The sequence below is a fragment of the Lolium perenne genome, chromosome 1, assembly GCF_019359855.2.
Source record: "Lolium perenne isolate Kyuss_39 chromosome 1, Kyuss_2.0, whole genome shotgun sequence".
NCBI classification, from domain to species: Eukaryota; Viridiplantae; Streptophyta; class Magnoliopsida; order Poales; family Poaceae; genus Lolium; species Lolium perenne.
Window position 1 is genome coordinate 42,358,556 of NC_067244.2, and position 72,089 is coordinate 42,430,644.

The 72,089-nt window shown below is 45.8% G+C and overlaps 2 protein-coding genes and 1 long non-coding RNA gene across 3 annotated transcripts; all 3 read left to right on the plus strand.

Moving 5' to 3' along the window:
• The first annotated feature begins 18,611 nt into the window (after window positions 1-18,611).
• Window positions 18,612-19,911, plus strand: LOC127335454 (probable glutathione S-transferase GSTF1). The gene is made up of 3 exons (XM_051362132.2): window positions 18,612-18,840; window positions 19,128-19,176; window positions 19,276-19,911. Exons 1-3 carry the CDS (start codon window positions 18,688-18,690, stop codon window positions 19,758-19,760), a joined length of 687 nt encoding a protein of 228 aa, XP_051218092.1. The 5' UTR covers window positions 18,612-18,687; the 3' UTR covers window positions 19,761-19,911.
• A 22,008-nt stretch (window positions 19,912-41,919) lies between these two features.
• On the plus strand, window positions 41,920-44,298 carry LOC127335525 (putative F-box protein At4g22180). The gene has a single exon (XM_051362232.2). It carries the CDS (start codon window positions 42,383-42,385, stop codon window positions 43,703-43,705), a length of 1,323 nt encoding a protein of 440 aa, XP_051218192.1. The 5' UTR covers window positions 41,920-42,382; the 3' UTR covers window positions 43,706-44,298.
• A 6,040-nt stretch (window positions 44,299-50,338) lies between these two features.
• Window positions 50,339-54,056, plus strand: LOC127347909 (uncharacterized). Its single transcript, XR_007879653.2, has 3 exons — window positions 50,339-50,837; window positions 50,976-51,738; window positions 51,831-54,056. It is a non-coding gene; the product is annotated as an uncharacterized lncRNA (long non-coding RNA).
• The last annotated feature ends 18,033 nt before the right edge of the window (window positions 54,057-72,089 follow it).

Below are 72,089 nucleotides of genomic sequence, written 5' to 3' on the forward strand. Positions count from 1 at the left end.
TCCAAAGGTTGGCTCAATATTTGGTTATTTCTGATGATCCATATGCTCTCAGTATGAAAATGAAGCTGAATCTTGTTATTGATATACTATGAGAAAGCTTTATGAACCGAAAGAATTTTTTGTTGTGAGGACAGACGAAGTCCCAACATCGATCAGCAAAGGGACACGCCTAGAATAAATGGCTAAGAGCGGCGGGCTAAGAGTGCTCTTCCTGACATGGGCTGCTTCATCCATGGCAACCTAGACTCTCGTTATGTACTCCCATCGGGAGGTCAAGATATTATGTCATCATATGACTCGAATAAATATACCATGCCAGCAGCCGAAAAAGGCACTCGACAATATATTCTCAGAGCGTGTCAGCCGCGGTAAAATCTCTGAATGCCGTAATATTTTACGAAGGTAAGTCCTCGTGATCCGTCCTGTGTGACGTGGTATCGCACCCGAATGCGCTCTACTACTTTATCCGTGTCAACAGATGCGAAGAAAATCCTAGCGGACGTGTTAGTTACTCGATAAAATTTAACTGGAATTCGGCTCATGGTAAGACCTTAAGCGGCGCATGTCGAATTACGCCAGTATTCCAAGGTCGAGTCCAGCGACTTGACCTTGAAGTAGGTTTTTGCGGGTTTGCCACAAGAGCAGTTAACTGGTACCTGACCCATCAGATGAACCAGCCCCATCTACCATTATCCCTGTACAAGATATAAATACCTCGAACAAAATATTATAGGAATCCAAAGAATTTATGGATTGATTCTACAATGGCGATTTTACTCGACTCTACGATTCAAGCAAAATCTCGGGGGCTACTAACATAGGCATCCCGGATGGGCCTGCCGAATAAGGTACCCGAGGATGGCTGAAGGCCCACGACCCGAAGTTTATGAAGCTCGGAAGCCCAATAAGCATCGATATGGAAAATAGAGATAGATTAAGAATAAAGTCTTGTATCAATAAAGGAATGACTCAAATAGTCTCCCGGACTTTGTAACTTGTACGATACGAAAACCTCGGCTCCACCTCCTATATAAAGGGGAGCCGAGGGAGAAAGAAATGATCGAATCATTGTCAACATAAACCCTAGTTTTTCATAGTTGAGCACCGAACCTTCGAGATCTACTTGCCCTCTACTTTCTACGAAAACCCAAATCTACAATCTGTATGCATTGAAAAGTTAATCCCTTGTCACTGGCGCTTCTTTGGGTGACCATCTATGGCTGGTGGTTCATCCTCTTGAGGATCTTCAACATCGCTTGAGACATAGATGATCAATTCCTCAGGGTCCTCTTCATATTCCTCATCATCTTCAGCATTTGTGCCACCTTCATCTCCACCATTATCTCCATCATCATCACTATCAGGATCATCATCGTCTTCGTATTCAGACGGCGGTGGTGGGTTGAGTTGTGCTTGGAGTGCAGCAATCTGTGCATCCTTTGCGGTGATCTGCACATTCATTGCAGCAATCTCAGCATCTTTAGCAGCGATCTGTGCGTCCTTCTCTGTGATCTCAGCATCTCTCGTGTTGAGGGCAGTCTCCATGACATGGTTGGCGTGGTTTAGGGTAGCTAATTCTCCCTGGAGCTGATTCATCACCACGGTTGATGTGGCATTCCTTTCGGTCTCTAGCCTCAACATTTCCTTCACATCCCACATGTGACACTCCATGTCTTCATGCTGAATGCGGCAAGGGACAGGTGAGACCTATCGCCATGGGTCCTCAAGGGGTGTCCATTCAGGCCGCACCTTCCAAAGTGGCAAAAAGTCGAGTCCGACTGAAAGTTGCCATGATATTGGTAGCAAAAACGGGACAATGCCTCCTACATCGCCATGTCCGCTCCTATGTCCCAGCTGGGGTACTCCTTCATGATGATGGTTTCCTCCGTGTAAGGTGCTATGGCATGACCACGGATATTAGCCTCTATTTCCCACCTTCCATTAGCCAGTTGTATTCCTCTACAGTAGGGCGCTGGGAGGCCCAACTCCCTCACAACACGGGCTAGTTGCGTTCTGAATAGTTGACCATCTCCGTCGACTTCGACATGGATGATGTGGGTGAACTCTACCATCTATATTTCAAAAAGGAAAAAGGATGAGAGTAGAAAATGATAAGAAATTACTAGAACGAAAATGTGATGAGTAAGGACTGAAATAAACATGGTTTTAATTCCTATGGTCTTCCTATTTCTAATCCATTTTCTAAGGTCACGAACCTACAGGCAATACAATGCTCTGATACCATCTGAAGTGACACAACCTGAATACAGATTGAATCTTTATGCTTTTCTACGCTACTATACCAATTCAAATAAACAACTTTTACATTGAGTGATGCGATCAAATCTTGATTGTAATCATTTAAAAATTGAAAAATTGACTTACACAATACAAATATAGGGAGGGGGCATCTGCCCCCCTTCATGCTGAATGCGGCAAGGGACAGGTGAGACCTATCGCCATGGGTCCTCAAGGGGTGTCCATTCAGGCCGCACCTTCCAAAGTGGCAAAAAGTCGAGTCCGACTGAAAGTTGCCATGATATTGGTAGCAAAAACGGGACAATGCCTCCTACATCGCCATGTCCGCTCCTATGTCCCAGCTGGGGTACTCCTTCATGATGATGGTTTCCTCCGTGTAAGGTGCTATGGCACGACCACGGATATTGGCCTCTATTTTCCACCTTCCATTAGCCAGTTGTATTCCTCTACAGGAGGGCGCTGGGAGGCCCAACTCCCTCACAACACGGGCTATTTGCGTTCTGAATAGTTGACCATCTCCGTCGACTTCGACATGGATGATGTGGGTGAACTCTACCATCTATATTTCAAAAAGGAAAAAGGATGAGAGCAGAAAATGATAAGAAATTACTAGAACGAAAATGTGATGAGTAAGGACTGAAATAAACATGGTTTTAATTCCTATGGTCTTCCTATTTCTAATCCATTTTCTAAGGTCACGAACCTACAGGCAATACAATGCTCTGATACCATCTGAAGTGACACAACCTGAATACAGATTGAATCTTTGTGTTTTTCTATGCTAGTATACCAATTCAAATAAACAACTTTTACATTGAGTGATGCGATCAAATCTTGATTGTAATCATTTAAAAATTGAAAAACTGACTTACACAATACAAATATAGGGAGGGGGCATCTGCCCCCCCCCCCACACACCCCAAACTACCCATGATTTGTTGAGACTGGACTCTGGAGCCGTACAACTCGGCCAACTACCTGATGATGATGATGAGCTTGTATGAGCATCAGCAGATGTAGGACGCAGCCGAAGCCGAGAGCCTCATATACACGATGAAAGCAAGGGTGGAGCTGGATACAGGTCGAGACTCGAGAGCAGAGCGTCTTTGAGGTCGACGGCAGCCCGCACCCGGAGACAGGCGAGATATACGAAGAGATGAGCCGCCGTGTGTTCCCGGATCAGGGCGGCGGGGTAAGTGCCGGACGGACATGAGCTGCATCGTGCAGGTCGTCCTTGGCACGCGCGCCTTTGCGGACGCCACCGGACCGGACGTCGTGTCGTGCTCTGCCTTTGCCTCTAGCTCTGCGCCGTCGACTGGCTCGGCCATGGCGTCGAGGTCTAGCGACCACCCAAGCTGAGCAACTCGATGCAGTCGCGCACGGCCATCTCCTCACGCCACGCTGGCGGTTGGACAGCGACACCCAGGCGTGCGACGGATCCCACGGCCTCGCGGAGCGCAGCGCCGAGAACGGTCACCGGGCCAACGCTGCCGGCCCGCCGCGCGCCGTGTTGACGATCGAGACACAGTGGCCGCGCCCGGCGACGGTGGAGGAGCAGACGTTGAAGCGCCTGGCATAGCAGCGCGTCCTCGAAGGCCTCGGTGTCGTTGCCTAATCGACGGTACCTCGGAGGAGGGATCCTCACGAGGGGGAGAAGAAGTAGGGGCCATAGGGCGGAGTGCTCTCGGGACGGTGGTACGCGATTTACCCAGCTTCGGAACACCTGCACGATGACAGGGCCTACTGCTGCTTGTCTGGAATTATCTGGGCGCTTTCGCGTTGTTACAATGAGTTGTGCTTGTGCCTCTAGGGCTCCCGGGATCCGGCTTATATAGGCGCACGGATCTAGGGTTTACATGGAGAGTCCTAGCCGGAATACAAGTTGCCTAACTACGGTTCAACGTCTTGCCGTGTACGTCAAGGATCCGCCTTCCTTCAAGTACGTGCTGGATCCGGATACTTTATGGGCCTCCACGGATCCGGCCTCCTTCGTAGGTCGGTTAGGATCCGGCTCCTCGTTCCTGGGCTGGACTTCATCCTTCATGATCTACAGCAACTGGGCCGCCCGATGGGCCACATGCCTCACCACCAACTATGGGCCACCTGGGCTTGCCGGATCTAGGCCATGCCGTTGATATACCCATAAAGTATACCCACAACAGTAGCCCCCGAAGTTCTCCGAGATTCATCATTCCTCCGACTTCATTCAGCTCGGATCCGAAGAGAATCTTGAAGAGCTTCAAAACTTTCTCCTGTTTCCGGTATCATCTATTCGGAAATCCTTCGTCTTCAGATTGGGTATGGCAACGGAGATTCCGCTTTTCCCGCGCACAACCTCCTTATTTCCCGCGCTAAATTTTCGCAGATGCAAATCTTTAGCCGGAATTTTCGGGAGTGCATGGTTAAGTTACCTCCACGTCGTTTTACCGCACTTGACCTAAAACACGTGTCGCCCATCCAACGGTGTGACCGTTCCGTTTCCACCGTCGGATCCGAATCCCGAATCTCCGCGTGTGGCCTATAAATACCCCGCGGCTCGGTAATTCTTCATTCTTTCACCTCTCCTCACCATTTCATCTTCCTCCTCGCGCCGTGCCACCCGACAGATCTTGACTCCGGCGAACCTTGCCACGGTGAACTCCAGAAGAGCTCGCGAGCTGGAGCTTTGTTCCTTCGCTCGCCCAAACCCCTATCTTGGAGAAGGCAGCGCGGAGAATCTCCTGGCTAGTCCATGACGGGCTAACCGGAGCTCAACTTACCCTCAGCTGGTTTTCCCGGAGAATCCAGCCCCTGCGCTACAACGCACGCCTGATGTGCGCTTATACTGGGGCAGACGATCTCCTCCGAGTCACTCGCCACGATCTTCCGGCCGACTCCCTCAAGAGAAGGTTCAAGACGTTGGTGAAGATTCCTAGGGGCCAACAGGTCCCGGAACTGATCAAGGATATCTACACAAACGACCAGTGTCCTCCGGTAAGCTCTGTTCTTTACGTTGCTTCAAACTTCACAAGTTTTTGGATGTTAACTCTGACTTTTATTCATATTCCTCCTAGCTCAACACTTTGGCGGAGGAAAACTTCCGCACCATTCTTCGTGTCCCTATCAGCGGCGACGCGGTGGAGGAGGTTCCGGAAGACGAAGAGGAGGAAGAGGAGCAGGCACCCCGCAAGGCAGCCCCTCGACCTTCGAAGCGTCCCCGCGCCAAAGCTTCCGGCTCAGAAACCGGAGCTAGCGGCGAGGCCTCCGCCAAGAAGTCCAAAACCGTAAGGCCACCTCCGCTAGACTCGAGGAAAGCGGAACGTGCACGCCTGAAGATGCTATCAACAGTTGGCAAACGCTCACGCCCCATCATCCCCGGCGCCCCGTAAGTTTCCGAATATGGTGCACCTCTATTTTGGCGAAATCATTTCTTATTTGATCCCTTTCACTTGTTTGCAGGAATCCGAGTACCACTGCCACGCGGACCATCAACCAAGAGCCTATTACTAAATACATGAAAAAGTCTCCAGCAATTGGTCCTACTACTCCAGCTCCGCCAAGTACCTCCCACCCTACTCCTCGGCCGTCTCCCCCTCAGGCTGATCAATCTCCCCCTCCTGCCGCAAACACTCCACCGGAAATAATTCCGGTTAGCAGCGAGAAAGTGGGCGGAGAAGATCCTAAGGCCAAAGGCCCTGCCCAAGAAGACGCAGAAGAACAAGGCCAAGGAGAGGCTGAAGTCACTTCTTCTGAGAAGGCCGGACACGGCGCTGGCGACGTCGTCGTTTTTCCGAAAAACTTTGGAGATCCGGCTGACACCACTTCCACCCCCAAGGCATATGCTACCAGTTTTTCAACAAGTTAACCGAGGCGGAGAAATGGGAGCTTGAACAAGACTTGCTCAACACCATGCTGAACAACGCCTGGGGGAAGCCTGACGTCGCGACATCGGAAATCCAAGACTTTAAGAAGAATGTCGGCCAGTTCTTCGACAAACTCATCTGCAAGCAAAAGGTACTCCCCAGTAGCCCCCAAGCATGTAGGCGGAAACTCAAAGAATAGTTAGCGCTTAGATGCTTAGAGAAAGATTACTTCCGGGAAAGTTTTTGAAATTGGATCAGTAGCCCCCAAGCATTATGGCGGAAAGGTTCCGGCAATAATGCTTTGGAGGAAACCACTGTGACATGCCGAATTTTTACTCCTGCCCTGTCTATGTTTTACAGGAACAGCAGGCGCTGCATTACGAGCTGCACAAGAACATTGCCCTTCAGCGCCGCGTTACTCTGAATCAGGCGGAAAGTATCCGGACTCTGAAAGATGCGAATGCGGAACTGAACAAACAACTGGCGGACGCCCAAGGTTGGTTTCCGTCTTTTTCGTCATTAGTTCATATTCCGGCTTTTGAACTTGCTTTTGACTTATGTTATTATAGGCGCATCCTCTTCCCTTGCTACAGCCTCGTCGGAACTTGAGAACCTGCGCTCCTCGTACCAAGAATTGGAAACGAAACTAAAGGAGGCGGAACTGAAGAGGGAGCAAGCCGAGAAACAGCTGGCGGAGAAAAACTCCGAGCACATCAGGGAAAAGGGCGAATTTATGTTGAAAAGAAATGCTGACAGCGAGACCATCAAGAGGCAGCAGAAAGAGCTCAATGGACTCCGGAAATATATGGAGACCGCGGAACATCACTGGGACTTGCTCAACGAGAACATCTTGGGTACTATGCTGAAACCTTGTCTAGATGTTTGCTCCGAGTTTTTTGTGTGCTCAAATCGCATGCTTATATCCTGATTATCTTATGCAGAGCCGCTTGGGTATCCGGAAAAGCGTCGGAATTTGTTCCCGCGAGACGACCTTCTTCAACTTGCAGGCGATGATTGCAAAGATCTCATCTCCGCCTCCCGCAAGATATGCTACAACTTATCCATCAAGAGGAGTCGCACTTGCAACGTTCGCAAACTTGTTGGAAAAATGGACGTTCTTCCGGAGCTGGTGACGGATCTACAAGCATCATCAGCCCGAGGCGCAGCTGCAATGACTTTAACTATGTGCTTAGCACATAACCCGGAGCTTGATCTGGAGCAGGTAACCACGGGCGTTCCTCCGGATGCGGATGTTAACGCGCTCCTGGATGCAGTGAGCGGCTACGACACCCGTATCGCGCGCAGGATCCGGCATGATGAATTCTACGACAAGGTCGTTCTTCCTGCGGACGAGCCCTTGGAAGCCGAACTTCAAAAGGAACGCGGCGCGGAGGCACGACCTGCGGAATCCGGAACCCAATTTACCTGGACCAGCTCCAAGGACGCTCCCCAAGAGGAACCCAAGACCAGCGCTGCCGCTTCTGAAGAAGAAGAAGAAAGTGATGAAGACGTGTCATCTCCGGCCGAAGACGCCAAGGAAAAAGATCCAGAGGGCAAGACTTCTCCGGCTAAGGGGGAGTGAAAACTTTTATTCCTGCGGGAGAAACAATGCATCATTTTGGCCCCAGCGAGGGTTTGTAATATAACTTTAATTCTTAAGTATCTAGGGACGAAACAATTATGCGTGGGCGGAAAACTTATCCTGCTATCCGTTAGAATTATTTGCATGTTTCGTTTGTTAAAAGCAAGTGCTGGTTTGTTAATTTTCCGGCTTACTCGTTTGACCTTCTACGAGCCGGAAAACCTTTGGCCGGAAACGCTCGCCTGCGGTGACGAAGCCCAATGGCGTCCGTCCATAACCGCGGAAACAAGCCCCCAGCCTAGGTGCCGGAAGTCGCTACCAGGAATCCACGAGTTCGCAACGAAAAAATTTTCCACCAGAAAACTTAAGCTTACGTCCTAAGGGACGATTTTGAAAATCACAACTTTCATACACGCCTAGGCGGAAACATCCAGCTCTGCGGTTTTTAGTCGGAAAAAAACATACATGATCTAAAATGAACAAGTAAAGGAGGTAAAAGACTCAAAGAGTGAACCATAAGCTTTATTTCATTGATCATGTATAACTATTACAGAGTTCGTAACTCGAAAAAAATATGCTAAGTGTAGAAAGGACGTAGCTGTGCGATGTTCCAAGGGCGGTCTGTCTCGTCGTAGATATCATCCGGATTCTCACGCTTGCGTTTCCGGTGCCAATAAGCAGGTCTATCCTTCAGCTCGCGGAAATCAATAAGGTAGTACGACCCGTTATGAAGCACTTTGCTAACGACGAAGGGTCCTTCCCAGGGAGATTGCAGCTTATGGTCTTTCACCTGTCGAAAGCGGAGGACCAGGTCTTCTGCCATGAAGGAGCGATTCCGAACTCGACGACTGTGATAGCGTCGGAGCTTCTGCTGGTAGATGGCGGAGCGCTGATCAGCTAAGTTTCGAGCTTCCTCGATCAGGTCCACAGATAGCTGTCTGGCCTCGTCAGCTGTTTCTTCATTGTAGGCGGAAACTCGCGGTGAATCGTGGATGATGTCGGAGGGAAGCACGGCTTCGGATCCGTATACCAGGAAAAACGGGGTGAACCCTGTTGATCTGTTAGGGGTAGTTCGTAAACTCCACAACACAGCTTCCAACTCGTCAGCCCAAGCTCCAGCTGCTCGTCGCAGCGGTTCTTCAAGGCGCAGTTTAATTCCTGATAATATTAGGCCGTTAGCCCTTTCAACCTGACCATTTGACTGTGGATGAGCCACAGATGCAAGATCCAGTCGAATCCCTACTGTCTCACAGTAATCCTTCAATTCTCCCTGTGCGAAGTTTGTGCCATTGTCTGTAATTATGCTGTGTGGGATGCCGAATCGCATCACGAGGCTGCAGACAAATTTTAGTGCCGTAGCACCATCGGCTTTCCTCACTGGTTTTGCCTCGATCCACTTGCTGAATTTGTCAACAGCGACCAGAAGGTATTCAAAACCGCCAGGAGATGATCTTTTTAACTTACCAACCATATCAAGCCCCCAGACCGCAAATGGCCAGGTGATAGGTATGGTCTTCAACTCTTGGGCTGGAGCGTTTGGTTGAGTAGCGTAGTACTGACAACCTCGGCAGGTCTTGACTATTTTGTCAGCATCTTCTTTAGCTGTGAGCCAGTAAAAACCTAGCCGAAAAGCTTTTGCAACGAGTGACCTGGAGGCGGCATGATGCCCGCAGTCCCCTGCGTGGATCTCTCTGAGGATTTCAATGCCATCTTGATTAGAGACGCATTTGAGAAATACCCCTGTTGCGCTTCGTTTATAGAGCTGTCCATCAACAATTGTGTAGGATCTTGCTCGTCTGACGATCTGTCGCGCGAGGACCTCGTCCTCTGGCAACTTCTGATCGATGAGGTAGTCCAAGAAAGGCTGTGTCCAAGCCGGAATGATAGCCATCACTTCCCTAGCCGGAGACACTGCCACTTCTGGGTTTTCCGGGTTAGCGCCCTTCACCGAGGGTATCCGGAGATGCTCCAGGAAAATGCCAGGCGGAATTTGCTTCCTGCCGGATCCGAGCTTGGATAGCATGTCTGCCGCTGTGTTATCGTCTCTCCTGACGTACTTGACTTCGTATCCGAGGAAGCACTTGGCGATCTCGTCAACTTCGTCTCTGTAGGCCGCCATGACGGAGTTTCTGGCGTTCCAGGTTCCGGCTACTTGTTGTGCCACCAGGTCGGAATCTCCACAGCATATAATGTGCTTGATCCCGATTTCCTTAGCGATGCGCAGACCGTGTAGTAGAGCCTCGTATTCCGCCATGTTGTTTGTAGCTTCGAAGTGGATCTGCAGGAAATACTGCAGTTCTTCTCCAGTAGGGGACTTCAGGGTGACTCCGGCTCCTGAGCCTTGATGCTGCTTGGATCCATCGAAGTGCATGACCCATGTTTCTGGTTCCGGCTCCAGACTTGCATCCGGAGCTTCTGTCCAATCTGCGATGAAATCTGCCAAGACTTGGGATTTAACCGCAGTCCTAGGCTTGTAAGCGATGTCGAAGGCGGATAATTCGATGCCCCGTTTAGTCGTACGTCCTGTTGCGTCAGCGTTGTTGAGAATTGTTGACAGCGGAGCCTTGCTCACAACTGTTTCTGGGTGCTCTTGGAAGTAGTGTCTCAACTTCCGGCTGCCTAGGAACACTCCATAAGCCAGCTTCTGAAAGTGAGGGTATCTTTGCTTTGACTCCGTCAGTACCTCGCTAATGTAGTAGACAGGTCTTTGGACGTCATATTCATGACCTTCTTCCTTTCGCTCCACCACGATGACGAGGCTGATGACTTTGTTGGTAGCTGCTAGATAAAGGAGCATTGGCTCTGACTCTGCTGGGGCTGCCAAGATAGGTGGGGAGGTGAGTATTTCCTTCAACCCCCGAAGAGCTGCGTCAGCTGCGTCGTCCCAGACGAATTTGTCTGTTTTCTTCAGCAGCTTGTACAGAGGTAGCGCCTTCTCGCCAAGACGGCTAACAAACCTACTGATTGCTGCGACGCAACCAGTTAGTCGTTGCACATCTTTGAGACAAGTTGGCCGTTTGATACACAGGATTGCCTTGATTTTTTCCGGGTTAACCTCAATGCCTCTGTGAGAGACAATGAAGCCAAGGAGTTTTCCGGCTGGCACGCCAAAGACGCACTTCAGCGGATTCAACATCATCTTGTACCTGCGGAGGTTGTCGAAGGTTTCTGTGAGGTCGCTGATCAGGTCGGATCCTTTCCGGGTCATGACCACGATGTCGTCGACGTAAGCGTGCACGTTCCGGCCGATTTGGTCCTTCAAGCACCGCTGCATCGTACGTTGATAGGTGGCACCTGCGTTTTTCAAACCAAAAGGCATGGTAACCCGGAATACGCATCAAGAAAACACAGAAGTTCCGCCCCCGCCGTCGAATCAATGACTTGGTCAATGCGCGGCAAGGGGAACGGATCCTTCGGGCAATGCTTGTTCAAGCCGGAGTAATCGATGCACATTCTTAGTATTTCAGTGTTCTTTTTGGGTACAAGGACGGGATTTGCGACCCAATCGGTGTGGATAACTTCTATTACAAAACCTGCCTCTAGTAACTTAGCTAGTTCCATTCCTATGGCGCGGCGCTTCTTATCTCCAAAGCGTCGCATAGCTTGCTTCACCGGTTTAGCCCCCGGATTTATGTTGAGGTAGTGCTCGGCGAGTTCCCTAGGTACTCCGGACATGTCAGAAGGTTGCCATGCGAAGATATCCATGTTAGCGCGGAGGAACTCGACGAGCGCGTCTTCCTATTTGGGGTCCATGTTGGCTCCGGCTGAAACCTGCTTGGAAGGGTCGCCTTTGATGAGGTCGTGCTTCTTGGTTTCTATCGCGGCCTTGAAGGAGGTCTTCTGTTCGGAGATCTGCTTCTTGGTGGTCTGCATCTCAGTCGGATCCACCGCGGCTCTGTAGCCTTGCAGCTCCTCTCCAGATATCACAGACTCTGCGAAGGTGGCTTCGCCTAACTCGCACTCATGAGCCTTTTTGTAGTCTCCGGATACGGTAATCATACCCTTAGGACCCGGAATCTTGAGCTTGTTGTAGATGTAGCACGCTCTTGCGTGGAACTTGTGGTAGGTGGGCCTGCCGAAGATGACGTGGTAGGAGCTCTTGAAGGGCACAACTTCAAACGTGATCTTCTCTTCGCGGAAATTGTGAACATCGCCAAAAGCCACGGGAAGTGTGATGCTGCCAAGGGAATTCGCCTTCTTACCCGGAACCACGCCATGAAACTCAGTGTTGCTGTGTTTGAGCTGTTCCTTGGTGAGGTTCATCCGCTCTAGAGTCTCCAGGTACATGATGTTTAAGCTGGCTCCACTATCCATGAGGCACTTGGAGAAGTCATACCCGTCTATGCGGGGACTTACAACCAAGGCGTAGCATTCTTTTGGCACAATGGCAGGGTGATCCTTCCTATCAAATGTGCACGGGATTTCCGACCACCTGACATACTGCGGCACAGCCGGAACTGTGGCGTTCAGGATCCGGGTAGCTGACTTGGCAGCGCGGACTGTTGGGGTTCCGAGGAAAGTGTGGTAAGCCCCACACTCTTTTTATCGAATGGGTTGGATTTACCTGCGGATCCTGCCTTGGGATCCGGCGAGTTATCATCCTCATCCATCGCCTCGGAACTATCTTCCTCTTTGTCCTTGTTCTTGCCCTTGCCTCCCTTGCCGCGTGGGCGGTGCTTCCGGGCTCGCTTGTATCCTGCCTCCGGGTCGTTCTTTAGATCATTGACCCACTTGCAGTTGCGGTTGGTGTGAGTTGACTTCCCTGTAACCGGATCCAGGTGGGCCAGGCAGGGCATGTCTCTGTACTCCTCGTAGGTTTGCGGGGCGCAGGATCCGCCAGCTGTGACCTCAGTGGCATGCTGCTGACCCCTGCCGGCTCCGCCTCCACGGCCGCGTCCTCTTCCGCCTCTTGAACCTCCGCGTTGAAACGCCATGGCGACCATCTCGGATCCGCCACTCTTCTGGTCATCAGGGTTCTTGCACTTATGGCTGCTGCTGTTGCCGTTATCACGGTTCTTCTTTTGTTGGTGTAAGGGGATTGCTGTGGCTGCGAGATCACCGCCTGCGTCATCATCGGCGGCAGTATGATCACTGGCAATGGAGATCATCTCATCCAAAGTCAGCTTGTTTGAGTTAGCCAAACGAGTGAGCGTATGCCTCAGCAATCCTCCCCTCTGCAGTCCACCAATGAAAGCGTACATGGCGGTGGTGTGGTCGACATTTTCACACTCATTCCTGCATGCCAACCATCGTGTGAGGTAGTTTCTTGAGGTTTCTCCCTTCTTCTGGATGCAGGCTTGCAGGTCGCTTGCCGTGGCAGGTCTTTTGTAGGTGCCCCTGAAGTGTTTCTCGAAAGCGGTCTTCAGGTCGAACCAGCAAAAGATGGAGTTCTTCGCGAGGTCACTGAGCCAGATCCGGGCTGGACCTACAAGGTACAACTGGAGCATGCGACAGGCGATGTTAGGGGTTCCTCCGGCAAAGGTTACTGCATTATAGTAATCCTCAATCCAGGTATCCGGCCTTTCGGTGCCATCATAATGCTTCAGGTTTCCGGGTAGCTTGAGGTTCATCCTTGGCTTTGGTTCCTCTCGAATCATCCTGCCAAAGCACTTCGGACCAAGGTAGTCGGTTCTGTATTCGTTAAGGCGGTCCCGTGCGTCGCGCGAGCCGTGGCGAGGAGATTGTGAGCGAGAGCGAGATCTCCGGCCGTCGCCTCCGCCTCCACCTCCGCCGCCACCGCTAGGTGGTGGTGAGGGAGACCTGCGAGGTGGTCGGTCCGATTTCTTGCTTCCGCCTTCCGATTCTCCTCGGCCTTCCCAGTGCTGGCTCCGGCTTCTGTGGCTGCCTTCGCCATGGCGCTGGCTGCCCTGGTCGTTCCGGCTCCGGCGAGGATCCGGGTCGCGACTCCGGCGAGGTTCTGGGTCGCGCTCCTCATTCCGACTCCTCCTGGGCTCGGGCTCACGAACGTTGTTCTGGTTCCGGTGAGGTTCCGGCGAGCGCTCCCTGCTTCTGTTTCTTGGCAGCACGTTGTCGCGGATAACAATCCCACCATGCCCTGGGGGCCTGGTGTTTCCGGCTGGACTACGGCGGCGAGGGGGTCGCGGGTAACCATTAGGCGGAGGAGAGGGGTTGCGATATTTGTCTCGTCCAGAGTACATTGCATCTTTTCCCTTTCTTGGATCTGACGAAGGTGTCTTTGACGGAACGGGGATCGGATTTGGGTGTTCCCTCGTTCTTCTTCTGCGCTCCGAGGATCCGGTGTGTGATTCATCATCGGGATGCCGATTGGCGCGAGCGTCCTTCTGCGCGGTAGATACACAGTTATCCGGATTGGATTCTAACCTACGCGAAGTATCCGCCTTGCTTTGCTGCTGCATTGCTGAAGCGACAAGTTTGCGGAGGTAGTTGATATCAACCTCTTCGTCCTTCTTCTTCAACAGCTCCGCAGCTTTTAGCATGTTGTCCTTTGGGGTTTCCAGCGGCTGCTGCTCTGCGGGCGTGGCGAAGTTGATTCTGCGAGGCGGAATTGCTTCTCTAACAATTCGATCGGCCTCCGCCTGCGCATAGGTCATCTTTACTTCCCACTCTTGCGCCATGCTCTTGACATGCTCGAGTGTGGCAGCAATTTCGCGATCCTGTCTGTCGAATTGGTCCACCAAACCTGCAGCTTCTGCCCTTTCATCCCTTAATGCGGCTGCGGCATCGGCGAGCTTCTTGGCTGTGGCCAGCATTTCCTTTCGAGTGGCCTCTAGAGCCTCCGGATCTGCGGCGTCGCCCGGGGTTATAGGTTTGTTAAGAACTGCTCGTGCCACCATCTCTTCAGCTGACAGGAGTTCCTCCGAGGAAGAATCCCTGCGGGGTCGCTCCCGTGACATTGGAGATCCTTGGCGGGATGGCTGAGGGTCAGATTGGTCGGTTGCCTCTTCTGATCCGGGTTGCCCCAGCGCTGCTACGGTTGCGAGAACCTGCTTAGGCTGGGCGGATTCAACTTCAGGCTGATCACCGTATCCGTATTCCCTTATCTTGCGAACGAAGTCATCAGAATCCATGGAGGGGGTATCTCCCGAAATTGGGCTCAGATTGCCCAAAATCGACTCTTCAACCGGAGTTTCGCTTTCTCCGACAGGCTCAGCCTGATCCGGATCCGCGTCGTTTTCCGGTGCCTCTACCTGCTCAGGACCAGCTCCGTCTTCTTGAGGGGCGGTTCCGGCGGTATGGGCCAAGAAGTGTACGAAGTGGCACCTCTGCTTTTCTAACACCTGGGAGACCTGTGGATGCATTGGTCTTCCACCGTTGTTTCCTGCTCAGGGGCGGATTGGGTGGGCTTTGAAAATTCCAGATCCGAGGCGGAATCTTCCTTGGGAAGCTCCTGCATCTCAGATCGGATCTTCGCGACAGCGTCCAGCTCTGCGGCGGTCGCGTCTGCGTTACTTACCAGTGGGTTTCCGTCGGAATCGACGGTTTCCCCGATGAAGATGTGTATGCCGCCAACTGGGACGATGGAGAGCTTGACGGGGTTTGTCCTAGCCGGAATCCAACACTCATCCGGAGGGACGATCGGCAGATTTCCGGCGTAGAGGACGCGCCCCACAGCGATGGTGTCGTCGTAGCTTCCCACGGCGGAACCCTCCCGGTTCCGGCCTCCAGAAGCCACAGGCCCCACGGTGGGCGCCAACTGTCGTTGCCTAATCGACGGTACCTCGGAGGAGGGATCCTCACGAGGGGGAGAAGAAGTAGGGGCCATAGGGCGGAGTGCTCTCGGGACGGTGGTACGCGATTTACCCAGCTTCGGAACACATGCACGATGACAGGGCCTACTGCTGCTTGTCTGGAATTATCTGGGCGCTTTCGCGTTGTTACAATGAGTTGTTCTTGTGCCTCTAGGGCTCCCGGGATCCGGCTTATATAGGCGCACGGATCTAGGGTTTACATGGAGAGTCCTAGCCGGAATACAAGTTGCCTAACTACGGTTCAACGTCTTGTCGTGTACGTCAAGGATCCGCCTTCCTTCAAGTACGTGCTGGATCCGGATACTTTATGGGCCTCCACGGATCCGGCCTCCTTCGTAGGTCGGTTAGGATCCGGCTCCTCGTTCCTGGGCTGGACTTCATCCTTCATGATCTACAGCAACTGGGCCGCCCGATAGGCCACATGCCTCACCACCAACTATGGGCCACCCGGGCTTACCGGATCTAGGCCATGCCGTTGATATACCCATAAAATATACCCACAACACTCGGCCTCCCCAGCCCTTGAACGTGTACCCGGATAACACCTCTGCGCCATCGCCGCCGCGGGCAATGCAACAAACCACCAGCAGCGGCATCAGCGCCAGACGGATGGGATTAGTTACCATGTGTCGTCGTCCATGGCGTCATTGTCGCAGCACAGCAAGCAGTCGCGACAAGTGTTGTATCGCCATGACCATGGGACGTGCGGCCTTCCCTGTCTTGGGAGCGCACCTGAAGCACTGCCGTGAGTGCCTGAGTGGCGATTCCACTCGGCGGAGCGTGTCCCTAATCTACCTCGATCGTGAGAACGAACAGAGAGCGAGAGAGAGAGGATGAACACGAGAGGGTTTTTGTGCTGCGTACTGCCGCTGCAGCTTTTCTCATTCTCTTCCTTTTATTCAACGATTACAGAAGGGAAAACGTGGGCAACGAGCTCCACTACCGATCGTGCCATCCCAAGATCCGAGCTGCGCGCTACACGAGCTACGACTCGGACAAGACGACGCACAAAATGCGCTCGGATGGTTGCGAGCCAAAACAGAAAACGACCAAGTGCTAAACCTGACGAAACTGGAGAAAAACAACACTAGCCTAAAAATTCAGAGATGTGAGAGAGCAAGGGTTTTAACCAACAGAGCGCAACAGGAGAACAAGGTGCTCAACAAGTTGATCACCCTCCATCGGAAGACGAGTAATTTGTTTCCCGGTTCTTTAATTTTTGTTCATAGCCTTTCCTATCGGGTGATCATACTCCTGAAATACGTTCAGTCAGTTCCTTTACACGTTTTTTCCCCCTTGCTTCTTGTTCTGTGATGTTCTTATCCTGTACCTTAACCTTCTCGTACAGTTGTTTGTGTTTCCTATCGAACTTGGTTTTTACATACGAAACACCCAATAAAATATTGTTGAGATGTTCTTGCATACTAGATGTCTCTCAAAGTTGAAAATGATATAAGCATCAAAACAAAAGATGTTTGTGATCGTTTATTGCTTAATAGATCTGTTTTTTTAATATGTTCTGCAACAAAAATTTAGTTTACTGAGTCGCTGTAATTCTCAGCCAGTTCAATGTAAATCAATAATGAATCCAAACCACATTATTAATTTCTAGCAGAATAAATATAAAAAGCAATCAAGATGTTTGTACTTCGTTTCAAACTTTGGATTGTTATTAAAACAGAGTCCCCAAGGGATTCAAAGGAGTTCAAAGAAGACAGAATTACAGAGGGAGGAACGAGGAGTTTTACAGAGGAGACAACGTCTACCTGGCACACAGGGAGACAACGCCAATGTCCATTCCACTCTTTGATCTAATAACTGATCGATATTTCTCTTTTTTTCCTGCAAGCTAAGTCGATGCAATGCCTTTTGCCACCCTTAGTGTAGGGATCTGATCATTGTCGCCAAACCAGGTGATCACTGTTGTCCATGCCGGCTGTTTCTTGGCCGACTCCATGGTCTTTTCTTCCAGGTAAATGCCAGGTGTATAGCTGATCCTGGCCATCATGATCCCCAGGTGGTGAAAGATTTCTGTAGTTCAGATACACCCAAGAGCGAAGTGTGCAACAGTTTTGCTTTCCGCACAACGAAAAGGGGCAAAGATTATCATCCAAAACATGTAACCCTAGATCTCCTTTTGTGGGGGCGAAAGGACCGTATGACACCTAGAGGGGGGGGGGGGGGGGGTGAATAGGTGTTATCTCAAATTTTAATTCGTTTTCAATTTAGGCTTCACACCAAGTTAAATTCTCTAGATATGCAACTACGTGAGTAAAAGTAAAAGTAACTAGGTTTTTAGCAGGGGATTAGCAACAGAACTTCACTCCAGTTCTAATGGCCTATGTCCGTCAGTAAAAGTAACTCACCACTTAACTTTTTAGCCACGCAAGGTAAAGTGGATTACAACAATAGGCAACTTTGTATAGAATCCTGACCCTTTCAAGACACTAGTTTAAGTTTAGGAATACAGTAGGTAGATATTGCATCACATCCAGGTCACGCTCGCCATGTACATTGCCCATTAGGCAAAACAAGCTAACTCGATGAATTTGAAGGTGCACGAGCTGGCGGTATCCCCGTTCGTCGCCACATTGCTATTGTGCCTCGAGTAGGCCACAATAGTCAGCTCATTTTCATGATTTTTGAGAACGTCATACATGTAAGTGCCTTTTTCTATTTAGTCAAAAAGACTTGAAGAAATATGTGTGTGTACGTATGTGTGTGTGCTTGCCGCTGTGTGCATCGTACCTATGCAGATGCCGAGTGTGACTCTTATGAATTATATCAGCTCGATACTAACTTTTTGGTTTAATAAAAATCAGCCTTGACAAGTCAGCATGAAAAACCTAACTTGGAAGGCAAAAAAAATCGATATAATATATTCAGCTATTATATCGATTTGCAGAACATCATTATGGATGAAGTCGTAGTTCATGATAAATAATATATTATTTTCGCGATATAATATATTATATCGTAGTTTCCTTCTTGGACAAGAAGCAAACTCGACTTGAGACACAAGTCAAGATAAATAAAATTTTACTTCGATGGCAAATTTGTCTTTGTAGTAACACGCCAACGTGCAAAACAATAGTTTTAGACAACCGGAGCCGGAATGCCGGATGCCCGGAACAAATCGGTCAAAGTACGACTAGCAATCACCTTCTTCGAAACTTCTTATAATGATGGACTAACCTATGTAACAGAGCTGCACATACAGAGATGAGATAGAAAGCGAGGGAGGCAGGGGAGAGAGAGAGGGGGAGAGAGAGAGATGGGAGGCGCGGTGAAGGTGTACGGGGTTGTGGCGTCTCCGTTCGTCGCGACGGTGCTGTTGTGCCTGGAGGAGACCGGCGTCAGCTACGAGCTCGTCCCCGTCGACATGGCTGCGCGGGAACAGAAGACCGAGCCCTACCTCTCCCGAAACGTAAGTTTCCTGTCTTAATCTACGATTCAGATGCTCAATTACTGTTCCCTGCAATCAGTACAAGCTCAGCTGTATGTCGGTCCGGGATAAACTTTTCTTCCCGTGCGAGTCTAGTACTGAACATTTTGCTCATTCGTTTAGCCTTGTTAGCTCCGGTGCAGTTGTACTCTTTATGTTGTCTTGTTATGATTTTGTCTCTCATTTATATAAACAAAAGGAATAGTAGTTTCAAATATCTATGATCTTCATTGCTATTTAAGAAAATTATGCATATGTTAACACTGCAGCCGTTCGGCAAGATCCCTACATTTGAAGACGGGGAAATCACGCTGTTCGGTATGACACCAGTCGACAGTTCAACATCGCCTTGCAAATCATCATCACATATCTTACCTTGTACCAACTAGATACTAATCTGCACCGTCAACATCACAGAATCTCGCGCAATTTCGCGGTACATCCTCCGCAAGTACGGACCTGCCGGCACCCCCAAAGATCTCCTACGAGAATCCAACCTTGAGGAATCAGCCATGGTGGACGCGTGGACGGAGGTGGAGGCGCACCAGTACCACCCGGCCATCTCCAACATAGTCCGGCAGTGCATCATCATGCCGCTGATCGGGGGCGCCCGCGACCAGGCAGTGGTGGACGAGAACGTTGGGAAGCTGGGGAAGGTCTTGGACGTGTACGAGGCGCGGCTGTCGAGCTCGCCGTACCTAGCCGGAGACTTCTTCAGCCTCGCTGACCTCGCGCACTTTGCCTTCACCTACTTTCTCATGGCCGGCACTGAATACGCGCCGCTGCTGGAGAAGCGCGCCAGCGTCGGGGCATGGTGGGAAAGGATCATGGCCAGGCTGGCGGTGAGGAAGGTGGCCGCTCTCATCGACCTCGGGTTGCTGAAGCAGATGTCGCCTTCTTAATTGTTCAACACACTATCCATATCGGAGCCTCACTATGTTCTACCATATGGCGTTGTTTAGATCCAGAGTGTTTGCACACATTGTGTTCTATGAAATAGATGTTTGCCTGAAGTACCATAAAAATAAAACAAGAATGTGTTGTTTCTAGGAAGTAATTTGTAGTCTTGTAGAGACAAACTACAACATGAGAAATCAGCTCACGGGCAGAAACTACAGCAAGCAAATACCAGATAAAGAAGTGTAGCAAAACTTGAAAACGTTCATAACTTATTGCTGAACCCATTGAAACTTGTAAGACACTTTTTTTTTAGCATGAATCATGCAAACGGTTCAATTTAAACTCTAGTAGTTTCGGTAAATATAGCTAACTCGTTGTTTACCAGAAATCTCTATGGAGATAATCGTTAAGCCTATGATCTAGAGATGTTTACCATAATACATATACAATGTCTTGTTCATTTATTTATTGAAAATAATTCAAGGATTTTTTATTAAAAATATAGTTTACCATTTAGCAGAACAAAATTTTACTAGAAGATACATTACAATTATATAATAAATATATAAATTCAATTAAAATTTGGCAACATTGCTATGTGGCTAAATGTCTTGATTAAATGATAGAAGATTGAACTTTTTAATATTAGAACATGATTCACAAAAAAATTGTAACATGGAAATAAAGAACTTTGAAAATTATAAGAGTTCAGTATAAATTGTAACTATTTTAGCTGATCAATTAATTCTTTCTAGCTGAAGCGCTCCCTGGTAGAAATTCACAAACAAACCGCATGTGCTTTTTGATAATTTGCCAGAACCCTGCTCTGAACTTCCAGTTTTTCTCAAACATTCTTATGCCTAGCATTTTGAAGTCAAATATAAAGGAACAAGTTTAACTCATCAGTAAATGTCACTTTTAATAGCTAAGTCAAACATATATTGATGAATTGGTACATTTAAGTAGATATCTCTCATAGTCATATTACTGCAAGAAAAGTGTTGGAATCACAAAACAAAATGAGCTCACAGTCCTGGAAGGACTCCTCATAAATTTGCATCTCCCTAATGAGATGCACCCCTGACAAAACGTTGTCTTTTCTTCTTCTCCACATCTCCACTACAGCTTGACAGTCAGTTTCAATCATCACCTTGGTGTAGTTTTGCTGAATTGCAAAAACCATTGCATCTCTACATGCCATTAGCACAATAGAGAGCAGATCTTCGATGTGGTTATACCTCCTGCACGCAGCTGCAATAAAAGCTCCCTCATTATTTCGCACCACAATGCCTGCACCAGCGACCACTCTCACCAGATGGAGAGCAACATCTGTATTCAGCTTCAGAACATCGGCAGCAGGGCACCATTTAGTTACATTGGCCTGAATCGCCTTCTCAGGAAACAGATATATGAATATCTATAAACAGAAATCTATGCACTTTGTTAATAAAACATGTTAGCAATGTGGCCCATGAATCCATGATTGCACAATAACATGCATAAAGAAGTGGTATTTGTTTGGGTGAAGAACAATCAAAGAAAGAAAACACAGAGACAAACCCTTAGAAAAGTATAGTGGCAGTGACAATACCAAGAAGAATAGAATCGAACTTACACGTAAAGGTAGAACATACCTCCAGTGATCTAAAAGTTGTCATTTCCAAAATAGGTATATATAAAATTCGAATTCTTCAGTACGAACATTTAAATTTTCTCGTGTTATAAAGAACAATTCATCTTTACGAACATTTAGATTCACCCCACATACAGTCATACATGTGAATTTATGCTAGTTTTTATGTTAATTACATTTTTATGTTTTTATGTTAATTACCCAACTTAGGTGAGAGGTAGTGCTGTAGAGAGGAAGATGAACGCCCATGCTGGTGCGTACCTTAGGTGAGAGGTTTGTGCGTACCTTAGCTTGCCGTCGGTACTGCACAAATTTACACGGAGCATTATGCATGGGTCGGTTGGAAAGTAGTTTTTCTTGCGAACCCAATCGATCTCATCCAAACGTGAAAACAGAGATATGCAGAGGAGTCACCTGCTACATAGATGATGGCGCGCGCGGCTAGCTGCCCGGGAGCCACGCTCGCCTCCCACCATGCAACCGTGCGTGCGTGGTTTCGCCTCTGGAACACCATGGCCGAGCCCTCCGCCGACCCGGCATCGCCATCGGCCGGAAATCTTGCAAGCGCCTCCGAGCAAGTCGACATGGCCGCGCGTCTCCGCCGTCCGGAGCATCACGGCAGCCCCCTCCCCTCTCCGAGCAAGAGTCAAAGTCTAAGTCACAAAAGTCACACGCGCTCGCCACACGCGGACGGTAACAAAGGGCCTCTACTTATAGAAGGAGAGGATTAGAATTAGATGGAAGAAGAAGATGAGAAGCAGTCCCGTTAATTTTTTTCTCTTGAACACCACCTGTTGGATGGCCATGGATGCAGGAACGGCTGAGATGATTCTTTTCAAGGATCGCTAAGGATGGATGACTGGCTAAGATGATTCTTGTCACGGATCGATGACTTGGAAGCCAGCCCTTAAATCTCTAGTTGCGTGCATGTCGGCGTAGTAATTGTAGGCGCCCCGATAGGGGATGGATCAGGGACTCTTTGGTTTCCTTTGAAAATTAATTTCTTTTCTAGAAGTCAGTGATTAGATTCCTTTGTTACTAGTAGTAGTAGCATATATGGCTTAACTTTGCAAATCCGTTTCTTGGCTACATCCATGCATGGCATGTATCATGAAGATTTTTTTACTCTATTTAGGCCTCAAGAGCGGATGTATCGGGGACTATTAGATTTCCTTTGAAAATTAATTACTTTCTTAGAACTCAGTGATTAGATTCCTTAATTTGTCATATAATATCCCTAAAAATTTCTTGCTCAGCTACCTCCACGTGTCAATCATGAGGATTGTGTATGTGCCGCGCGATGGGAAAAAGCAAAGGATCCATGCGTGAGAAGAAGTCACCTGCTAGATGACAGGAAGGAGACCTCCTCTGCTATATCACCTCTATTCAGCCGGCCGGTGACCGACGGCGCTCGTCTGGACTCCTCCAAAGCGTCATGGCCAAGTCCTCTCCTCCTCCAAAGTCTAAGTCACAAAAGTCACGCGCTAGCGGCTAGGTAATTATGTTCTTGTACTTATAGAGGAGGCAAGATATGGTTGGACAGGGAATAGGAGAACACACGGGGAAAATTCCAATCTCCAAAACTGCATCTTGCTTTTGGGAGAAGATGAAGATGTGTGGTTCAGATGAAAAGCGACATGGATCGCTGACATGGCAAGGGAAACCAAACAGGCATGGGTAAATAATCGAGGAGGAGGAGGCATGAATAATGAGCCACTGTGACCTCTCATTTCCTTCTGCTATTGCTAACTGCATGGCTCGAATTCTGAGTAGTAGTAGTAGTACTCGTTTTCTTCCTCCCTCCCATAACTCCAGGAAAACTCTCCACACCTCGAGGATGCTAGATCATTTGTGTGAGCCGTTAAGGCTAATTAAGTCTACTTAAGTGTTGTTTGGTGATTGTATCCTCGTATTCGTTTATACACACTAGTACCGGAGACTATCAAGAGGAAGAGGTTTTCTACCAAGAGGAAGAAGAAGAAAACTTTGATCACCTCACCAATCAAGGCAAGATATTACCAATGCAAGCTAGACTAGTGCAAAGCTCTACAAGAGCAAGGCATCATTACATTTTACTTTATGCCTAATGATCCTATTCCAAGTTTTTACTTTGCAAGCTTTATTAATTTTTATTTATCAAAGTTACTTTTTGATTTATGATTCACTTGGTTTAGTTATAGAGTAGTACAAGAGCATCACACTTATCCTGGAGAGCTATAAGCTATTTAGCACCCCTCATAAATAGTTGCTAGTGCTAAACATTAAAAGTAACTACTCTAGTTGGGGACTTGTGAAATGAAATGACTTTGAAAACCTTGGAATGATGAGTCATTCTATTGAAAGATTTTGAAGGTGAATATGATTGGTGAATGACTTGGTGACTTTTACAAAACTGATGGTTGGGTTCGGATGCGATACCATTCCAATTCTTAAGTACCCCCACAATACCTGAATCTGGGGTAAGGCTTGACTGGAAACTTATGTATTTTAGTATGGGTTCCCTCTGAACAAGCGTCATAGGGGTTATGCCGAGGCTGCCTCCATTGAAAGTGAAATGACGTGAAATGAGGTGAATGTCCTACTCAAGCCCTGTGCAGTTCCCGGGTTGACGGTTTGTTTTCACCGGGAGGCCAAGCTCATGGGGAGAGGTGCCTATACTAGGGTATGTAAATGAAAGGTTAGGATTGGTAGTTCGCGTACTGCGTACGATAAATCAGGGCCAGTTACCCCTGACGAACTATTGCAATTGTTGTGGCACAAGTGTACAACCTCTGCAGAGTTTAACCTATTCGAATAGCCACGTCTGCGGTCATGGACAGTTGGAAAGGCCATACTGTTCTGTCATCAGAATTTTTCTAAAAATATGAATGGTGACTTGTGACTTGAATTGAAAGGTGACTTTGACTTTGAATCACAACTGAGTTGTGGGAATGACACTAATGTTCCCACTTGATTTAAGTTAGGCAAATGAAGAGGTTTTACTTATTAAAGTACTTATGAAATAAAACTGGCTTTATGCAAATGAAACTAGAGCTTAGAACCCCCTTACTATAGTTGATAGTATTTACCTTAGTATTAGTTTGCGAGTAATTTAAAAGTACTCATGGCTGTGTCCCTGGCTATTCAAATGGCCAGACTATGAAGAGGAGTATCAGAACCCGGAAGAAGGACAACAGGACGTCTACGACAACTAGGATCACTCCTGACGTCAACAGTTGCATGTGGAATAAATGGACTACTACTACGCTACTTCGCTTCCGCTATGTGTTTTGTAATTGATCAATAGATCATCTATTATTGTAATGCGACTGGATCATGTGATCCTTTAATTTGTAAGACTATTATGTGTTGTAATGAATGATGTGTTGTGATATCAATCTATTATGTCTCGCAAAAACAATATTCCTGGGATTGCGATGAATGGCATAATAGGCATCTGGAAGTAAAAATCCGGGTGTTGACAAGTTGGTATCAGAGCCATTGTTGACCTTAGGAGACCCTAGTTAGAATGGACGTGTGAAAAACTTAGTTTCAAAACAAATGAAGTAATTATTTATGAAAACTTATTATCACTCTCATCCTTGAGATCTTCTTCAAAATAAGAAAGTTATGCTCTATTCTTCTTATACTACTACATAAAATTTGGACACACTACCCACTTCTCTAACTTACTCATCCTAATTCTTCACAGATGGAGTACACTTGCAAGTCTAATCAGCTTGGCCATGGAGGAAACCTCATGTTCGAGAAGGATTTGAAGCAACTAGTTGAGTATTTAGGATGCCCGTATCCCGAGTTCTTCGGAATACCCCTTAACAATCCATCGGGAGGACAACCTCGGTGGGAAGTTACTGCAGATCTGAGAGGAAGGCTCCGAGCCCCAATATGGGGAACCATATGGTTTTCTGTAACGGGAAACACCTGGAAGGAAGGACTAGTCAGAGCTATGCAAGAAGCAATTGCCCATCTGTGTGGACAGAATATGAACAAGCTCAAGAGTACCCGCTTCATTTACTACCCAAGACATGACCCCATGGGAAGACCAATAACCATGCCCCCGCACCCGGAGATGAACCACTATGTTTCCTGATGTCTACGCACACTCCTTTTCCTGTAGACAGTGTTGGGCCTCCAAGAGCAGAGGTTTGTAGAACAGCAGCAAGTTTTCCCTTAAGTGGATCACCCAAGGTTTATCGAACTCAGGGAGGAAGAGGTCAAAGATATCCCTCTCATGTAACCCTGCAACCACAAAGCAAGAAGTCTCTTGTGTCCCCAACACACCTAATACACTTGTCAGATGTATAGGTGCACTAGTTCGGCGAAGAGATAGTGAAATACAGGTGGTATGAATGTATATGAGCAGTAGTAACGGCACCAGAAAATAGCTTGCTGCTACAACTGGCGTGCAGTCAATGGCAGGCAGTACAGATGCAGTCGAACAGTAAACAAGCGATAATTGCAGTATTTGGAAACAAGGCCTAGGGATCATACTTTCACTAGTGGACACTCTCAACATTGATCACATAACAGAATAAATAGATATATGCTATACTCTACACTCTCTTGTTGGATGATGAACACCACTAATTGCGTAGGGCTACAAGAGCACCTCAATGCCGGAGTTAACAAGCTCCACAATATTCGATATTCATATTTAAATAACCTTAGAGTGCATGATAGATCAACACAACTATACCAAGTACTAACATAGCATGCACACTGTCACCTTCACACTATGAAAGGAGGAATAGATCACATCAATACCATCATAGTAATAGTTAACTTCATAATCTACAAGTAATCATAAACTACGCCAAGTACTACATGATGCACACACTGTCACCATTACATCATGGAGGAGGAATAGAGTACTTTAACAACATCACTAGAGTAGCACATAGATTAATAGTGATACAAAACTCATATGAATCTCAATCATGTAAGGCACCTCATGAGTTCATTGTATTGAAGTACATAGGAGAGAGATTAACCACATAGCTACCGGTACAGCCCCTTAGCCTCGATGGAGAACTACTCCCTCCTCATGGGAGACAGCAACGGTGATGGAGATGGCGGTGGTGTCGATGGAGATGCCTTCCGGGGGCACTTCCCCGTCCCGGCGGCGTGCCGGAACAGAGAGTTCTGTCCCCCAGATCTTGGCTTCGTGATGGCGGCGGCTCTGGAAGGTTTCTCATACCGTGGCTTTTCCGTATCGAAGATTTAGGTCAGGGACCTATAAATAGGCGAAGAGGCGGAGTCGGAGGGCTGACGAGGCGGTGACACCACAGGGTGGCGCCCCCCTGGGTCGCGCTGCCCTGTCATCTGGTGGCCCTGTGGCCCCCCTCTGGTGGCTCTCGGGTGTTCTGGAAGCTTCGTGCAATTATAAGATGCTGGGCGTTGATTTCGTCCAATTCCGAGAATATTTCCTTACTAGGATTTCTGAAACCAAAAACAGCAGAAAACAGGAACTGTCACTTCGGCATCTCGTCAATAGGTTAGTTCCGGAAAACGCATAAAATCATCATAAAGTGTGAACAAAACATGTAGGTATTGTCATAAAACAAGCATGGAACATAAGAAAATATTGATACGTTGGAGACGTATCAGCATCCCCAAGCTTAGTTCCTACTCGTCCTCGAGTAGGTAAACGATAACAAAGATAATTTCTGAAGTGACATGTTACCAACATGATCTTAATCATACTATTGTAAAGCATATGAGATGAATGCAGCAATTCAAAGCAATGGAAAGACAATGATTAAACAACTGAATCATATAGCAAAGACGTTTCATGAATAGTACTTTCAAGACAAGCATCAATAAGTCTTGCATAAGAGTTAACTCACAAAGCAATAGATTCAAAGTAAAGGCATTGGAGCAACACAAAGGAAGATTAAGTTTCAGCGGTTGCTTTCAACTTGTAACATGTATATCTCATGGATATTGTCAACATAAAGTAGAATAATAAGTGCAATAAGCAATCATGTAAGAATCAATGCACAGTTGACACAAGTGTTTGCTTCTAAGATGGAAGGAAGTAGGTGAACTGACTCAACATAAAAGTAAAAGAATGGCCCTTCGCAGAGGGAAGCATTGATTGCTATACTTGTGCTAGAGCTTTTATTTTGAAAACATAAAGAGAGCATAAAAGTAAAGTTTTGAGAGGTGTTTGTTGTTGTCAACGAATGGTAGTGGGCACTCTACCCCCTTGCCAGACAGACTTTCAAAGAGCGGCTCCCATTAAAGATTTTTATTTTTGGGTGGCACTCCTTCCAACCTTGCTTTCACAAACCATGGCTAACCGAATCCTCGGGTGCCTGCCAACAATCTCATACCATGAAGGAGTGCATTTCATTTTAGTTTTTATTTAGATGACACTCCTCCCCACCTTTGCTTTCTCAAGACATGGCTAACCGAATCCTCGGGTGCCTTCCAACAATCACATACCATGGAGGAGTGTCTATTTTTTTTGTAAAATCATGAAAGATAATTAATTTGGGACTGGGAATCCCATTGCCAGCTCTTTTTGCAAAATTATTGGATAAGCAGATGAAGCCACTAGTCCATTGGTGAAAGTTGCCCAACAAGATTGAAAGATAAACACCATATACTTCCTCATGAGCTATAAAACATTGACACAAATAAGAGATAATAACTTTTGAATTGTTTAAAGATAGCACTCAAGCAATTTACTTTGGAATGGCGGAGAAATACCATGTAGTAGGTAGGTATGGTGGACACAAATGGCATAGTGTTTGGCTCAAGGATTTGGATGCATGAGAAGTAATCCCTCTCAATACAAGGCTTAGGCTAGCAAGGTTGTTTGAAGCAAACACAAGTATGAACTAGTACGGCAAAACTTACATAAGAACATATTGCAAGCATTATAAGACTATACATTGTCTTCCTTGTTGTTCAAACCCTTACTAGAAAATATCTAGACCTTAGAGAGACCAATCATGCAAACCAAATTTTAGCAAGCTCTATGTATTTCTTCACTAATAGGTGCAAGGTATATGATGCAAGAGCTTAATCATGAACACAACAATTGCCAAGTATCAAGTTATTCAAGACATCATACCGATTACTACATGTAGCATTTCCCGTTTCCAACCATATAACAATTAACGAAGCAGTTTCAACCTTCGCCATGAAAATTAAAAGCTAAGAACACATGTGTTCATATGAACCAGCGGAGTGTGTCTCTCTCCCACACAAGCATTTATTCAAACAAAAACAAAAACATAAAGACGCTCCAAGTAAAGTACATAAGATGTGACCGAATAAAAATATAGTTTCAAGGGAGGAACCTGATAATTTGTCGATGAAGAAGGGGATGCCTTGGGCATCCCCAAGCTTAGACGCTTGAGTCTTCTTGAAATATGCAGGGATGAACCACCGGGGCATCCCCAAGCTTAGACTTTTCACTCTTCTTGATCACCTTGTATCATCCTCCTCTCCTGACCCTTGAAAACTTCCTCCACACCAAACTCGAAACAAACTCATTAGAGGGTTAGTGCATAATCAAAAATTCACATGTTCAGAGGTGACACAATCATTCTTAACACTTCTGGACATTGCCCAAAGCTACTGGAAGTTAATGGAATAAAGAAATCCATCCCACATAGCAAAAGAAGCAATGCGAAATAAAAGGCAGAATCTGTCAAAACAGAACAGTCCGTAAAGACGAATTTCTAAGAGGCACCAGACTTGCTCAAATGAAAATGCTAAAATTGAATGAAATTTGCGTACATATCTGAGGATCACTCACGTAAATTTGCATATTTTTCTGAGTTACCTACAGAGAACTCTGCCCAAATTCGTGACAGACAGAAATCTGTTTCTGTGCAGTAATCCAAATCTAGTATCAACCTTGCTATCAAAGACTTTACTTGGCACAACAATGCAATAAAATAAAGATAAGAAGAGGTCGCTACAGTAGTATCAACTTCCAAGACTCAAATATAAAATAAAAGTGCTGTAGTAAAATAAACACATGGGTTATCTCCCAAGAAGTTCTTTCTTTATAGCCATTAAGATGGGCTCAGCAGTTTTAATGATGCACTCCCAAGAAATAGTATTTGAAGCAAAAGAGAACATCAAGAGGCAAATTCAAAACAAATTTAAGCCTAACATGCTTCCTATGAAAAGGAATCTTGTAAATAAACAAGTTCATGAAGAGCAAAGTGACAAGCATAGGAAGATAAAACAAGTGTAGCTTCAAAAATTTCAGCATATAGAGAGGTGTTTTAGTAACATGAAAATTTCTACAACCATATTTTCTTCTCTCATAATAATGTCCAGTAGCATCATGAGCAAACTCAACAATATAACTATCACATAAAGCATTCTTATCATGAGTCTCATGCATAAAATTATCACTCTCCACATAAGCATAATCAATTTTATTAGTAATAGTGGGAGCAAATTCAACAAAGTAGCTATCATTATTATTCTCATCAAGTGTAGGAGGCATAGTATAATCATCATAAAATGTACTCTCCATAGTAGGTGGCACCAAAAGACTACTATCATTATAATCATCATAAATAGGAGGCAAAGTATCATCAAAGAAAATTTTCTCCTCGATGCTTGGGGGACTAAAAATATCATGCTCATCAAAGCCAGCTTCCCCAAGCTTAGAATTTTCCATATTATTAGCAACAATGGTGTTCAAAGCGTTCATACTAATATCATTGCTACTAGCATGCAAATAAGGTTCCATTGGTTTTTCAATTTTTGCAACACACCATTTATATCTTAACTCAGGAAATAGATTAAAAAGCTCATAGTTGCTCTCCATTATGCCTTACTAGTGTTTAACAAGAAACAAAAAGATGCAATTGCAGGATCTAAAGGAAATAGCTTCGAGCACTTACAATGGCGCCGGAAAATAGCTTAGCAGCCGGGATCCGGAGTGTGAGTGCCTTTTACCTTTCCTCCCCGGCAACGGCGCCAGAAAATAGCTTGATGTCTACGCACACTCCTTTTCCTGTAGACAGTGTTGGGCCTCCAAGAGCAGAGGTTTGTAGAACAGCAGCAAGTTTCCCCTTAAGTGGATCACCCAAGGTTTATCGAACTCAAGGAGGAAGAGGTCAAAGATATCCCTCTCATGCAACCCTGCAACCACAAAGCAAGAAGTCTCTTCTGTCCCCAACACACCTAATACACTTGTCAGATGTATAGGTGCACTAGTTCGGCGAAGAGATAGTGAAATACAGGTGGTATGAATGTATATGAGCAGTAGTAACGGCACCAGAAAATAGCTTGCTGCTACAACTGGCGTGCAGTCAATGGTGGTAATATTGCAGGCAGTACAGATGCAGTAGAACAGTAAACAAACGATAACTGCAGTACTTGGAAACAAGGCCTAGGGATCATACTTTCACTAGTGGACACTCTCAACATTGATCACATAACAGAATAAATAGATATATGCTATACTCTACACTCTCTTGTTGGATGATGAACACCACTAATTGCGTAGGGCTACAAGAGCACCTCAATGCCGGAGTTAACAAGCTCCACAATATTCGATATTCATATTTAAATAACCTTAGAGTGCATGATAGATCAACACAACTATACCAAGTACTAACATAGCATGCACACTGTCACATTCACACTATGAAAGGAGGAATAGATCACATCAATACCATTATAGTAATAGTTAACTTCATAATCTACAAGTAATCATAAACTACGCCAAGTACTACATGATGCACACACTGTCACCATTACATCATGGAGGAGGAATAGAGTACTTTAATAACATCACTAGAGTAGCACATAGATTAATAGTGATACAAAACTCATATGAATCTCAATCATGTAAGGCAGCTCATGAGATCATTGTATTGAAGTACATAGGAGAGAGATTAACCACATAGCTACCGGTACAGCCCCTTAGCTTCGATGGAGAACTACTCCCTCCTCATGGGAGACAGCAGCGGTGATGGAGATGGCGGTGGTGTCGATGGAGATGCCTTCCGGGGGCACTTCCCCGTCCCGGCGGCGTGTCGGAACAGAGAGTTCTGTCCCCCAGATCTTGGCTTCGCGATGGCGGCGGCTCTGGAAGGTTTCTCGTACCGTGGCTTTTCCGTATCGAAGATTTAGGTCAGGGACCTTTAAATAGGCGAAGAGGCGGAGTCGGAGGGCTGACGAGGCGGTGACACCACAGGGGGGCGCGCCCCCCCTGGGCCGCGCCGCCCTGTCATCTGGTGGCCCTGTGGCCCCCCTCTGGTGGCTCTCGGGTGTTCTGGAAGCTTCGTGCAATTATAAGATGCTGGGCGTTGATTTCGTCCAATTCTGAGAATATTTCCTTACTAGGATTTCTGAAATCAAAAACAGCAGAAAACAGGAACTGGCACTTCGGCATCTCGTCAATAGGTTAGTTCCGGAAAACGCATAAAATCATCATAAAATGTGAACAAAACATGTAGGTATTGTCATAAAACAAGCATGGAACATAAGAAATTATCGATACATTGGAGACGTATCATTTCCTACCTCGACTTCATACTGTACAAGACCCGCAAGGAGTTGGACAACGCCCTCGCCTTTCGCCAAGCACATTACCCGTGAAGATGAAGAATCCTCCCTGAAGAGTAGTATCATTAAAAGCACTTTCGTAGGTGTGAGTTTGTATCAGGATCCCCTTGTATCGTGGAACGAATGAATGGTTCTTCAAACCAACGGTGTGTTAGATTTGTAATGTGTGATGCTTGGTATGAATGAAAAAGTGTTGTTGGTTTTTACCCCCGCAACACTACTCAAATTTTCAAGTTATGAACTTTTTAAACTGTAACAAAACAAACCATAGAAATTTCCCTCTTATCTTATCATCTACCTCAATGTTCAGATGGCCCCACCAACCCGCAGCACCAACCAGGATGCAATGATGCAGATGCTCCAGATGATGATGGCAGACCGAGAAGTCGAAAGAGCTGAACGTCAAGCCAACATTGCTGCACTGCAACAGATAGCTCAGAACAATCAAGGCCATGGAAACCACGATCTTGGGTCGAAGCTGAAGAATTTTCAGAACACCAACCCTCCGATGTTCAACAAGACTGAAGAGCCACTTGACGCAGATGACTGGCTCCAGACCATGGAGAACAACCTCGAAGTTGCGGGAGTTGAAGCCGCAGAAAAAGTACTGTTCGCCACCCACTACCTGTCAGGACCTGCAAGAGCCTGGTGGACAGGTGCCCGTGCAATGAATGCGGGACATATGATGACGTGGGAAGACTTCAAGCTGAAGTTTAGCAAATACCATGTGCCCTAAGGACTGATCAAGAAGATGAGAGACGAGTTCCGCGAACTCAAACAAGGAAGGATGTCCGTGGTGGAATACCACGACAGGTTTCTCACTCTTTCAAGGTACGCCCCGGACGAGACCGACACCAATGAGAAGAGAAAGGAAAGATTTCTGAATGGACTGCATGATGAAATGCAAACAGTGTTAGTGAACATTCCGTTCGCTGACTTGGAAGCCCTCGTGGACTCAGCCATACAGATGGAAGGAAAGCTGCATCAGACCAATGAGAACTGCAAGTGCAGGATGATGAACCAGAGTGGACCCCACCATACCCAGAAGTACCGCAACAACTCCTCTGGAGGATTCACCCCAAGACACAACAAGCCAACTACTCAGACTTATCGCCCCAACTACACCAACAACAACGGAGGACCCCCGAAGCTCGGAGGCAACAACAACAACAGCTACAACAACCACAACCACCACAACAGCAACCACCAGAATGGGAACAACAACCACACTAATACTGCCCCAAGGACTGGGAGCAATGCTACCCCCATCACCCCCAAGGACAAGGCAACCATCACCAGCTATGAATGTGGCACCGTAGGCCACTACTCAAATGAATGCCCCAAGAAACTTGCCAAGACTGCCCCCAATACTGCTGCACCTGCCCAGCAACAGCGCCGCTTCGCCGGCAGAAGGAACCAGAACAACCACAACGGCCGTCTCTACCACATGAATGCCACTGAAGCCCAGGAAGCACCCCAGGCCATGCCAAGTATGTCTTCCTGTTAATCAAATTGCTCAATCTCTCTTAGGAACCTAACTTGTCTTAAAATCTCAGGACGAGATTTGTTTAAGGGGGAAGGGTTTGTAACATCCCAAAAATTTCAAAACAAAGAAAATGAATTTCCCTTTTTCCAAATTTTGGAACCAACAAAAACTTTTATTACAAATTGTTCTATGCATAGTACTCATGCTAAATTCTTGTGCTATTTCCATAATTGCTTGTTGAAGTATTTTGAAATGATCTTAAACCCTAAACCTCACCCCTCTTTTCACCATCCAAGTTAAAACAAAATAAAAAGAAATTAAAAAAGAAAAAGGGTCTATGTGCCTATGGTTATTTTTGTAAAACTTTACCCTAGGCCTTTCTACCTTGTTTAGAGGATTGTAAAACCTTAATAAACCTTACCTAGTACTTATCAAACAAAATCCAAGGTGAACCCAAAGAAAGTAAAAAGAAAATAAAAATGCCATAGAGGCATATAAGAGTAAATAGAAAATTTGTGAATTTGAGAATCTTGACCCTAAGACTTGAGGTGAATGGTTGGATCACTCCTCTATACCATTTCAACACTCAACAACATCAATTGGGTCAAGAAAAGTCAAATAAAAAATAAGATCAACATATGCATAGAGGCATATGTGGCACATAGCCATAATACCAAATTTTGACCTATGCCCTTCTACTTTGCCCAAATGGTTTGAAACCATCTCTAAACCTAATCTCACACTAAATGGACCCTCAACCATGCCCAAGTAAAGCAAGATGAATAAAAGAGGAAAATAAGGAAAAATTGGAATATCACCTCTTATGTGTTTATGGCCATTTTTGCAAATCTTTGAGCTAGACCTTTTGGAATGGTTTCAATGGTTTGGAAATGCTCCTAAACTAATAAGAATCACTCTTGAGTCAATAAAAATCAAATCAAATAGAGAGAAATAAAATAGTGAGAAAATGCCATTTTCACTCTCATACACATTTAGCCAAATATGCAAATCTTTAACCAAGGCCCCAATTGCTTGTGCCATTGCTTGTGAAACCCTTATATATCAATAACAAACACTTTTTCATCAAAGAAACACAAATCAAATCAAAGGAAAATTCAAATCTCTCTCACATATGATAATGGTCATATGTGACACTTTTATTATCTTACCCACTTTGCACCTCTGGTTTGGGATTTTCTTAAACCAAACTTGGTCAACCCTTTTCACCTCATCCAAGACCATGTCAAGGTGAACAAGTTTGATGTTGACCATCAAGGTTGACTCTGCCTAGGTTGACCAAAATAGAGATGACAAGTGGAGACTTTGAATCAAGGAGAAGATCAACCCCTTTTTGAAATCTCACAAACCAGCACCATTTTGACCACCACCACCACCATTGTACTCCATTCAATATTCAAATCAACTTCACCAAAAAGAATTTCAAAATTTGACCAAAAGCTTCATGCGGCCATTTCATCAAACACATTGTGTGCAAAAATCTGGAAAGTGGACACATGCTATAATCCAATGTATTTTGGGCTGAACCCCTTTCTATTTGTGATCATCAACCTCATGTACCTCCTCTGCATCAGACCAAGCCCTTTTGCACTGATTAAAGTGAAGGCATGATGCAGAACACACCCATGCCGAGCTCAAGGACACCACCATGCCACTCATGGTTTCCCTTCTTCTCTGGTCAGCATCACCATGTCAGCAAGCACGCACACCCTCTCTCACGCACGCTCGTACCATCCCTGGCTCGAAATAAGCCCTACATTGGCCAAACCACGCGCGCCCAGACACGCCCATGCCGGCCACGTCGCGCCAGAGCGTGCACTGGCACGTCTCTGGACACGACAGAACGTCTGCTCGCCTCGCTGCGTCAATGCTCCCCTTGCCTTCTCCCTTTGCACGCGCGATCACCACTGCACCAGCTACACCGTAGACACGCTCATAGGCTCGCGGAAGCAACGTCTCTGTCGCCATGATCAAAGGTTTGCCGCCAGTACTGCGGCACTCATTTGCACGCGCTCGATCAATCCTGTCACTCATTTGAAGCACTAGCTAGACGTTGAGCATCGCCTAGACGTTGCCTACCGCACACGCACCCTACCTTGCCCCTTCGCCGCTCGAATCGCCGGCGCCATGGATGACCTCCACGGGCACTCACAGCACACACGCGCCACTATAAAATAGAACCAACCCTGCGCCTCATTCTCCACACCATTCGACTCCCCTCCTTCTCCTCGATCTCCTCGACCTCTTCTCCACCTCGATTACGCCTCCAGTCGCCGGAATTGAGCCGGAGTTCGCCGGAGCCCGCAACAGAGGTTGTCGTCGATTGCGACCACCTCATCCTCTCCTGCGACCCTTCATCGAACCGCCGTCGTCTCCAACGCTGATCGCCCGCCTCGCCGACCCTGCTGGACGCCGGTAAGGCCCTCGTCGCGACCCTCTGGCCGCCGGTAGGGTTAGCTCTCTGGCGAGCCATGTCGAGGAAGGTGGCGACCCAGAGCCGTTCGATCCTCTTTAATCCAACGCACCGCATCATCCTGTACCGCTTCGGCGATTAGAACTCATTGACAGCTGGGTCCCACCAGTCAGGCGGCCCGCTGCGTGCGTGGCATGCTAGTTGGGCTGGCCCATTTCCCTCTCGCTCGTTCGGGCCCGTTAGCATTTCCCGCCTAAGCCCAAAATTCAAATTCGAATAGATTGTTTCAGTTTGAATTCAATACTGGCCTTTGCTAGAATTTAAATAATTTCAAATCTACGAATCCAAATTTAGTGAATCAAAATTTTCTAGAATCCCTATGAAATGATCTAACTAATCCCACTGGTTTAAATTCAAAATTCATTCTAGAACCTCTGCAATAAAAATGACAAATCAGTAACTTTTCAAACTTCAAATAAATTTAGAAAATCAACCATATTGAATTTTGAGGTGATTCCACCTCTCATAATTCACATTTCACAAACTATAATTTTTTATGTAAAAATATCATATGGGTACTGTACATGATCATGGGCTAGAATCAAAAATTGGCTAGGTAGTCAATACTAGCCCATTTCAAATATTTTCAAATTTAGGAATTTAAATCTATGAGGTGTAGCACCTCATTTAAATCATCTTTCCAAGTGGTATGAAGTAATGTGATGACCCTTGTTGAAGGGTCTCATACTTGCTCACTTGTGGAACTTAAATCAAAGTAGTATTGAAATCACATGAGATGATGAATATCATTTAAATCATTTTTCTCAAATGATAAGTGTAAAGTGTTGACCTTGGTCGACATGTGATCATACATGGTTATTTGAAAAGATTAAATCTTAAGAAGATTCAATGAGAGGATATTATTTCTCCAAAGAACTAAAGAAAAACTCTAATTCACATTTCAATGAGAGGAAATTATTTCTCTAATACTAAGTAAGAAAACCCTAGCATAATTTTGGATAAATATTAAGTAGTGATGCTAGATCATTTGTGTGAGCCATTAAGGCTAATTAAGTCTACTTAAGTGTTGTTTGGTGATTGTATCCTCGTATTCGTTTATAGACGCTAGTACCGGAGACTATCAAGAGGAAGAGATTTTCTACCAAGAGGAAGAAGAAGAAAACTTTGATCTCCTCACCAATCAAGGAAAGCTATTACCAATGCAAGCTAGACTAGTGCAAAGCTCTACAAGAGCAAGGCACCATTACATTTTACTTTATGCCTAATGATCCTATTCCAAGTTTTTACTTTGCAAGCTTTATTAAACTTTATTTATCAAAGTTACTTTTTGATTTATGATTCACTGGGTTTAGTTATAGAGTAGTACAAGAGCATCACACTTATCCTAGAGAGCTATAAGCTATTTATCACCCCTCATAAATAGTTGCTAGTGCTAAACATTAAAAGTAACTACTCTAGTTGGGGACTTGTGAAATGAAATGACTTTGAAAACTTGGAATGATGAGTCATTCTATTGAAAGATTTTGAAGGTGAATATGACTGGTGAATGACTTGGTGACTTGTACAAAACTGATGGTTGGGTTCGGATGCGATACCATTCCAATTCTTAAGTGCCCCCACAATACCTGAATCTGGGGTAAGGCTTGACTGTAAACTTATGTATTTTAGTATGGGTTCCCTCTGAACAAGCGTCATAGGGGTTATGCTGAGGCTGCCTCCATTAAAAGTGAAATGACGTGAAATGAGGTGAATGTCCTACCCAAGCCCTGTGCAGTTCCCGGGTTGACGGTTTGTTTTCACCGGGAGGCCAAGCTCATGGGGAGAGGTGCCTATACTAGGGTATGTAAATGAAAGGTTAGGATTGGTAGTTCGCATACTGTGTACGATAAATCAGGGCCAGTTACCCCTGACGAACTATTGCAATTGTTGTGGCACAAGTGTACAACCTCTGCAGAGTTTAACCTATTCGAATAGCCGCGTCTGCGGTCATGGACAGTTGGAAAGGCCATACTGTTCCGTCATCATATTTTTTCTAAAAATATGAATGGTGACTTGTGACTTGAATTGAAAGGTGACTTTGACTTTGAATCACAACTGAGTTGTGGGAATGACACTAATGTTCCCACTTGAGTTAAGTTAGGCAAATGAAGAGGTTTTACTTATTAAAGTACTTATGAAATAAAACTGATTTTATGCAAATGAAACTAGAGCTTAGAACCCCCTTACTATAGTTGATAGTATTTACCTTAGTATTAGTTTGCGAGTACTTTAAAAGTACTCATGGCTGTGTCCCTGGCTATTCAAATGGCCAGACTATGAAGAGGAGTATCAGAACCCGGAAGAAGGACAACAGGACGTCTACGACAACTAGGATCACTCATGACGTCAACAGTTGCCTGTGGAATAAATGGACTACTACTACGCTACTTCGCTTCCGCTATGTGTTTTGTAATTGATCAATAGATCATCTATTATTGTAATGAGACTAGATCATGTGATCCTTTAATTTGTAAGACTATTATGTGTTGTAATGAATGATGTGTTGTGATATCAATCTATTATATCTCGCAAAAACAATATTCCTGGGATTGCGATGAATGGCATAATAGGCATCTGGAAGTAAAAATACGGGTGTTGACACTAATATATGAGCGCATTGACTCCTTTGGCTTATGGTGGCATTGGCGTAGTTCTTCGATCCTGATGGGCCTCTTGTATGTGTCTTATAAGTTTTTGACAAAAGCGTCGACTAGATCTTCCTAGGACCTGATATATCCTTTCGGCAGGCCTCTCAGCCATGCTCGTGCCGAGTCCTTGAGGTACAGTTGTAGACATTGCATCTCCACCACTTGGTTTCCCTTGTGCAGGATCACAATCTGCAGGTAGTCGTCTATCCACGACCTCGGCTCCTGCTGACCGTCATATGTGGCAACATCAGTGGGTGTTGGCTTGAATCTCTTTGGTGGCATCGCCTCTTAAATCTTATGGCTCAGGAAATCAGCACCGCGAAGTTCACTGTCATGTTCTTGAATTTCTTCAGAATCGTCGCTATCAAAGCCAGCACGTGCGGCGCGTCGGCGGCGAGCCATGTCGATTTTGCTCTGTGTGATATCGTCGTGAGCGTCCTTTGAGGAAGAGCGGTGTCGAGAACCACTGCCGTGATGTGAAGATTTTTCCTTCCTAGGGATGAGCTTGTCGCCGATGATTTCGAGGCTTTCCAAGGCACCCCGATGAACTGGTGCCATCGGATCATCAGACGGTGGCTGATTATTGATCAGATAAGCTGCGAAATTTTTGATTGCTCGTTCAACAGTTTTGGGCCTGAGCATTCCCGCTGTATCCATCGTCATGAAGGAGTTGGAGAGATTCGATGTGATCTCTCTTGCGTCCACCTCAGAAAGGCGGGGGGTGCGTGGGTGAAACCTCCCGGGCCCCCTGGTTGCTTCTAGATGCACTCCCAAGAGAAGATAGCCCGCTTCATCGCTCGCTTGATAGATCGGCTGCCTGCCGGCGTCGATCAAGGTCAGCTTGCTCCTTGGCTAACCGAGAACGATTCTTCTCGAGAATAACGTGATAAGAGTTGAGGGTGCCTGCCGATACTCTGACAGGGAGGCAGGTGTTTTTGACCACAGCGTTGCGAGCCACATCCCAATCTTCCCCGGAGACAGAGAAAGTGCTATTGACGTTGTTGCCGCTGGCCTCGCCATCTCGTCGTCGCTCAACGTTGGCGCGCGGGGTGTGCTCACTCGTAGAGATCTCAACTCCCGTTCAAGGGTTGATGACGACGCATACTTGGTGATGAGCCAGTTGCGTCGTGGTCAAGGGGACGGTGCCGTTATGTTTGCCAATGCTTTCTTCATCGGAGGAGTACTTGACGCTGCATACGAAAGGAGAGGCGTCCGAGCCAAGATCGTGCATGGTGTCGCAGTCGAGGCAGTAATACGATGTCAGATCTGATGACTCAGAGTCATCAGACCTGACAGACATGGCAGACATGGTGTGGCATGATGATGATGATGATGAAGATGTCGGAGCCGGCACTGGTGACGCAGTGGTTGTTGGAGTAGCAGCTGATAGATCGGCCACGGTTGGTGATGAAGCGGTGGACGTAGCAGTAGATGAAGTCACGGCTGCTGTAGCGCCCGAAGTAATCGGGTCCGGGAGCTGAAGGACGCCACCAACACTGACGCGTAAGTGGACGCTCCCGCAGGCCCGAGAAGGCAGAACGCGACGCGTCAGCGTGAGGAGTGAACTCGAAGAACGGCGATGATGGAGCCGATGGTGGTGGTGATGCCGGCGAAGGTGCAGTCGATACGGTCAGAATAGCCGATGAAGCGCCTTGTACCAGCAGGTTTTCCATAGGCGGCGCCAATTGACGAGGGGGCTCATCGGCAATGCCCACCATGAGGGGCTTAGGGTTGACGGAATCCTGCAAGTTAGCACGAGGCATTGGATACCAAACGAACAGAAGACGAGATTTACCCAGGTACGGGACCCTCGATGAGGTAAAACCCTTACTCCTGCTTATCTATCTTGATTTAATGATGAAAAAAGTTACAATGGGGCAGCCGATAGACTGCGTTGTGGTGAACTCGCTGGAAGACAAGGTTTCTAAGGTTGGTGTATGCTAGGTTGTATGGTTGTGTAAGCGTAAGATTCGGCAGGCCCTCTCCTGGCCTTTATATAGGATGCCAGATCCCGAGGGTCCTTCCCGAACTCGACTAGATTATATTAAGATAATATAATCTATCATTTCCTTTGTCGACGTCTCCTCACCTTGTCCGTTAAGAATCCGTCTCCTTTCATCTTTTCTCTGGTACAACCGACGTGCGTGCCCACCTTGGGTTATGGCAACTCTCGTGAGCCCCTTGTTGGACCGGAGGAGGTATGCCAATGTTGGATACCCAAAGGGTAATGCCCACATCATCTGGGCCGGCCTTTTTGACTATACGGCCAATCACACCAGGATATTTGGCCCGACCCGCGGGCTAACTGGGCCGGCCCAGACAACAAGTTGACTTGTCAAACTAGGCCAACTGGCCCGGCCCGCGACCTAGATGGGCCGGTCCAGTTATTTTTTTTGGATAGGCACACCTTGTCACCCGGCCCGGCCCGACCCATTCTATCTAAAAAAATAGCTGACCCGACCCGTAAACGAAATAGGCCGGGCCAACAATTTTTATTGGGCCAGCCTGTTAATACTTGGTAGGCCTTGTGTGGGTATACCATCTACCACGGGTTTTCAACCAGTTAACGGTATTACTGGATAGTTAACGACGTCTGCCACGTGTCAGTTTGCATGTCGTCAGCAGTCAACGACCTCCCAAAAATACTTTTGCAACGGTCAGATTTTTCGTGGCCAAAAGGCACCCAAATGCGACACATAGAAAATAAAAAAATTCAAATTAATTTTTTATTTTTATTTTGAGCGAACCCGTACTTGAAAGTAGTAGACCTAAGGATGGTACATACACCGGATGGACAAGCCCTATAACCAATTCGTAGATCCTCCATATGTAGAGCACGTAGGACTTTAAAACCAAATATATACGTTATCCACAATGGAAAAGAATGGGCCAAGCCGATCCGTTGTTGGCTCTGAAAGTGCATTTGCTAAGATTCCACTTCAACAAAAGAAAATGGCATACCTACATGGTGGACTTGATTTTACCAAAGATGATGTTGAGCGAACCAACTCGGAGAGAAATTCAGCCAAGTTTCTACCTAGGATGCTTGCGGAGGGTTTCTGGTAACAAAATTATAGTTTGAACATTTTTTGAATCAGAACAAATATCAAATCTGAAAAAGAATTTAAATCAGCAAAAACGAAAGAAACCAACAACAACCGAAAATGAATCAAGAGGAACCAAAGAAACCTGAAAAAACCCAGGAAAATCGGAAATTAAGGAAAAAAATCCGTACAAACTAGAAACTAATGGGCTGGCCCGCCCCGTCCGCCGCTTCGGGCGGGAAAGAATCGCTACCTGAGACGCCTTGGGGACTGGCTATGGCCCGTGGGCTTAGGGAGGTGTGCTTGTGGGGCCTCACGAGCCATTCTAGACTTAGGGCGGCGCGGCTCGCCGCCGACGAAGCCGCGGCGGTTCCAGCAACGGCGAAACGCAACGGCGCCGCCGGCAACGAATACGGCCTGCGTTCAAGCTGCCTCCGTCCCCAGCTGGCCTTCCGCCTTTGCACTGCCCGGCTACACATTTCCGCTGGTTAGTTTGTTTTCCCTGTCCTCTAGTTGCGGGAACAGAACCGGGATCCGTCCGAGGCGCGCGCGCAGGAGTTAGGAACTAGTCGGATTTGAAGTTCGAATCTTTCCGGACTCATAGTCGTATTTTCTGCCTACTCGGATTTGGACTATCTCCTACTCGGATTATTAGAGCTAGTTCAGGTGTCCTATAAGTGCTGCCCTGCCAACTCGGTTGAATTAAGTGTTGCTTGGTAGCGCCAGAAGCAACCATATCTAGACTTAGGGCATCGATTGTGCAATTGACCAATGGAGGCGTGTAGTGTCGCCAGGATAATGAGCTTAGGGCATCTGGACTTGAGAATTATGCACAAGCTGCTGGCTCTTTCTCCCGGTTCACACATGAAATTCAGAAAAGACCCGCCATTGATGGAGACCGAGACCGAGACCGTGGTGCAAAATTCGCCGGAGCTGCCGCTGGATGTATTAATAGATATCTTTGCCCTCCTAGAGATCCCTGACTTCATACGCGCTGGCTCTGTCTGCTCCGCCTGGCACTCCGCGTATACCATCCTACACAGCCAGCTTGAGCAGTACAGACGGGGCCAGACACCTTGCCTCCTCTACACCTCTGAGTCTGTTGGTGACAACGTAGCTTGTCTCTACAGCCTCGCAGAAAAGAGGGTCTACAATATTACTCTTCCGGATCCACCCATCCGTAGTAGGCATCTGATTGGGTCCTCCCATGGCTGGTTAGTTACCGCCGATGACAAGTCCGAGCTTCATATTCTTAATCCGATAACTGGCCAACAGATAGCTCTCCCGCCCATCATCACCATTGAGCACGTAAAGCCGATCTTAGATGATGCCGGTGCAATTAGTAAATATAAATGGTGTGATGATGTGACAATCTATGCTCTGGACGAGTTTCGTGACGGGCTCTACTTCAAGGCATTTGTGTTTCCTGATCCATCCACAGGAAGCTACATTGTAGTTCTCATCCTCATTTCAGAATGCCAGCTTTTGTTTGCAAGGGTAGGTGATTGTAAGTGGACATTGCTGCCGCCTGGTTCGGACTGTTATCAACAATGCATCCACATAGATGGTCTGTTGTACGCATTCACGAGAACCGGAGGAATCGATGCTTTTGATCTCACTGGTCATACCATCACAAGGAGTATTATCGTAGACGAGATGGAGAATTACATTAGTGACAAGGATGGTTGGATATATGCTGTTCAGACCCCATGTGGTGATCTATTGCAAGTTTGCAGGCAAACTGAAGTCACAAAAGATATCCTGATAGAGACTGAGAAAATACTGGTATATAAAGCTGATATGACAGCAAAAAAACTTGTGAAAATGAACGGCTTGCGTGATCATGTGTTGTTTCTTGGCCGTAGTCAGTCGCAGTGCCTTAGTGCTGAAGAATATCCGCAGCTGAAGACAAATTGTGTTTATTTCACTGATGACGAGACATATGTTTCGAAGTATAAGAATGATCGCCGGGATATTGGTATTCTCAACTTGGAAAATGACGACAGGGAAGAAATTGCATCCAAGCTTTGGTGCAACTGGCCAAATCCCATATGGATAACACCCAATATCACAAGGATGAACATGGGGTTGTAAAGATAGTTAATGTACTGTATTATTTGAGCATCTACCTTCTCGAATGCTATTAGAGGATGTCTAATAGGACCATGTTGACCAAAATTTCCTAATTTTGAGGCCAAATGCTATGACACAGAGGCATGTTCTGTTTCTCTGTTCTTCATACCTGGTCTCTTATATTTTGAATGACTTTTATTTTCTGAACTGTCCAATCTGTTATGTTTCACGGTTCACATACTATCTTCTACATTCAGGATAGTCTAACATAGAACCATAGTTTTAGATTTTAACCACATTTTCTGAGGTGATTCCTTTCATCCAACACAGCCTATGATTTGTCCGTGCCTATCACAAAAACTAGCATTTAGACTTCATATGTCGGCTCATGCATGGCACGGAGATACCCTGCAAGTCCAAGCCTGCATGTCCTCTACACGCTAGTTAATCAGTGATCCACTAACTGGGCATATTGTGGCTGACGGTATCTTCTCGGGATTGTGTGCTTTTCTGTAATACTCATGGCCTGATATGATGAAAACCTAATGCGCAATGAATATTCAGTCTCCACGCATCACATGTGAAAATCTGGAAAACTTTGGAAGTTTCAAGAAATAAAAAAGAAGTTTGTAATTTGGACATGCTTAATGAATAATGATTTGTGCTAAGACTTGCAAATGTTCTTCCAAGTTCATTTACAGAATTTAGCTAAGGTACATACATGGAAGGGACAAATACGCAAGGGCATTATCCTAGATACCAGTATCAGCTGTACTGTAATTCTACAAAAAAAATGAAATATGAGCATCAACAATCACTGGGGCACATGCCCTGTTCTACAATGAGAAGATCCAGTGCAACAAGTGCTTCTGATACTATCATCTTCCAGTCAGTTCTGGACCATTGGATCCAAACAAATGGATAAGATGCGGTCAATTAGCTGTTGTTTGCATTAGCACCCACTAATATCATGTTCTTTGCCAAGACATCCCAAAGCTATTCCCCAAAGGGGCAAAGGACTACCAGGGTTAAGGAATTCTACCTGCAACTCTGCTGCCTTCTCCCAATTTGGGCTGTTGCCCCATTCAGTACCGGTGGCAGATTACTGTGCAGAACTATGGCAACAGACGGAGTACATGACACACGTGTTGAATTTCAGCAACGACACTGTCCACTGGCGACCCTAGAGCTTATTTTTATTGTTTCTCATGTGGAACTAAATGGTACAGTCATGTGCTCGTAATTTTCTCCTGCAAAAGGTTACCCTTTTTAGCGTTTTTGCTACGTTCCTAGATGCAGGGCCCCATGTGTGGATGAATAACCCACTGGATGGGTTTGATATGATTGTAAACATTATGAACATTTGAATGAAGTGATGTGGACATCAAAAAAAAAAAAAAAACTTGAACCAATTTCCCCATTCATGTCCCTCATCTTGAATCTGCTCTAGAAAACTTAAGTTGTGCTGTTGGATTATTTTCAGAAACTGTATACTCTGTTATTTTTCTGACATTTATGCTCAAAAGTCATGGACACCTCAATTTCAAAAGAATAAATATTCTAATTTTCCCTGTCTAGCTTAAAGTTTACTGAAGTTTCTAATTTTCGGTTGTGTCAATGATGTCAATTGAATTGAAGTCCTAGAGATTCATGTATCCTTTTTATGAACTTAAAGTAGCTTCAGGCATCAGGCTGTATTATGTTTCATACTTTCTCTTGGTTCAGATTTTATCAAATACAAGGAATATTATGTATATGCACCAAAGGAAAATGCAGTGAATATTGAGACCACGATATATTCTGATGGAGTATAAACGTTATATCTAGAAGAAATAGTGAGCTGTAGTTAATCTCAAATTTAACCCACGAACACTCTGAACTTTGAAAAATTAATCTCTCTCAATATCTCTTTTTCTACAATAGCTTCTGGTTTTACTGAATTGTACACTTGCTTTCTTGTCCAATGTTTTAGAGGTTTCAGTACTTCTTGAACTGAGTCTTTAAAAACAAAGTTTCAGCATGGACTTGAATACAGAAGTCCAAAGTAGATTCCAAGAGCAAAATTCAGCAGACTTAAATAAAATGTGTTACTGAATAAAACTATGTTGCCGCTATTCTCATAAACAAACCAGTGAAATCCGTAAACACCTTGTTAACCTGTTTGGCGCATCATGGCCATACATCTTGGCTGCAAAGGTGGAGATACAACTGCAGATTCAGAACTGGGCATGGCAGCACCGATACAACTGCGGGTCCAGATCAAGACCTTGATGGTTCAGGTTGGATGATAAGACATTATAGCACTAGAACTCTTTTCATGTTACAATAGCTGTAAGTTGCTACTTCATTACTCCCATTTACATTTTTGTACAAGACCTTTCGCTATTCCAGTAGTATCATAACCACATGATCGGCAGATGATCTTGATTTTTGCACTCTAGTTCAGTCAAATTTCTAGGTCTCCTCCAAATGCTCAAAGGCGTTGACCTCCTGGAAGTACGCTCTCTGCTTGACAAAACTTCTGGTAACTTGTGTTTGCCTGCAATTGGCAAGGCTAAAACATCATTGCTACTGTTCTAACTTTTTTTTTTTGCTTCTATTGTTGTTCTTCTGTAGTGGTGTTTCCATACCACTTGCTGGCATAGCACCTATGCTCTTTAGATTCAGAATATAAACAGCAGTAGTTCTCTAGTGGATCCTACATGTGGAGCTAAGCTCATTATCTAAAAAGATATATGGACCTAACTCCTAAGCTACATAGTCCATGAACTGCCTACTTAAGTTCGCATGACACCAGGGACTACATTATCAGCACTATATACCCTGTATCACACAAATGCTTGTAGAAAATACACAAAACATCATATGTTGCCTTTCTGTAATGGGAAATCTATTTTTGTTGTTGTGGAAGCATAGTGCGCAAGGAGTTGTGGCGACATATTCGCTGCATTGGTAGACCGGAGGACAAACTAACTTGTAGGTTCAACAGAAGCATTATGTTCCTCATCAACTTAATGAGACACAAGAGCATTCACGGCAGATTAACTACAAAGGAACCGCCAACATGATCCTACAGCGAAACAGCTTACAAAACAATATGAAGGTCTAATGGGCATGTTAACAGAACTTGACACACTGAGAGCTAAGAACCATCTGCTCTTCACGAGGACAGGAATAAAACTTTTTTTTATCAAGCTAGCTATACTCAAGAGGAAGAGGAGAAAACACATATGATCCAGAACCAGAAGAGGTAGCAGGTTTATTTTATTAGCTGCATGAAAACATCATTTACTTGCTTATATAGTAGTAAAACATAGTAGTGAGATAGTCAGTAATTGGCATTTCTTGAGGGATTTACACCTGACTATTGAATCACATGTTTATTTGGAAGTGTCTTTACCTGTAAACCATTTTCTTTGGGCATTACTGAATGAAGGGATCAATGGTGAGGTACTTGAAGGAGATGATAACATGATATCCTCTTCAGGACAAGGTACAAATCCGTATTCCTTTCCAAACTGCATACATAACGCAAATAGTTTTTGTATTTCATTTGTGTTGCAAGGTTGATCTAATTCTTTCTATTTATTTTCTACGACGTATTTTCTATGTCCAATATAAACGAGTTTGCGGCTGTAAGAGTGTAACAGGCATCTTAGTGAACATATGGAAAACTAAATATTATTCTCTTAGTGCTTGTTGAGATGCTTCTCTTAGTAATTTCTCTCTTCATTCGCTTCTGCCACAACGTATTGCTCAAATTGGCAACGTTTTACATAAAAAGTCGAGCATTTTGTTTTACGAATTGTCCAGCACCTAGCATCAGATATTCAGTAGCTAGTGCTTCACTTTGTCTGCTTGAAAACATTATTGCAATAATTGTGAACACTAGGATGCTGCTGGATAAGACAAAAAAAAACTAACAGACATCTGCCATCAACTAGAGAACTACATTACTTGTAAAGCCTGGGATGTATCTAAATGCAGGAATTTGCAGGTTTATTCGGGAACTTTTGCAAGAAGTTAGTGAATAAAGTGGTTGTCCTTTTGTGCATTATCAAGTACTTTTGTGCAATTCATGAGTTAAAGCTGCAATTGATGGGCGTTGTTAGGACTTGCGGTTAATAGCGATCTTCTTTCTGTTGCTGTGTTGGGTTTTGTAACCAATGGTTGATTTTTTATATTTAGGATTGTTGCAGAGATTTTATATCCACTCAAAGTTATTAGGGCAGTTTGCTCTTGATGTGGATGGATACATCATAATACCTACACCGAATTCAATTTCCAATGTTACTTCCAACATTGTGGTATGGGATATCTTAAGATGATTAGTAATGCTGATCTCCAGCTACTAAATTTTCCCGTCGATTTCATTGAATTTTGATATCCATCTCAAGATGCACAATTGAGTAATTCACTCTAGGAAACTTTCTGTGATCAGTATCTGTTTTTGTTGTGAAGCTGAGGAATGCCTTAATTTTTTGTTTCAGGGATTTGTATGGAGAGGTAGAAGCTCATTGACCAGTATCTGTTTTTGTTGTGAACGAATGTGTTCAACAGTGGCTGGCTGCGACCTTGTGAAGATGGCCAAGCCCTGAAGATGGCGCAAGGAGGAGCTTTGGCGACAGACTGTTTGATCTATTGTCAGACCATGTTACAGTAACTGGAATGTGCCGTATCAAAGGACTTCGACCTTGCGCCTGAAGTGTTACATACCATCACCCGCGTCTTAATTAGTTTACAGTTAAATTTTAAAGGGGTTGCCAAGGATGGTTGATGTATTACTCAAGAAAAATGACACTTTTCTGTTTGATCGAGTGATTTTGTTTTTCCAATGTGCACAGAAAGTGAAACATATATGAAAAATGCAAAAATGAGTTTCATTTCCATCAAGAGGCAAACTCTAAACCTAATAAAATTTGGTGTCAGAGGAAATGACACTACTGTCACAGAAGAATTGCAACAATGTTCTCTAAACAAAAAAGAATTGCAACAATCTGGAAACTAAGCAGGATTACAAAATTTCACGAGGCATATCGAAATTTTCATTCACCGTAAAGCTACTTCCGGTGAGCGTAGAGGCGGTGGAGAGCGACGTCCACTTTCGAAGCCATCACATAGCATCCGGTCTTGTCGCACTTCATCCATTGAGCTTTGTGGCCGTGTGAAGACCGCATATGCTTCTTCATCTGAAAAGAAAGAGAAAACAAATCAGTTGAACAAGTATATAGTTTTGGTTAGAATCAAAATGAAACCTCTCTAAAAAGGCAGAATTAAACAGTCCAAATTTGGTACCTCCTCGTAGCCATTGTGAACCTTGCTAAGATCATCCTTCTCATCTCTGAGAAAACAAGCAAGACAGTAGGTGAACTTGCTCTGAATCTTGAGGAGTGAGGAACATGCCGCGAGGTACCGCTCATGCCTCGCTCTGACCTCGTCATCCTCTGGTTCGTCAAAGAGCTTGTAGAAGAAGCTCTCTACTCCGGCGAGGTCGTCGAGAAGGCCCACAGACGCCGGCGAGCACTGCCGTCCCAGGATGGCGACAGCAGGGGAACGATGTCCCAAAGCAGAGGTGGACGGTCTTGTGCGCCGCGGCGGCGCAGCAGGGGCGGGTGCGAGGACAGGCCTTGGTAGAACAGGGGGCGGCCGCCTTTTCTTGCGCAGCACCGTGTTCCAGTCTTCGGTGATGGACGTGCCCGCGGCGCTCAGAGCAGCGCCTTGCAGGCCGTCGCGGTCGTCGACGGGCGGAGCTTGGAGCGGCGCGTGGTCGTCGAGGACGATGCCCTTGGTGGAGTGCTCGAGTTGGGGCGGCTTCGGGTGGGACGCCGCTGGTTCTTGTAGCCCCTTGGAGACGTTCTTGCGGTCGGTGTCGGTCGTCGTCGAATGCTCGTCGGACGCCGAGTGTTCTTGGCCCGTGGCCGTGCCGACGTTCTTGGTGTCGGTGGCCACGCGCTTCCGCTCCCGTCGCTTCTCGCGCTGGCGTTGTCTCCTGGCCGCGGTCGCGTCGACCTCCGGCGAGGGGTCGACTCCGTCGGGCTTGTTCTTGAGGTCATCGGAGGGTGCGATCGAAGGCGCAGGCGCGTGGTCTTGGAGGTCTTGGAGGTCGAAGTCGTTCTTGGGGTCGGAGACGCTGGCCTTGGTGACGTCGAGGTGGTCCGCCGCCGGTTCTTGGTCTGAATCGTCATCTCCTGGCTTGAGCTTGAGCTTGCGGCGTTGGTGCTTCCTTCGTCTCCTGGCTTGGACACCGGTGGAGGAGACGGTCGCGCAGAGCTCCGCCGAGGGGCAGACGCCGTCGGCGTCGGAGCACTTGGCGCGCTCGGGCGAGGCCATGCGCCGGCGAGGCGTCGTTGGCCCGTGGTTGGGCGGCGGGGAGGATCGGACGTCGGAGTAGCCGAAGGAGAGGATGCGCCGGATTGATTGCAACATCTTGCTCCTCCGGTCTTGACGTTCTTGGCCGGAGGGAGGCGCCGAGAGGTTCTTGGTGTCGAGCAGGGGAAAGAGGAAGCGAGGACGAGCGGGAGCCGGGAACGTTTGGCTATTTATAAAAAAGGGAGGGGATTTTATTTGGGGGATTTTTTTTTCTTTTTTCTGTTTCTGTTTGATTTTTATTATTTTAAATTCTTCTTCTTCTGTCTTCTCTGCCGCCGGCGATGCCGGTGGTGGGCGGAGGCTCGCCGGTCCACCGCCAGCTGACACTAAAACTAAACGGTCGACCCGACCGGACCGCACCGGACTAGACCAGACCGACTCCCAGGTCGAGCCGCACCTCACACCTAGCCTAGCCGCATTCCGGCGCCGCCGCCGGCGAACTCCGCCTCTCCGGCGCCCTCCTCCCGGCCAAGACGCCGCGCTCGCCACCTCGCTCTCTTCCTCGTCCTCGTCCTCGTCCACGCACACGCCCATCTCCCCACCGCTTCCTCTAGCTTCTCCTCTTTTTCAGCCGCCGCGTGCTCCAGGCCGACCTCAACCTCCAGCCGTCGACAACGCACACGGTCTCCTCAGGCACGTGCAGGCGAGCTCACGGTAGGGCTGCCGGAGCACCCGGCTACGGTCCCCATCTCGGAGCTGCTCACTTGAACTCCATCTGTGTGGCGCCTGCGACGTGTTCGACGGAATGTTCAAGCCAGCAGATTGCAGAGCACTGTACTGAGAGGTCAATATGCTGACGGATTTTCTTTTTCTTGGTTTAAGTTTTATTCAATACCAGGTTTTGCCATATTTTGCAATAGTTTGTGTTTTTTGTAACCAATGAAGCAAAATCAAGAGTCAACTTCTAACTTGTGTTTTGCAGGCACAACTTGGTACAGATGGGTCAGAACTGGAAGCTGCTTCTCAAGATTTCAGCAATGTTAACTACCTGGATGTACATTGTATAAAGGAGCCCTCTGCATGTGGAGCGGAGATAACTGTTGCGTCTAAAACATTCCTGTGCATGGTCTCGTATAGCTGAAGCACAATTGAAGAATAAGGTCTCATGTGATGGTTAACTGAATTGTCCGTCACGCCGATGAACAGTGATGCATGGGAGTATACTGTCTCTTGATGCATATACCTGACAGGAGAAAACGCCGCAAAGGCTTCAGACATCAGTTTTGGCGGTGACAGGAAAGACAGCCAAGATGGACTCATTGAGCCTGACGAGTGTGTACAAGTGTGCCTTTCTTCTGCTTCTTCTTGCTGAATTGCTTCCTGGCCACGATAGCTACCCCCTTGCCTTCCTAGCTCACCTGGACAGGTGCACCAGCGGCAACGCCATCCACTGGCAAGCTCGATACTTAGGACGGGGAGCTTGATTCGTCCATTGATTCGGGAGTGTTCAGCGTGCTGCTGCTTGCCCTGTTTGCTAAGTGCTGCTGTTGCTTCCCTTGCCGCTCCTGTAGCTCCCAACAAAGGCCAAACTGCGAGCCAAGAGAGAAAGGGCAAGAGCAGTTCTTCAACAGTGTATGCGTTAATGGGATCAGGAGCTGCAATATTTCCTTGCAACCGCCGCATGAATGCTAGTATTGTTGTGCCCGTGTCTTCAAGTAGGCAATTGCAGAGCATTGTCCTGAGAGGTTAGTATGCTGATGGATTTTCTTTTTCTTGGTTTAAGTTTTGTTCAATACCATGGTAAACTGCATCCCTACGATTTTGCCATATTTTGCAGCAGTGTGTCTTTCCTTCAACCAATGAAATAAAAAATTGAGTCAACTTCTAACTTGGGTTGTGGAGGCATAACTTGGTACTGATGGTCAGAACTGGAAGCAACTTCTGAAGATTCTAACATGGGTTGTGGAGATAAGATCGGCACTGTCATGTTTGGAGACGGCGGTCAGAGTAGTAATGAGAATAATGCAGATGTGTGCAGCTTGGAGGGCCGCATTGTTTGGCGTCAACGAGACCTTCGCCGTGGCAGATATGGCTGCAGCCAACTTCAGAAATTCACTTGACCAAGAAAGTTGCCACTGAACATGTGCAGAGAATGGTCGCCTGAACAAGTTACTGCCATCACCGTACTCCAAGTCAAACAACCAAAAAGGCCATGGTTTCATCTCTATTAGTGCTCCAATAACATCCTGCAGTTGCCCAAACTTAAGATAAGTGGCCCAAGAACTGTTCTGGAACTGTAGTTGCTTGAGACAAATATCCATGACATCATGAGTGTAGAGAGCCGCAGCAAAATCAACACCAGCGAGATGCTTGTGACCATCAATTAATTTTTGTCCATTACACGGCAAGTCCCAGAACTCATAACTTGAAACCAACTGAAGTAGTATCCTCCTATGCCACAACTCAATCTTGCTAGCCCCTGGATCCCAAGGCAGTAAAAGGTATGTGTTACCTGTAGGAAACTGAAAAATTGGCCAGGGCATTGCTTCATCGCACTTGACCACGAGAATCAATGAACGTAACACCACTGCAGTCAGTTAGACTGTAAATCAGGGAAGGATCATAAAATAAGATAGAAGGCCTGTTGAAGATGCACGAAACTGCCTGCAGAGAGATGTTGCCGCCATTCTGAAAGGTAGCCACAGTGACTAGGCCAGTGGCAAGCAGACTGGTAATAGCTGAGATAGCTTTCAGCTTCATATGCCGAGGTATAGTGACAATAAGATGGTCGACACTCTCCGCATTGACGATGATGGACTGGTCGGTGTCGGAGTTGTTGCTCTCCGTCGAAGCTTCTGCGCCACCGGATGACCACATCGAACATGGGGCTGTTGACACCTAAGTGAGCTCCATGTTACTCACGGAAACCGCAACAGGTGCAGGAGCCATCTGGAGCGAGTCCTCCATGGAAGAGGGTGCCTCTATGATCTGCTGGGCACAATAGCCGGAGTTAAGATCAGTCGTCTATCCTTTGGCTAGCAGCTCTGCGGTGAAGATGATGTCCTCGCATGGATCCGTCTTAGTATTGACGGCCTCAGGGGCGACCTCGATGTGGGGAACACCCTTGCACATCACACAAGCAGTCGGGCCGGTGGTAGATGCAACTTCGTTGATGTCGCCATGGACCCCAACTCGTATGGCAAAGCAAACTTGACGTCGAGGTAGCAGCACTCCTCAAAGAGATACTTGCCATGCAGGGACACTGGAGGCCGAGCCGCCTCATCCCTTGATCTCAACTGGACAATGGCCTTCAAGTAGTGAGAACCCTTGCGAGTGGTGGCTCTCGGATTCACAACGAGCCATTGCACCATATGGAGCAAGTATTAGGCGTAGCATATCCCCAGTCAGTGTGTAGAATGCACCAAACACCATGATGCTTAGAGCGGGGCTGCCACATTCGTTGCGGTTGCAGCTGGAGCGCTGCCCGGTGTAGAGACCAATAGCACCTCTGTAAGGACGCCTGTGGATGTCGCCGAGGGTGTGTCCGAATTGCTTGTGGGCATGGCGCGCAATATCTCCAGCGTGGCGGTCACGGTTGAAATAGCCGCCGCTGGTTCGTGGAAGTCGCGGGCGTGGACGCCACGCCACTACTCGGGAAACGCGGAGGCGCCGACGATGAGGTCATAGAGACCCCGAGCCCCTGGGCTGAGGTCATCCTTGGTGGCGGCGCACTTCCCGCTGGATTCGTCGGTGGGGACGACGCTGGTTGAACGCGTTGTTGACGAAGGCGGCGGCACCACTGCGGGGCCCCGCTTGGGGTCGTGGGTGGTGTCAGCAGGTTTTTTTGTGATCCTAAGAAATCTGAAGTCTTGATACATATACCTGACGGAAGAAAACGCCGGAAAGGCTAATGTCGGTGACAGGAAAGACAGCGAAGATGAACTCAATGAGCCTGACGTGTGTGTATAAGTTTGCCTTTCTTCTGCTAGAGACCATCTCTAGAAGGCGTCCCTTTTCCAGTGACCTGTCAAGGGGAGAAGAGCAGGTTCTGCACTCAGAGCATAAATGAAGGATGCAGAGAGTTTTTTCTCAAGATCATTCGATCCCAAGGAACAGCGCGTTGTTGTGGGCTCAAGTTGAAATCCTCAATTGTGTAATACTGTCAATTTTATAATAGTACTAGGAAAAATATTGTAGAGTTTGCTAGGGCATACAGTTGTACAGATATGCTTGCACTTGCACCATTCTTTCATTCTTTAGTAGGAGTAGATATATTTTCTTCCTTTTCAGTTTTGCTAGCAAAATCATCCAAATATTGCAAGGATATGCTAACAGTTGTGAATGAAGTTTCAAAATTCGTTATTCGCCCAGAAGTTTATCGGCCTTGGATCATGTACCTAAAGATGTTTGTCCATTTGTTAAATACCCAATAGGGGATTCAATGTAAAATAATTTCCCCTGAGTAATTTAACCGAGATGATACAAGATGTTCTTGTACCAGGATATCAGTCGGCTAGATCAGAAACCCTCGCCGAATCAGTTTTGGTGTACCGTGCACCCCTTCCTGATGTGCACCTTCCAAAATTCATGCATGTTGGGTGGTGAGTTGCGAATTGTGAATTGACACTTATGTTCTTATGGCAGTTCTTAGGAAAATGCACTTTGGCTCATAGGAGCATATGCTCCCATCATGTGAATCCGTATTTCAAAGTGTTAAAAAATTCTAAACTAAATTTTTACATGTACATCTAGACATTTTATGTTGGTACACAAATTTTCAAAAAAAAAATTTATGTGGTTCCTGTAAAAAAGACAAATTTTGATGCTGTAACACGACTACGTATAAGCCATTTTTTTTTGTCTTTTTTATACACACCACACAAAATGTTATTTTTCCATGAAAACTTGTGAATGAACATAGGATGTCACGATGTATACCAAAAAAATTATATCAGATTTTTTTGACATTATAAAAATTATTTTATTATTATTTGCTATAATGGGTGCATATGCACACGTGTGGCAAAACGCTACCTCCCACTTCTTATTGTTGCTAGAAAATTAACGGCCAACAGTTGCATACATATATACATACACAAGAAAGTATGAAAATTGGACATATGTTTTGTGGACTGCTTGATGGAAATCTACTAGGGGCAAGGTAGTATTGTCGTTGAGACCTTGAACAATTTTTTTTCGACAAAGAGCATATATTAATCTCGGATATACCAATTACGTCTAGCCTTTCTAATAACGCATTGCCCTAGCAGCATTACAGATGCATACAACCAAAAAAAGAAAGAAGAATTGCAGAAAAGAAACGTTCCGCTATGGTGGTTTAATCCTTGAAACAACAACACTAACACCACTAAAACAGCACCATAAATCCAACTTCTTCAAAAGCGGCGCCTCTTAGAAGGGAACAATGCACAAGTGTTATCGTCGCCCGATCAAAGATCTGGATTTTCACCCTGAAGAAGGTCCCCGCTTTCAAGACAATGCCTTCCACAAGGTCATTGCCAGTCACAACCAATTAAGACCAGACCTTGGATTTTCACCCTCAAAGGTAAGACTTTGGTCTTCTTCTGTGCAGTCGCCCCCACTTGCATGCCGCTGCTCCAAGTCATGAAACACCAAGCCAACTCATCCTCGCCCCAAAAATTGGAACATCCATTGCTAGTCCTCAGATCTCGGCCTTCATGACATTCTCTGTCAGCACCATGGAACGAGAACATGCCCTATGATATTAACAGCCAGCAGAGTTTCGAAGCGCTCCCTCTAAAACCAAACGGCCAGAGTAAAACACGGGTGCGCCTGACCGAATCCCACCCGATCCATCAGTCTCCAGGCGTGATCGCCCATGAAAGATCGCCGGCGGCGCCTTCCTAAACCCGTCACTCTAGCCAGATCAATGGCCACACACCTCCGGCAGATCCTCATCTTGACGCTAGTTGGAATCCTAGGACCGCCGCCTTTATTCAGGTCGCGCCCCCACGCCGGCGACCATCCCAGGCCGGCCAAGGCTGCCGCCGGAGACACCAAGCGCAGATCGCGTAGTCTGGAGACACCGCTCATGCCTGGGCCCCGCCGCAGCCGAGAGCCAACCCTCCACCGCCAGCCGCTGAGAGACAAGGAGAAAAGGACCTAGGGTTTCCCCCTGCAGCCCGCCCCCACCCCTCCCTCCGCCGCCGGCAGGGCACACCACCGCCTCATCGTCGGTTATGCCGCCGCCGAGCCAAGTCCAGGCGCCGCCACCGAGGTCCTGACAATAGGGCCGCGCCCTGGCCTGAGGAGGATGACCCACGCACGACCCGCGCGTGCGAGAGGACGAGGGAATCCCTGCCGCTGCTGGCTAGGCTTTGCCTGACCGTGCCCCCTGGCAGCGGCGAGGGAGGGGGGGGGGGGGGTAGAGGGGGAAGGCGGCGGCGGCTGCGGTAGGGTTCCCCCCGGCCGCCAAACAATTAAAGGGTTAAGTTTGTTTAGTTTACACAGAAACTCCTCTGGATAAATTAGAGAGGTTTAATCCTTTTGTGGGCATTTTACCAATGGAGAATCAACTCTTGGTAGATAATCGAACCAATTCCGCCATGATCAGCACGAGAGCCTACATACACAAGTGTTCCACACTCCACAGCAGTAGCTTTAAAACTATCTCGTGCGCCGTGCGCGTGACTAGAGACGGTGGCATCTTCCTCTCTCCTCCTCTCCCTGCTCATCATCCGTCGCGCGCCGACCGAACGCGCCAGATTCCTTGCGTCGGCGCACTATCTCCTGCTGGTGCCAATATTTCAAAAAAAAAAAAAAAAATCTCCTGCTGGTGCCAAGGACCGTCCGCCACTGCCAGAGATGCCAGAGATGGGAAGCTTCCGAGGACACGCCAGGGGAACCCGCAGAGCACCGTACCGTACGCCCTCGGAGATATCTCGATCGTCGCCTCGCGCGTCCTCCTGGCTTTCCTCCCACCGGAGAGAAAAAAAATTACAAAATCACAAATGACTATTTAGTTGACATGTCAATTTGTCGTTTTCATTTATTTGTGTATGTTTTCAAATTTGGTTCTGAAAATTCTATGGGTTGTAAAAACATGTTTTGTGAACACTTCAAATTACTTTTGGATTTTTTGAAAATTTGAAATTTAAATTTTGAGTACCGGTACCGTGGCAGTATTATCATTTGGTGGCATGTATCGCTAGATATGTTGCCGGCCGCGGTAGTAGCAGCGGCGCTTGCCTAGCCGACCGCACAGGGCCAGTTCGCTGGACAAGGAGCGCCGCCACGGAGCAGCAGCCTCATGTGCGGCGGCGGCGCAAGACGAGCGACGGGCTCGCCACAGCGCACGCACGTGCCGGCCCATGTCATGGGAGAGCTCACCGGGTGTCAGTGCGCGTGTCACGGCACGTCTTGGAGCGGGACCTGCTGCCGCCGCCGGGGCTCCTGTGCTGCCCCCGACCGGGCATATTACGGTTACGGCAACGCCACCACCGACGTGACGAGCAGCGACGACAACGGCGCGCGGCGACGCCATCGCCTAAGGGCTCAGCAGGATCTCGTCGTCGGCCGTCGGTGTGGTGCCGTTGTCGTGGGCGGCGCCTGTTGAGCTTCATCGTGGACCGCTTTCTCCCTACCGCCAACGCCATCGGCACGACGTCCACAGAGAAGCACGCGTAGAAGCACCCGTATCATTAGAAAATCGTAGCTCCCGAACAATATAATCAAGAAGGAAAACCCGAGGACGCAATGCTACCTTGGCTGCCAAGACCCACCAGGCAGCTTGGACAACATGAGAAGCAAGCTGAGAGGTCACCCACCTCGGCTTCCTTGCCGTAGCGAGCATGCACCCATGTCGCCAAAATCACCTACGAGTAACATCCATACACCCATAAATACAGCGGCGATAGATCCGCTGCCTATGTCCACTCTATAGAAACTCAATATGATCAGGTAGTATTGAATCTACTCGGATGATCTCCGATGGCTCTATTCTCATGTATATATAGAAGGGAGATACAGAGGGATACGGGAGAGATTACAACGTCAATATTCCGAACTCTACAGAGTCTAGGACTCATACTACTAGACCTGGTCGGTTCCTGAAACTATCTCTAATACCCTCCCTTAATCACAACTTCGATAAGTTGAGATTATGCTTGAAATCTTCAAAAGCTCGATAAGGCAATGGTTTAGTGAATCTATCAGCAATTTGATCTTTAGAAGGAACAAACCGTATCTCCAGCTGCTTTCTCAACACACGTTCTCGGACAAAATGAAAATCAATCTCAATGTGCTTGGCTCTTGCATGAAACACAGGATTTGCTGATAAATATGTAGCTCCCAAATTATCACACCATAAACAAGGTGTCTGTCGCTGCTTAACACCCAACTCAGCAAGCAAGGACTGGACCCACATCATCTCAGCCGTTGCATTAGCCACAGATTTATACTCTGCTTCTGTGCTTGACCGGGACACTGTAGCTTGCTTCTTAGCACTCCAAGAAATCAAGTTTGGTCCAAAGAACACAGCAAATCCACCAGTGGATTGACGATCATCAACACATCCTGCCCAGTCTGCATCAGAAAAAGCACTGACAAGTGTGGAGGCAGACTTCACAAATGTTAGCCCAACTGTCATGGTATGCTTGATATATCTCAAAATCCTCTTAGCAGCAGTATAATGAACAGTATAGGGAGCATGCAAATACTGACAAACTTTGTTTACTGCATAGGAAATATCTGGGCGTGTGAGAGTTAGATACTGCAAAGCTCCCACTAAACTTCTGTATTTGGTACTATCATCTGGACCCAATGGATGTCCTTGCTGGGCAACAATCTTCTCAGAAGAAGACAGCGGTGTGGGCATACCTGTACAATTCAACATACCAACACGCTCCAGAATATCATGAGCATACTTGGACTGACTGAGAACTATACCATTATCAACTTTCTGTACTTCCACACCCAGAAAGAAACTCAAATCACCAAGATCCTTCAGAGCAAACTCTTGACTCAGATCTTTCAACAGTGCATCAGTTGCAGCTTGAGAGGAACTAGCAACTATGATATCATCCACATATATAAGCATAAAGATGGTAATATTGCGCTTACGATAGATGAATAAGGAAGCATCAGATTTGGAAGCAAAGAAACCAAGAGCAAGTAGCTTAGAGCTCAACCGAGAGTACCATGCTCGAGGTGCCTGTTTTAGTCCATAGAGCGCCTTGTCTAGCTTGCACAGAAAATGTGGTGTGCTTTTATTTTCATACCCAGGAGGTTGTTTCATATATACTTCCTCTTCCAGAACGCCATGAAGAAACGCATTCTTGACATCCAACTGTCGCAAGCTCCAACCTCTAGAAACAGCTAAAGCCAAAACAAGACGAATGGTTGCAATTTTGACAACAGGACTGAAAGTATCTTCATAATCAATTCCATACCGCTGTTTAAAACCTTTAGCAACAAGACGAGCCTTATACCTGTCAATAGAACCATCAGACTTACGCTTAACCTTATACACCCATCGACAGTCAATGACATTTTTGCCTTCACGCGGTGGTACCAATTTCCACGTTCTATTGCGTATGAGAGCATCATATTCTTCATCCATTGCTTCCTTCCAATTTGGATCAGCAAGAGCAGACTGTAAATTAGCTGGTTCATCTGTTGCAGCCGTCAAAAGCCAACGAACTGTTCCATCTTTGTACTCACGAGGTTTGACAATTCCTTTGGATGCACGTGTATTTGGACGCTGAGAGGACACAGGCGGAGCTACACGTGAGGAAGGAGCAGCGGATCCTGTGCGGCCTGCTGGTCCTGGCGAGACAGGCGCGGAACGCAACGCGCCTGGATCCGCTGCGGCATCGCTATGTGCTGTTGAACCGGAGCTGTGCGCTGTATGCGGAAAACTGCCCGCAGAAGATCCGGACGAGGACGAAGACGCGTCCCGCCCATGTGCGCGCGGGGCACTCTGCCCGCCTGACACTGGCGCGGAACCTGGCGCTGCAGACGGCGATCCCAAGGCGTCAGAAGAAGATCCCGAGGACACCTGGGAGGATCCCGAGGCAGATCCTGTCGGAGAATCCACCTGGAAGTCTGTGTTGCTGTTGTTTTCTCCTGATTGCGGAAAAGAGTCAAACGAGCTGCTCGGAGCACTCTTTTGACCAGAATTTTCGCCTGCTGCGACGTCTCGATGAGCTGCACCCTGCAGATCATAAGGAACAACACTTGTAGATGGGTTAATAGCATGAGTATTTTCCATAATAGAATCATCAGTAGTATCGACCCCCTGCTCAAAATTACAAAGAGAAGGATCAAGAAGAAGGATTTGTTTTCGAAGAAGAGCACCAGCATTAGGATGTAGGGATTTGAAGGGAAAAACTGTCTCATCAAAAACGATGTCTCGAGAGATGTAAACTCGTCCAGTGGGCACGTCAAGGCACTTAACTCCTTTGTGTCGAGGGCTGTAGCCTAGAAAAACACATTGTTTGGAACAAAACGCAAGTTTGCGTTTGTTGTAAGGACGAAGATTTGGCCAACAAGCACAACCAAAGACACGAAGAGATGAATAATTAGGATGTCTACCAAGAAGGCGATGAACAGGAGTGTCATTATTAATAACACGACTAGGGAGCATATTGATGAGATATGTGGCTGTGAGGAAAGCTTCATCCCAAAATTTTAAAGGCATACCAGCATGAGCAAGAAGAGAGAGACCTACTTCAACAATGTGGCGATGTTTTCTTTCAGCGGAGCCATTTTGCTGGTGAGCATGTGGACATGAAACATGGTGGGAAATACCCTGAGTCTGAAGAAGAGAATTGAGTTTAATGTATTCTCCCCCCCCCCAATCAGATTGAACTGCAAGAATTTTCCTATCAATTTTGCGTTCAACAAGTTTTTGGAAATTGACGAAAGCATCAAAAACATCAGACTTGTGTTTAAGCAAATAAATCCAAGTAAACTTGCTATAATCATCGATAAAGCTTACATAATAAGCATGTCGTCCAACAGAAGTAGGGGCAGGACCCCAAACATCAGAAAAAACTAACTGAAGAGGAACTGTAGACACACTAGTAGAAACAGGGTAGGGGAGTTGATGACTCTTGCCTTGCTGACAAGAGTCACAAACTGACACAATGCTGGTATCTCTAACACATGGAAGCTTATGCTTACTTATTATTTGTCTAACAATAACTAAAGAGGGATGACCTAAATGACTATGCCACTGGGACTGATCAAGCTTGGCGGCGACAAAAGCATGCTTCATAGATCCTGAAGACGCCAAGGAGGAAATAAGAGGATAGAGGCCGCCAACACACCGTCCTCTATGGATGATTCTCCGGGTGACCTGATCCTTGATGAGAAAGAAGAAGGGGTGAAATTCGATAAAGACACCATTATCATATGTGAACCGATGAACGGAGAGCAAATTTTTAGAGGCGTGAGGAACATGCAAGACATTGCGAATGTGGAAATTTCGAGTAGGGTTACGAACTATTGAATGACCAATATGGGAAATATTCATACCTTGCCCATTGGCGGTGTTGACCCTGTCGGAGCCCTTGTATGTGTCTCGGAAGGTCAGATTGTTGAGCTCGCTTGTAATGTGATGGGTGGCACCAGAATCTTGATACCAATTTGTGTTGACACCGTAGGCAGCGTGGATTTCCTTGTCACCATATTCATCCTCCTCAGAGTAACGAGACCAGCAATCTTTGGCGGGATGGCCCTCCTTGTTGCGTATTTGGCAAGTGACATCCACCCAAGGCGTAGTCCGGCGCCGTCCTCGGCCACGGCCTCGCCCTCCGCCAGAGGGTCCACGACCATATAGAAACTCAATATGATCAGGTAGTATTGAATCTACTCGGATGATCTCCGATGGCTCTATTCTCATGTATATATAGAAGGGAGATACAGAGGGATACGGGAGAGATTACAACGTCAATATTCCGAACTCTACAGAGTCTAGGACTCATACTACTAGACCTGGTCGGTTCCTGAAACTATCTCTAATACACTCCACGTTGTCATGAGAGAAGCACAACTAGATTTGTCGGATCCCTGCCATCCCACGGGCCACGGCACCACCCCACCACAGGTCACAGATCCTCCATGCGCCTCGGACTGCAAGGCTGCAAGCCACCACCCGCGTCCAGGGCACCACGTCGCAATAAGGGTATGTTTGGTTGGTGCCTAAATTTGCCCTACCAATTTTTTGGCAGCCTATATTATTTTGGCCTTTACTTGGTTGGTTGCCAATGAAATTTTGCCAACTTTTCTCACATCGCCTTAACAAATCTTGCCAATATTTTGGCTAACATGGGGTCAAGGAATCTCTAGCCAATATTTTGGCTTGCCAAAGGTTGCCAATATTTTGGTAAGGCAAACTATGGCATGAACCAATGGTACATGCTAAAAACACAATCGGATAGTGTGTTTCGGTAAACAATAACGGTGCCGCCATGTAGAAAACTTTCCCTATTTCTAATTATATGGGACAAATTATTCATATTTGACAAGAAGTATGAGCTCTAGTATATATTGTTATTGTCAAATCGACAATATTTCTCAAATCAAAGACATGTTCCAAAGTATTACTAAAGTGACTACAACATATACATGTTGACCATTATTAAAGCAACATGAAAGCCATTGGTTGATTAGATTTTCAAAAACAAAAACAGCTAACCATACACTAGAAACAAAAACATGAAAGCCATTATTCTAGGCTTTTTGGTTTCCTTGTATCTAACCATACACTAGAAACAGCTATCAAGATATTTATTCAACCATAAGCTTTTTATATATGCAATAATATCGTGAAGATATTAAAATGTACCCAAATACACACTAGAAAGAGGTTTAATCAATGTTGTGAATGCAAATTACTTATACAAATTTTAATGAGTGGTTACAAAATCATAATAATATGAAAGTGGTTTTGAGAACGGGTCGGATGGTTTCAATTTTTGTTCTACATATTAATGGAGGAAATGATAGTGAAATATTGATTTGGAAATTCAGCTTACACCTTATATATCGAACATAGGTAGTACTAGCAAAAGTGCCCGTGCGTTGCACCGGGAGAAAATAAACTCAAAGGCTCTAATGAATCATCCATGTTGATACTCCTACTTTGTGCCATCATCGACAAAAGTGCTCATCTTTTCTCCTAGTCACGACGAACATGATTTATCCTAAAAAGATGAGTTTGTGAGGCTACGGGTTTTTCGAGCAGACACAGTCGCTAGGAACATAACACGAAAGCAAAACCAAACACAATGCGAAAGCAGGAGAATATCGGGAGCAGAGCAACGTGCTCATAGAAGGTTGTCGGTTGGACGCATCAGAATGCTCTAGCCGACGTAGGAGTGGCTCGCTGTGGCCATGTGTCATGCTCGTCGCCTCGCCTTGATCAATAGTGTATTAGTATATAGAATTCAAAGATGAAACGGGATCACTTATACATCTTATTGCCCAGGCATAATTGCACCATCAGAATAACTATCGAGATGGTATAATTATTTTACTATTCTACTTCAAGTAATCAAAAATTCACAATTATTAGAGAAAAGAAAGAGACATGGAGCAGTGCCATGCAAAGCTAGCACCTCATGTGATAAAACAATATGTAAGATGCATGTTACTAAGCTAGCACCTCACTTGCGCTATGGCTTGTCCTCCAACGACTCTAAACTCAACTTTATCCGCTTCAGTCATGGGCGGAGCTTCAGCCCGGCATGCCCGGGCAGCTGCCCAGGCTCGACCTCCTCCGGCAGCGTGCAAACCTCGATTAATTAGGCAGCGATTTCGTATTATGTGGCTATTTGCCCGGGCTAAATTCCAGCCCAACCTATCGTTGGACGTTGCCTTTCTCCTTCGGCCCAAGTTTCCAACAGGCAACAACAAGTCAACAGGCCTACGGACGCACGAACTGAACAGTCACGAGGCCGCGAATCGGTCGTTCCGTTCCGTCCACGGAAGTCTGAAGGCACTGAATTGGGCGTTCTTGTTGGTCTTTTCGTCTCCCAACAAGCGAGGAGCGACGGAGGCTGCAGCAGGCCACGCCGGCGCGGCGCTCGCACTGGTGTCGGCAGCACAACGACAGTTGAAGACTCCGCTCTGCACTGCTATAGGTCAGGCCGGCAGCGATTGGTACATACTGAAGTCTGAACAATTTTCTCCATCGATTCCATGAACTCCATCTTTTCAATCTATGAATTGGGGAAAAAGGTTTGTTCATCTAGTTGACCACTTCCGCACTTGGAATCTTAGTAAGAAATCAATTTAAAAAAATTATGTTATCAAATCATCGTATCAATTTTTGATTTCAGAAAATGCGGGTTTCTCTAATGCTGATCGTAGAATATTGAGGATCAACTTGAGACTTATGTCCTTCATTTGAGGAATCACGCGATGTTATCATTCTCAATCTCGCCTTTTTTTTTTGCTTAGCTTATAGTTCACCCAGGCTTCTATTTTTTCCTGGCTCCGCCACTGGCTTCAGTGGCAACCAGACGTGGGATGACCACCATGTAGTACCTGCAAAGTTCAGGATCGTGTGTCTGTCGTCAGTGCTGGGAACTTTCGAAAGATTTTCAGGATACCAAAGTTGGAGCGGAAACTACGTGTGTCCTGCACGTAGCCGGCAGCCGGCTGCGTGTGTCATGCATGTAAAATAATTTCGGAGCTTGTCAGTGATATATCTCACAATCATGCAAAATCTTAAATAATTTTTTTTTTACTTTGTGCTAGACAAAAATAACAAAATCTGACATGCTTTTTAGAGATTTGAAAATGACTAAGATATGCACTTTTGTCATTTTTCTGCAGTTTAAAATATAAAGTATTTTGAAATTGATATTTTACGCGTTAGTGGGATACATTATTGTCTATATGCAGATTTTTTTCAGAATTTTTTGAACTTAAAAATATAATTTTTGATTTATTTGAAAAACAAGATCACTGCTGCACCAAATCTCTGTCCAATCAATTCGCATTTCCTAATTTTATTTCGTACTCAATCAATGCCTCTGACATGCGACCCAGCAGCATCAAAAGGGAAAAAAAAAATCCACTCTCTGTGTCCTGCATCAGCACGTTACCAAACAGCACAGACTTCTCTGGAAAAAGACCCCCAATTCTCTCCGTGTTGGCAAATGCTTCTGCACCTCCATGGATTTAACATATACCGCTTCCTTTTCCTCTCCGTAGAGCAAAAATTCGTGCAGCTCCGCGAGTTCGAATTTTTTATGGCGTAGTGATGGAGTCCTCCATAGCGCTATTTTTCCGGCCCACGGATCTGGAGCGTCGCCGAATACTTCTCATCATCTTCCCGCTTGTATCTCCTTTGCAGATCAAATCGAAAATCAGGCTACCCAAGGTGCCGCACGCAGCGGCTGATTATGGTGCGGAGGTTGTCAACTCTGGGGCGTAATCGGAAATCAGCCTACCTAAGGTGCCGCACGCGGCGGCTGATTATGGCGCGGAGGTTGTCAACTCTGAGGCGTCGAAAGTCATCTTCTCACCGGCGAGGTTTGCGAATCACAAGTCGCCGCGAACTGGAGGATCGGGGAGAGGAAGATCTGAAGGATGGATTTAAAAACGGCCGTGCGTGTCAGCTGGTGCTGGCCTCATATGCGGAGGCGTCGCGCGCCACAACCGCTGTTCTTGGCTCGAGCGTGCAGGTCCCATCCCTTCGGATCTCGCCGTCGGCGCGGGCGGGGTGGAGGAGAGCGGATGGAACAGTCAGAGGCAGCGACGAAGAGCAGCTCCGGGGCTTGGGGTAAAAAAAGAACTTGAACAGTTTTTTCACTTGCGGATGGCAGCGGTGGGTAATTTAGATTAACTTGAGGGGTAGTTTAAAGTTGGACGGACGACCGAGGGAGAAACCCTTTTGCTTTTATTATTAGGTATAGATTTAGCAACTTTGTTGTGTATAAAGTAGGAAATATATGTTTCTCAACATTAAATTATGAATAAGTATAAAACATTAGTATAAACTAAGTTATTTATTTGATTGTACGATTTAATCTGGCATGTGTACATATCAATATACACCACCAAACATACATACATATATAAAAATACAATTTATAATTTTAGCGATAGGTAAAAATAGTTTAAGGGAAACTTTATTGCATCACAAATTTAAATTAGCACAAAAAAATTGCGCATTATGTACGATCACAATTGTACAACAAAGAACTAATATCTGGAAATAATGTTATGTGGTTAATTAAGTTATCTGGAAATAATGTTATGTGGAAATAATGTTATGTGAGTATTTTTAGATAACCTTTCTAGCATTTGATCAATAAAAGGTAAAGGGTAATGATCTTTCTTAGTAACTTTATTAACTTTTCGATAATCAATGCACATTCTATACCCTACAACTACTCTTTGAGGAATGAGCTCATCATTATCATTAGGTACAACAGTTATTCCTCCTTTCTTAGGAACACAATGCACGGGACTAACCCATCTACTATCAGCAATAGGATATATAATATCAGCTTCAAGAAGTTTTAATACCTTCCTTACCACATCCTTCATCTTAGGAATTAGACGACGCTGATGTTCAACAACAGGCTTTGCATCATCTTCCATGCTGATGGCATGTTGGCAAATAGAGGGAGAAATCCCCTCCAAGTCATCAAGAGTGTAGCCAATAGCTCCTCGGTGTTTCTTCAATATTTCCAATAACCTTTCTTCCTCAAAATCTGAAAGCTTAGCACTAATAATAACAGGATATGTTTTCTTATCATCAATATAAGCATACTTAAGATTATCAGGTAATGGTTTCAGATCAAAAACAGGATCTTCCTTTGGTGGTGGTGTTGTACCTAGATCTTCAACCGGTAAGTCATGTTTAAGAATAGGTTGACGAAGAAAAATTTCATCAAGCTCATTCCTTTCTTCCCTAAAGACTTCACTCTCATGATCCTCCAAATGTTGCTGCAAAGGATTATTAGGAGCAAGAGCAATAGATGCACACTGTTCAACTCTAAAATCATCATTAGGCAATTCAGCTTTATAAGGAACTTTGGCAAATTTAGAGAAATTAAACTCATAGGATTCACCAGCAAATTTAGTTACAATTTTCTATTTCTTGCAATCTATAATAGCTCCACAAGTATTTAGAAAAGGACTACCAAAAATGATAGGACAAGTCTTACTAGTAGCAGAACCAAGTACCAAAAATTCAGTAGGATATTTAATCTTACCACATAGAACTTCCACATCTCGAACAATACCAATAGGAGAGATAGTTTCTCTATTAGCTAGCCGAATAACCACATCAATATCTTCAAGTTCACAAAACCAATTTCATGCATGATTTCCTCGTAAAGCTCATAAGGAATGGCACTAATACTTGCACCAATATCGCATAAACCATAATAACAATGATCACCAATTCTAACAGAGAACATAGGAACACTGGCTTTCCTAGACTTACTAGGATGTGAAACAATATTAGAAGCATCTTCACAGAAAATGATGTGACCATCTTCTACATTTTTAGTCACAAGATCTTTAACTATTGCAATAGCAGGTTCAACATTTATTTGCTCCTCAGGTTCTATAGGTTTCTTTGCACTTTTATTAACCACACTAGTTATAACAGAATACCCCTTCAGTTTAGCAGGAAAAGGAGTTTTTTCAATATAAGCTTCAGGAAGAATATAATCAACAGTTTTAATTTCAACACATTTACCTATAGGTGAATCAGTTTTATCTTTGTAAGGTTCATGATACTTATTAAAATTCTTCCTAGGAAATTCAAAATGAGAGGCAAAAGCTTTATAAAAATTTGCAACAACTTGAGAGTCAAGACCATAAGTAGCACTCATATTACAAAATTTATCAGTATCCATAAAAGTTTCAATGCATTCATAATCATAATTTATACCTGACTCTCTATCTTTGTTGTTCTCCCATCCTTCAGTATTCTCCTGAATCCGATCAAGAAGGTCCCATTTAAACTCTTCTTTGTTGCGTGTGAATGATCCAGAACAAGTAGTATCCAGCAAGGTTTTATCTTGAAAAGTAAGTCTTGCATAGAAATTATCAATGATGATATTACCAGGAAGCTCATGAATGGGGCATTTGAGCATTAAAGACTTCAATCTCCCCCATGCTTGGGCAATACTCTCTCCATCATGAAGCCAGAAATTATATATGCGGTTTCGGTCTTTGTAAATTTCACTTGGAGGATAGAATTTAGAATAAAATAGAGGCACAATATCCTTCCAATCAAGAGAATGCCCATTCTTCAGCAGTTTATACCAATGCGCCGCTTTACAAGACAACGATATAGAGAATAGTTTCTTCCTAACTTCATCCATAGAAATACCTGCACACTTGAATAACCCGCATAATTCATGTAAAAACAGTAAATGATCTCCAGGATGGACAGTTCCATCCCCTTCATAGCGGTTATCCACAACACGTTCAATAATTTTCATAGGTTTTTTATATGGGACCTCTTTCTCACCTGGCGCCTCATCCACTACATTTGCAGTAGTAGTAGATTTTCCAAATAGGAATTCAAGAGAAGATCTCTCCATAATGAATTATAGCAGCAGGCAGAAATTAAAACAGCACGTACAGTAAAAGTTTTCCTTACCAATTCCACTTACCAATAGCGTTTCACTCTCCGGCAACGTCGCCAGAAAATAGTCTTGATGACCCACAAGTATAGGGGGTGTATCGTAGTACTTTCGATAAATAAGAGTGTCGAACCCAACGAGGAGCAGAAGGTGTTGACAAACATTTTCGATGAAGGATTCACTGTAAATGCTCACAGACAAGTATTCAGGGGGTTTTGATATAGCAGATAAATAAAATACAAGTAAGTAAAATGCGAGAGTAATAATTGCAGCGAGTGGCCGAATCCTTTTTAGCACAAAGAACAAGCCGGTTTGTTTACTTATGATGACCAAACGTTCTTGAGGACACACGGGAATTTAGTCTAGTGCTTTCGTTTCATATAGTTGATTAATCTTCATTGTTTTGATAAGTGTTGTGTGGGTGAACCTATGCTAATGCACCGCCCTTCCTAGAACTAATACATACTTGTGATTAAACCCCTTGCAAGCATCCGCAAATACAAGAAAGTAATTAAGATAAATCTAACCACAGCCTTAAACTCTGAGATCCTGCTATCCCTCATGCATCGATATACCAACGGGGGTTTAGGTTGTTGTCACTCCGGCAACCCCACAATTAGCAAACGAATACAAGATGCATTCCCCTAGGCCCATAAAGGCGAAGTATCATGTAGTCGACGTTCACATGACACCACTAGAAGAATAACACCACAACTTAAATATCAAACCATTAAATATTACTCAACATAGTTCACTACTAACATTTAGACTTCACCCATGTCCTCAAGAACTAAACGAACTACTCACAAGACATCATATGGAACATGATCAGAGGTGATATGATGATGAATAACAATCTGAACATAAACCTTGGTTCAATGGTTTCACTCAATAGCATCAATAACAAAGAGTAATCAACACCGGGAGAGTTTCCCCTATGAAATAATCAAGATTCAACCCTAGATGTTACAGCGGAGACGAGGTGCGGCGGTGGAGATGACGGTGTCGGTGGTGGAGATGATTATGATGATCCCGATGAAGCTCAGCTCGATGACGGTGACGATGGCGACGATTTCCCCCTCCGGGAGGGAATTTCCCCGGTGGATTTCAGCCTGCCGGAGAGCTCTTTTCTCTCTGGTGTTTTTCCTCCCCGCAGAGGCGGCTGTGTCTATTCTCGATGCTCCTCTGCACCTTAGGGTTTCGGGTAGATGAAGTACGCGAAAGGGAGATGGCCGAGGGGGGTTGTGGGCCCCCTCCCCACAAGGCGGCGCGGCCAGTGTGGAGCCCGCGCCGGCCTATGTGGGGGGCCATGGTGGCCCTCCTCGGCCTCCCCTTTTGGCTGGCTCCGTCTTCTGGAAAAATAAGAGCTTCGGTATATTTTCCGTCAATTGTTGATCTTCAGAAATATTGTATCCCGACGGTGCTTTTTCCAGCAGAATTCTGACTCCGGTGAATAATTCTCCAATAATCATGAAACATGCAAAATAGGTGAAATAACATAAATATCATCTCTAAATATGAAATATATCAATGAATAACAGTAAATTATGATATAAAATAGTGATGCAAAATGGACGTATCAATAGCTAGGGACAAAGCCGTGAGTACATTTGGAATTGTACTCGCAAACCATCACGAAGATACTAACAAGAGCTAACTAAAGAGACAAGAGAGGAAGAATAGTTTCTCTTGTGGATATAGCATGCATAAGAGAGTCAGTTTCTCTTGTGGATATAGCATCCCGACATCTCAGTTGATGGGGACACTAAGGAAGTCCTATGACATCTCTATATATTTATTGAAGAAGATACTTCAAAAGATAGACTACGACATCTCTATATCTTTATTGAAGAAGATATTTCAGAAGATAGACTACGACATCTCTATATCTTTATTGAAGAAGATACTTCAAAAGATAGACTACGCCATCTCTATATCTTTATTGAAGAAGATACTTCAAAAGATAGACTACAACGTCTCTATATCTTTATTGAAGAAGAGTTCCTCTACATGAAACACTAGGAAGGGTCACCCAATTTTTGTTTAATTTTCCTCGACCATCTCCATATGGTTGGCACAAGTCCTCCCGTACCCTTCCGATACATCCAACACTTTCTCATTTTCATTTGAAAAGCATTTCTAAAACAAAACTCAAGCCCAGGTTAAGTATGGCCATTTCAACTTGTCCATGACCGCAGACGCGGCTATTCGAATAGATTTGACTATGCAGATTTTGCGCACTTTCCCCACAAGAACCGATAAATCCGCCGGGATCATCCCCGGTTCGACATACGAAAATATGCGAGTCTCGTATAATCAGTCATAGTCTTTCGTCTGTCTCCCTTGACATGAGTCCTTCCCTGCGGGCTTAACCCTTCCCGGCACCCTGACAGCATACCTTCTCTTTGAGCATATCTTCGGCGCCACGGCGGAAGACCCTCAGTAATCGTCCGGCTATAGGAAACTACAGTGTATTGCCTCCTCCAGAGCGCAACCCGGCGTCAGAGGTCATCGTGAACCTCCTAGAGAGTTGCGAAGGTGTCTCATGCCAACTTCGACAAACTACGGACTAAGCCCGTGCCCACTTTGGATAGTGTGGTTGCGCTAAGTAAAGTTGGGATGGCGAACATATACGCAGTGCTCCTTTAAAAACATTTCACCCACACTCCTTTTTGCTTGCCAACAACCAACTATATACCACTTTTGCAAACATCTTTGTCCAAATCATTTGCCTTTCTAAACCATACACTTGGGTAGGGTTAGCTCACCCAAGGTTTTCATAAACATTTACAACAAGGTAAACCTTGAGGGATTCCCAACCTAAAGTTTCATGAGATGAACTATTACTCCACTATGGCCGAGATGATGGTCATCATTGCCATTGAGGGTATGTGTAAGTGGTATTGGGGTGAGTCATACTTGCTTAAAGGTAAGCATGTATCATGACAACATAAGAGGGAATATACTTTTAGATTTGTGGTGCTAACTAACCAAATCAATTGATTAAAGGTGGGAATTGACCAATACCAACTCTACTTAGGAGAGTAGGCATATTCATCACAATTTGAGAATACACCAAGGTCATGGTATTACTACCTCTACACTAGAAAGGGGTGTAATGTGAATTTTGTCCCGAGGTGGAACATGTTCAAGGTAAGCATATAGGATAAACAAGTTGGATAACAATGGCCATGTTACCATGAATCCAAACAATTACCAAGATCATGACAAGATAAAACTACTAGAGGTACCATGCTTGCATCCAAGCATAGATGACAACAATATGAGGATCACCACACATAGAACCAAGATGCTAAGAGTAGCAACAAGATGGCATCCACAAGGACATCATCAGAGATCAATAGATGGCTTGCCTTGGTTGGCTTGTCCCTGGTTCTCTTCAAAACCTTCTCCAAAATCCTCCCCTTCAACTTCTCCCACGTTCGTGTCTAGCGTCGCAAAAGTAAATAAGGCAAACAATCAACACATAG

Bases quoted from the DNA above. Each gene is read 5' to 3' on its own strand.
- LOC127335454 (XM_051362132.2), top strand. From the start codon at position 18,688: ATGGGAGGCGCGGTGAAGGTGTACGGGGTTGTGGCGTCTCCGTTCGTC. The intron at 18,841-19,127 runs GTAAGTTTCCTG...TTAACACTGCAG, and splicing joins AGCCCTACCTCTCCCGAAAC to CCGTTCGGCAAGATCCCTAC. The intron at 19,177-19,275 runs GTATGACACCAG...TCAACATCACAG, and splicing joins CGGGGAAATCACGCTGTTCG to AATCTCGCGCAATTTCGCGG.
- LOC127335525 (XM_051362232.2), top strand. From the start codon at position 42,383: ATGGAGGCGTGTAGTGTCGCCAGGATAATGAGCTTAGGGCATCTGGAC.